Here is a 58,730-nt window from a genome sequence, read left to right as displayed (position 1 = left end):
CAAGCAACCAATGACTTCTGCTTAGCCTTTCTAGGCTAAAAACCAAAGAAGAAGAGAGAAAAATGGATGTGTGTCGAATGTGATTTTAAGCAAGTGCTGTAAAGATCAAGTCTTTTTGACCGTTGTATTTATCTATAACCTCCATGAAAATGCTAATTGTCAAGCTTTTCTTCTTTTGACCAGAAAAAAATCGGCATCATTTCAAGCAGAAAATCTTAGGGGAGCTTTATTATGATAAAAATTAAATTGCAAGGGAAAATTATACTATGCCTTTGGAATTATATCTCAAAATGAGTATTTTAACACATCATAAAGTTTTTCAAAATGGTTTCTTTTTATATTTATAAGTAATTACACTGTTTTCTGAAATGAAATGAAATGAATATTGATTTTTTAAAATTATGTAGATAATATACATGGTTAGCTATACAAGTGCCCTTGATTTATATTATGGTTTTCAATATTACTTCTCATTATAATCAATTTATTACTTGACAATTTCAGTATAGTATATCTTTCCTTTCAAATTAGTTACTGGATTCATAATTAGCTAATCAAATTTTAATTATGTAAATCATTCCAACATCACTAAAAATGTAACAAAAAGAAGGGTGTATGATAATATTATTATAATTCATGTTCTAAGTTATAGGTTAACTCAAAATTTGTTTAATTTAATATATAATTCAGGTTAGATTTTATATATATAAAATTGATCTAGTATTATCCCAGTTAAAAAAATAAGTTAATCCAAATAAAACTCAATAAAAAAATCATTCATTTTTTTTTAAAAAAAAAAATCAACGTTATTATTATCTTTTTTTATTATTATTAATTTGTTTAACCCGTGGACTAAAGGTCCTCAATATCAATGATCTACCAACATTAGAGGCTATGCCTGGTTCAGCCCATTAGTGCACCAAACAGCAAAGCCTGTTTGATAGCAGTTGTAGGGTTTATGCCTGGATTTTACAGTTACCGCAGTTTCTCTTTCTCAGCTTCAAAGGAAGGAAAACGACACTAACCTCCTTCATTTCCCAAAAATGCTCCTATAATCCCTGTAATTTCAAAGAACAGGCAAAACCCATAACCCATAAACCCTAAAGATGAGATCTTTACACTTCATTTCTCAAATCCACAAAACCCTAAAACTTAAAATAACCCCTCGTTTCACTCTCACATCCTCAAGTTTCACTCGCCGATTCACATCTCCCTCTCAAGAATCAACTCCATCTCCTCAAGAACCACCGCCATCAACTGATAGGGTCTCCTCAATTGTGGATGAACTCTCAAAATTAACCCTTCTGGAGGTATCTGATTTAACTGAGGTTTTGCGTACTAAATTGGAGATCAAGGAAATGCCAGTGATGGCGGTGATGATGCCAGGAATGGGGTTCAGTATGGGAGCGGGGATGAAGGGCGGTGGTGGTGGTGGGGCAGCAGCGGCGAAGGCGGAAGAGAAGGTGGAGAAGACAGTGTTTGATGTGAAATTAGAAGGGTTTGATGCGGCAGTGAAGATTAAAGTTATTAAGGAAGTTAGAGGTTTTACTGATTTGGGATTGAAGGAAGCTAAAGATTTAGTGGAAAAGGCACCAACTTTGTTGAAAAAAGGAGTTACTAAAGATGAAGCTGAAAAGATTATTGAGAAAATGAAGGGAGTTGGGGCTAAAGTTACAATGGAATAAAGAATGTGAGTCTTTTTTTTCTTGTTTTTTTTTGGTAAATTTGAGTTTCTTTTCAGGAACTTAGAGTTTAGGCAAAGGGTTTTGTTTGTAAAATTGAATCTGAAATTGATTCGCTTTTTCTTTCGTTTGGGTTAATGTGCCTATAAGCAGGTGTTTCATAAAGTTGTCTGTTCTGCTTGTTACATGGAGACGTGAACTTCATCAGTTTTTCATTTTCTTGGAGAGAGATTAAATCATGCAGAGTAGTTTTTAGATCAGCATGTTTCAATCGCTACTCTTACATTGAATAATTTGAAAACGACTGATATCAAGTAGATTAAGAACTTTTATCTGGAAACTGAGATAGGTTTTTTGGGTAGAGAGGGTGGAACGATTCCAAGTGAGAACAGTGCCATTGTTCAAGAGGAGCAGAAATTTGTTCCAACAGTTAGGGATTATATATGTATCTTGATAGTTGATAACCACAAGTCGAGAATGTTGACCATATACAAATATTGAATCTAATAGCACAAAAATGTAAGTGGGAGTGTGAGACTACTTGAAGTATCAGTTAAAACTCAATGGACAGAATGTCTGCAACATAAATGCAACATGGTTATGGCTGGCTAGCATGCCTTAGGTTGCTCTCTGTTTTCCTATTTTTGAATGTTGTCTCACTTGTGTGCATGCATAGTGTGTTTATGTCCATTATGTTTATTGAGAAAACACAGAAAGTAGGATCAAAAGTTATAATCGAATGATGAGTCAGTTTGTTATATTTCTTTTCTTTGTGGATTTGGTTGGTTTTTTAGCAATGTTAGTTTTCAAAAGATTTAGTTTTTGGACAAGAAAGGTTAGGTTAATGAAGTCGTATGCAAATTGTGTACTTTTTTGTTTGGACTAGGCATGTAGGAGTGTGTAGCTGCATTGCTTTTGATTGTTGGGTTATGTTGATGAATCTTGCTTTGTAGAATTTATAAGATAAGATATGCAACGCAAGATGATGGGGCAGGGTTTTACTTTTTATTCTACTGTTCCTAACCTAATGGTTGTTTGTTGAGTAGCATTTGAGTTGATTGGTATGTGGAGAGCTGGAGATGTAGTTTTTTTGTTGGCACAGATCAAGTGGAAATTCCCTTAGCAAACCTCACGAGCAGGCACATATCACCGTATAATCACAATTCACAAATCTTTAACTTTGTTTAAACCAATATGTTTAATCCATTCATGAAAATATAACCCATACAACTTGCACTTACTATTACAATTACCTCTCACATATACATGTATTGTTCCACAACACCTTTATGAGAGGACCGAGGACCAAAGATATGTAATATCTATGTAGTAATAGCTAGCATTCTCACCGTAGAATCTCTATTTTCCAAATCCCATATGTTGCTTGCATGGAACTGTGCTTGTGTTTTTTGCATTAGCAGATAAGAGAGGACAATTTAATGCCACAGCTAGTTTCACTGGGTTAATTATTTGCTATGCGTTGTTGTTCTGCGTATCGCTGTTACTATTTTAATTTTATGGATGCATCACTTCATTTTTCATTTTGGGTCAACATCCTATTAGATTCCAACACCTTATAATAATTAGCTTTTGTTGTTGCTTAGGCTTTCTCCGAGGATAAATGTTAAAAGAGCTAAAAGTGGAAGGCTGCACTGGCAAGTTTCATTGAAATTAAGAGCAGTTGATGCTGATGTATCATGTCGGATTTGCTGGCAGATGATTGAATTAATGGTTTCATCATTATACAGAACATTCTTTGTTAAAAAGTTAATTGTTCGTCTCCACTTGAAGCAGCCAGCCTAAGCTCAAATTAGCTTATTTTTGTCAATTGTAACTGCCCTTAATTTCCTGACAAATGCCACACCAGTTGTAGAATCGGTTTTTGATGATAGATTCGCAAAGGACTCAATGGATTGTACCTTGCAGCATTCTTATGGCTATGGGATTGATGCAATCCCATTGGAAATAAAAGGAATATTGGAGATAAAGGGTCATATTTATATGGCTTTTGGTGGTACTTATTGTGTTATCAGTCAACTGTAGCAGTAACAAGAAAGGCCAAGTATACGTTGAGCTAGGCCTTAAAAATGGTTTCAGTAAAAATTAAACAATTTCATGGAATGACTTGCGAATTAGCAATAAAACCTTGTCTGGCCCTATGGAATAGATGTGCAGGTTCTTTGTCGGCCTTTCAGTAGCTCATCGCCTAGGGTTTTGTGGCATACGCTGGACCAGACAATATCAAAGTGAAATTTGAATTTAATTAAAGCTTTTCAGCACATCCTAGCCGTTTGTTTGCAGGAAAGTATTTTTTTTTGGAAAGTGAATTCCGGAAAAATAAATTCTAAAAAAATATTTTCCGATGTTTGGTAGTGTAATGAAAAATAAGTTGAAAAACACTTTCCAGTGTTTGGTTATGTTATGGAAAATGAGCTGGAAAATAACTTATTAATGTTTTATTTTTTCAAGTTTATTAAAATAATAAGGAACAAATCTTACAAATTAAAAAGTTGAATGAGAATGAAATTGAAAAAAAAATATAATTTCATAAATTATCTCAAATAAAATAAATAATAATCAAAATAATAGAGATCAAATCTAAAAAATTAAAAAAAATAAAAGGTGAAGAAATTAAAATAATAATAATTAACATTTCATAAATTATTTCAAATAAAATAAGTAAAAATCAAAAGAATGAGGACCAAATTTGATAGATAAAAAATTTCAATAAAAAAATGATAAGGAAAAAGCAAATAGCAATTATAAAAATAAGGACCAAAATTAAAATAAAAATTAAATTTTAAGAGATGAAATTGAAAAATAAATATTCAAAACAAATTATATATAGCAATCAAAAGTTTGAGGATCAAATTTGATATAATCAGCAAATAATGACATTTCTAAATTTTTCACAACTTCCGGAAAGTGTTTTCCGCCCAAATTTTTCAGGAAAACACTTTCCTGAAAACCAAGCCAAATTTTTCTTTGACTGGAAAGTGTTTTCCGTTGACCAACTTTTCCAATGGAAAACAAACACAGGAAAGTTTGGAAAGTGGTTTTCCAGAAACCACTTTCTGGAAAACAAACACAGCCAAAAAGGAAAACACTTTCCTAGAAATCAAACCAAATTTTTCTTTGACTGGAAAGTGTTTTTCGTTGACTGAAAAGTGTTTCCGTTGACCAGAAAGTGTTTTCCGTTGACTGGAAAGTGTTTTCCGTTGACCAACTTTCTTAATGGCAAACAAACACAGGAAAGTTTGGAAAGTGATTTCCCGGAAAATGAATTCCGGGAAACAAACATGGCCTAGAACAAGTTTTATCAGGTTAATATTTTATCTTATGTATTTTTTATTCTAGATTTCATCTTGTAGATCTAGACTAGATTAGGTTTAACAACTATACTATCTTGGGTATGATGGCATGTTTTATAGTAACATTTTAGTCCATGGAAGAATGTGCAATGGTGATTTTATATCATCAAAGTTGCAAGATGACACAATCACCAGCATTACGAAGCTGGGGGAATATGGATACTTGAAATCAAATTTCCTCACCATTCCTTTGCCCAACTTGATTATTATGTAGTGTTAAAGCCTTGTTGGTTTCTAGAAAGTAATTTTTTTTTGGAAAGTAAATTCCGAGAAAGTAAATTTCAGGAAAGTGAATTATTTTCCGATGTTTGGTAGTGTAATAGAAAATAAGTTGGGAAATATTTTCCAGTATTTGGTTATGTTATGGAAAATGAGCTGGAAAATAACTTATCAATGTTTTATTTTTTTCAAGTTTATTAAAATAATAAGGAATAAATCTTACAAATTAAAAAGTTGAATGTGAATGAAATTGAAAAAAATATAATTTCATAAATTATTTCAAATAAAATAAATAATAATCAAAATAATAAAGATCAAATCTAAAAATAAAATAAAAATTGAAAGATGAAGAAATTAAAATAATAATAATTAACATTTCATATATTATTTCAAATAAAATAAGTAACAATCAAAATAATAAGAACCAAATTTGATAGATAAAAAATTTCAAGTAAAAAATGATAAGGGAAAAACAAATAACAATTATAAAAATAAGAACCAAGATTAATATAAAAATTAAATTCTAAATGATGAAATTAAAAAACAAATATTTAAAACAAAATATATATAGCAATCAAAAGTTTGAGGACTAAATTTGATATAATCAGCGAATAATATGACATTTCTAAATTTTTCACAACTTTCGAAAAGTGTTTTCCGCCCAAAATAAAAGGAAAACACTTTTCTGAAAACCAAGCCAAATTTTTCTTTGATTAGAAAGTGTTTTTTGTTGACCAACTTTTCTAATGGCAAACAATTACAGAAAAATTTAGAAAATAATTTTCCGGAAACCAGTTTCAGAAAACACAAACACAGCCTAAATTTTCTTTAAACACTATCACCTTTCAAACAACATTGCACAACTCACTTAGAGCAGACAAAACAATGAATCCTGTAACTTGCAAAGAACTGTTACAGCTTACAAGGGACCTGTCAATCAGCTTCATGGATTCTATATAATACAGATATGTGGATATATTAATGTAGAAAATTGAAGATGTCTTTTATGTATGTTTTTAGAATTAGATTTTGATATATGTATTTTATTATTAATTCAAATTCAAATGCTTATTCTTAAATTAATTATTAAAATTTAATAAAACTAGCTGAAATATATGAAAGCTGCAAACTAATTCGAATAATATACATGATAAGAATATTTAATTAACATTTTTCTTGGTTAACATTCATCATTTTTCCATGTAATTTATATTATTTTTGTTTGATATTATAACATTTAAATACGAAACACAATATTGAAAATATTCTGTTTGTTTGAAGTTGTATTAAATTATTCATGAAGAATTTATGAGAAATCGGATGCATTTTTAAGTTATACTTTGAAGTATATAAAGCAATATTTTCCTTTAATAATTATGAATATGTTTGAGAAAATTTAGAAATATATATAAAAAAATATTGGATTAAATATCATATATTATATATATAAATGTATTATTATTAAACTTGGTTTGATTTGAGAGATTAATTTGAAATTTAACCGACTTGCCGTCTAACCTAGATCAAGTGTAGAAAGATAATTTAGAGTCAGTTGACTCAAAATCTGAGTTGATTTTCTTAAAAAAAATTAAAAGCACACTTTTTTTCAAAAAAAAATATTTACTTAACAGGTTAGATCCATGCTTTAGGCTTCAAGTCGGGTCAAACATAATCCCTAACTATACAAGCCATACCCATCCTCCCGCGGACTTTCTTTCAACAAATTAACCCATACGACAAGTCGTTGGTTATCTGTTTTTTTTTTTTTTTTCTCTTTCAAGTTTCTTTCTGCCAACGCAGTCCAACATCCAGTCTCGTAATGTCAGACTCAAAATGGCAATGGGAAAATGCCACAGCCGGTGCCGTCGCAGGCTTCGCCACAGTCGCCGCCGTGCACCCTCTTGATGTCGTACGTACTAGATTTCAAGGTAGGTTACTCCTCTTCATTCAATGAATCAAATTCTTGTTCCTTTTATTGTCTTAACATTTGAAAGATACTGATAACAGTGAAAAAACAATGAATGTTTCTAAATAGTTGACGATGGTCGTGTCGTCAATCTCCCAACTTACAAGAACACTGCACATGCTATTTTAAACATTGCTCGCTTAGAGGTAATCACCTACTCTATTGGGTATCTGTTCTTTATTTTATTTTTTTAATATTTCTTTGTTGTTTGTCTCGCTTCTGGATTGATTTTGCGTGTTGAAAAGTGTGTTTGGGGGATATTATTTGTTGGGGTAGAAGAAAAATTGCTGCTTGATTATAAAGTTGTTGGCGTTTAGTCCTCTTTGGTTATTTCGAAAGAGTGTGGGATCAGCTATGGAAATGATTAATAGTGTATATGTATGATAATGATGTTGTTTTGAGAAATCAAATGGGGTGTAAAATATGGAGAAGCTAAATTGTTAAGAATTAAAATTCAATTTTGAAGGAACCCATTTTAATTTAGAAGGTCTTTATGCGAGTTTGATAAATAAAAGTAATAGATTGTGATTAAGTTTGGGGAGCAAATTTTTAAAGTTTCTTTCTGTTCGATGCCTTATTGTGTGATCGAATTTTTGCTAACATAATGATGCCTTTGTGTTGGCAGGGATTAAAAGGGCTTTATGCAGGCTTCTTTCCTGCAGTTCTTGGCTCAACTGTTTCCTGGGGTTTGTATTTTTTCTTGTAAGTCTCGAGTTTGATAGCTTTTGATTGTGTGCTAGTATGTAATTTGTCCTTGCTTTCACCAACCGATACCAGGTAGTGCTTTGGATGGTTTTTAACATGCCTTTTCTAACATTGAAAGGATTCTTTCATATCGATTAATATTGTTTGCTTTCTTCGTGGTTTTTAATTTTTAGATTTTAGGACTTCCATAAAAAGACTTCTTAGTGATACTTATCTGCTTCACAGACGGTGCATTATCGGTAAACCCTAAAGGGTTCTTCCATCATGATGCATTTATTCTTGTTATGTTTTAATTTTTGTCTATCATATAGATGACTTGAAGGTGTTTTTTCTCTTTCTATTTGTAGTTATAGTAGAGCCAAACAAAGGTATTCTAAAAACAGGGATGAGAAGCTGAGCCCTGGTCTTCATCTTGCATCTGCTGCAGAAGCTGGAGCTTTGGTGAGTATTTGAATCTTCAGTGATCTTATTTTGAAGAAATTCATATGGTCCATGCTATATCTGAAATAGATTTTGCAAGCTAGAATTAAGTAAAAGAACATAAGGAACTCCCATTGTTGGCATGTAAGCAATAAGAACCATACAATTTATGCAGAAATGTTCCTGAGAGGATGAAACTAAAGGCTACTGTTAACTGGTAATTAACTCAGACATCCCTTTTGTTTGAAAAAATCATCAACAAATATGCAGTGATAAGAAGTGACAATTAGTGTCAATAGCATAATCAAAAGAGGTGCTCTGGAACAACTTCTTAATTGAATTGTTGATACTTTTCTGTATTTAGTGCATTTAGGAGGCTGGTTTCTCAAGACATCTATTCACTGGAAGCTGGCTTCTTGTTTCTAATTGCTTTAGTGAAGATATGCTGGTTCATTTCTTTGTTGAACAAGAGTCTTGCATATTGACAATTGCATCCTTTTCCTTTCTCAGGTTTGCTTTTGTACAAATCCTATCTGGCTTGTAAAGACAAGATTGCAGCTTCAGAATCCTCTTCACCAAACTCGGAGATATTCTGGGTTTTATGGTCTGCTCGGCACCTTTCATTAACTTTCTATTAATGTGCTCTCTGAGATATCCTTTGATGTTTGTGTTTTAGTACTCCTTCATCATGATTGTTTCTGACAAATGCATTTTTGTTGTGTGTGTCGTTAAATTACAGATGCCTTGAAAACAATTATGAGAGAGGAAGGATGGAGAGCACTGTATAAAGGAATTGTTCCCAGTCTTTTTCTGGTAGTTACTGGGTTTATCTTCATTGAATGCCTTTCTCACTGTCTGTTGGATTGTCAATTAGATGCATGGTTGAGGTGTACAGGTTTTGTTAAATGAATTGATACTTTTTCCCCATATATGGTCATTAAAATTTGATGCTTTTCTCTGTTATTATCCTATTGAATCAATGACATGTTGCTTTATGAAGGAACCTCTCTGATATCTATCAAATGCATCTGAATATCCGTTCTGGTGATAGCTGTGATCTAGTTATGTTGCATTACTGCATATAGCTGCTGAACAGCCTCTGATCCATATTTATGAGTTATTATGTCATTTAAAGATTTTCTTAAGCTAATATCTGATGCAATTTAACTGATTCCAATTAGTTTGGAATGAGACTTCGTTGAGTTGATTGATAAATGAAAAAATTCTTTATTTTTTATGTAACATAAGTTAAAAATCTGTGTGGATGATTAATAATCTAATATGCTGATACAAACAGGGAAAGATGTCTCTCAACTTACTGAAATAAAAGGATGTCTTTCAGCTTGTAGTTGACAGTTGATGCTGCAGGATCGAGGTCTGAAATGAGCTGAGAGACATAATTACTACTTGCTGAGGAACTTACATGCATGTGCATATTATTTCTTGTTTCAGCTATGTTAAAATAATATTGTAGTTTCCTTATTCTTCATTTTCATGATTAGGTATTTGTTTTACTTCAGCAGGTTTCTCATGGTGCTGTCCAGTTCACAGCTTATGAGGAACTTCGTAAAGTTATTGTTGACTATAAAGCCAAACAAAGAAAAGAAGATTGTAAAAGTGCTGATACTGATCTGTTGGTATGTATTGGAGTTTATTGGTAAATTTAATTTTGGGAGCGCTCAGAGGAAAGGGTGGGGGGGGGGTGGGGGAGGTGTAGGTTGAAGTTCATTTTTTTGGTCTTTCAACTCGTGTTATATGTTTTATATGTCAACGCTTAGTCCTCTTTTTGGAAAGGAGTAATAATATCAGAGCTTTATAAGTTCATAAAGACGTACACATATATAACCATAGCAACTTTAGTGGTGTTGCTTGCACTTGTTTCCCTCTTCTGTCTCATTTCTGCAAACACGTGGCTGTCCAAAATAGGTTTTGAAGTTCAGCTCTCATAGCAGTTCTTATTTTCTCCCTTGAACATCTTCAACGTTCTCTTTTTGCACAGAATTCAGTTGATTACGCTGTCCTTGGGGGTTCTTCTAAAATCGCTGCCATTATTCTGACATATCCATTTCAGGTAGGCATTCTTGTAAGCGATGTGAAGCTTATACATGACTGTTAACCTGTTGGTCGATCATTGCATTTGACATGGTTGGGGTACTATTTTTTCAGGTTATTCGGTCCCGACTACAGGTATACCTGCTGTTAATCCCATGGTGTTTGCATAAATGGTTTCCAAACTATTGCAGTGTCCTTAATCCTAATAAGAAAGAGACAATGCTGTCACAAGGCTTATGGCCCAGGGACAAAACTCTCCCCCCACCTGGAGGAACCGAGTTGTTCCTTGGGATGCTGCATAGCTTGGTATACTTTATACTCTCTATTTGTGACCGGAGTTGTGTTTTCTCTCCTATGCAGCAACGGCCCAGTATGGAAGGAATTCCAAGATATATGGATAGTTGGCATGTCATGAAGGCAACTGCTCGGTGAGAATAACCTTTCTTCACCCACTTGGCTACCTCTTAAACCATAATCTCACCCCATCATTCCCTGGCTTGCACTCATGACCTCTTCCCCTTGTACCAAGGGGAGAATAAGTGTTTTAAACAAAATAGCTTTCTAAAGCGTTATGCTCGATCCCCTGCATGCTTTATAGGGATCTGCACCAGGCATATTACATATCTGTCGACTGACATTTTCATGCGTGAAAAAAGGAACCAGTGAACATCTCCATTTATTGGTGAAACGAGGATCATCTCAAATTCTACTATGTGATTAGTCTTTTAAATGCTAAAAGAGATTGAAATGTTATCATTCTATGAACGCATCACAGCTAAAGGACAACCTTGTTGCGTTGATTACGATGTTACTTTGATGATAAATGTCTCTTTTACTGCCATCTACTCGTTTATTTCTGATAATTTAATTTGCTTTTTGGGGCATGCAGGTTTGAAGGTTTCCGAGGTTTTTACAAGGGCATAACACCTAACCTTCTGAAAAACGTTCCTGCTTCTTCGATAACATTTATTGTCTATGAAAACGTCCTGAAGTTGCTAAAACTGGGAAGAACAAGCGACTGAGATTTTTCTTGTTTGTATTTTCTTCACTCTTTTAGTAGAATTTTTGACAATGCCATCAAAGAAAAAAATTAGCACAAACGACGTTGTAATGAGCTGCTACAAAAAAAAATAACGGGGAAAATATTATCGAAGTTTGAAGAAGTTGTTTCCCCATTCTTTCCGAAGCACGTAATTATACAGTGACCAACCATAGTTGTCGGCATTCATTCCATGTTAAGCCTCTTCTGGAACCCTGTTAGGAAGACTGTTACTGGTTGAGGTCAGCCTTCAACTTAAAATTTCATTAACTCTTGAAAGCCAGAAACCAGATTTGTTGTCAAAAAAAAAACTACGGTAATTACTTTCCACATATGAGTTTATTGCAATCTATTGTTCATTTTATTCTAATACACTCCATTTTGGGCATGACATCAAATTACTAATCCACAGAAAGCTTTTGAAGGAAGGTAAGAATTTCTTGAGAGACTTCATGGGCTCTCTCTTCGTGGATAAAATGGTGGCCGCCCTCTAAAATAACAACTTCAAGGTCAGGCACCAAGCCTTTGAAAGTGTCTCCTTGCACATATTCCCTTGTACCATAAGTGTCAAAACCTATCTCTTTGTCACCAACGATGTACTTTGTAGGAACAGTAACCTTTGCTCCTTGCCAAGGTGCAGAAAGCTCCCAGTTCCTGTTGGCGTTTTAAAGAAACATAACAAGAGAAATCATAAAAAAAAAACATATGGCTAATACAGCACTACAGCCTCATTGGCAGAGTGAAAGAAAAGGAGACAAAATAATCAGACCTTCAAACCATGTAAACTAATCAGGAAGGATAAAATGGTGAGAGTATTTGCACTTACAGGTCCATAGCACGGTAGTAGTTGAGAGGACCAGTGAAGCCAGATTCTTCGAACTTGTCTGCATAGACCTGCAGTTCCTCCTCAGTAATCCATGGTGGCAACACTGCAGGTATTTGCAAGTAATCAATGATCTCCATGCCCGAAGGAGCTATCAACGGATCAGTCTTATTTATCATCAAAAACTTCTTCATTACTGTCAAGTAATCATATCTTGCGAAAGCCCTTTCTGCTCTTCCTGGTTCCTGTCCCCCATAGCACCAGTACTATAAGTTCAGAGACTCGAGACATGCAAAACAAATGTTGTAAAAGAAATTATGTGAATATAGACCTAGAAAGGTACCTGGAATTGAGAAATGTAAAACTCATCTCCAAAATTTCCTGTAAAAAATTCGATAGGCTTAGCAACAGGATCTCTTGGAAAGTATGGGACAGAAATGGCTATTAGTCCCTTGAGTCTGTCAGGCCTGAATAGGCTTAGATGCCAACCAATAACAGCTCCCCAGTCATGTCCAACCACAAAAGCCTTCTCAAATATCAAAACTAAATCAGTCATAATCTACTTTTAATCCATTCAAAAACACATATTTTCACGTGTTAATAATATTAAAGAACAGAGTTAGAGAGGACCTGTTGTTCACCAAAATAGTCAAGAAGGCCTACTAGATCACCAGCAAGATGCAAGACAGAGTAGGAGTTGGGGCTGAGAGGAGAGTCAGAGTCACCATAGCCTCTCAGATCAGGAGCAACTGCATGGTATCCATGGTTGGCCAAGAAAGTGATCTGGTGACGCCATGAATACCAGAATTCTGGGAACCCATGAAGCAGAAGCACTAGGGGTCCTGACCCTTTCTCTACTACATGCAACCATATACCATTTGTTTTTATCCTTTGGTGATTAACCTCTCCCAAATCCATGGTCGCCCCTCAATTTTGCTCCAACCTCAGAGAGAGAGAGATGAAAAATATTCAATGGTAGACACCAGTCAAGATGATGGTTTTGTAACTTAAATACTGCTGACTTATCATGATTTGCTTGGCAAGGAAGCTGCAGATATTGGCTAGCAAAATTAAAAATCAAACTTTGACATTGGACTACTGGATGAGAAAAGCTTAAATAATTTCATTTATCTGACACGATTGTCATGATAATTAAAATTTTAAAAAAAAACAACTCTAAAACACTTTAAAAAAGCAATGGACACCCACCCAGATATATTTTACTATTGATTGCGATATTGTAATTTATTTATTTATTTATTGTTTTTCAAAGAAAAAACAAAGGCTTATGAACTGGGGATAGTTTTTTTTTTTTTTTATGGCCGGTTATCAGGGTATATGTGTTTTTTCTCTATTTTTAGGAATAGTAAAATAATTTTATTATCCTCCAAGGAATACAATAAAAAAATATATTTACTCTTGGAATCAAGAAAAAATAAGCAATTAATCTAGGGATTTTTTTGTCTTTTTACATAGGTCCAAAACCATGAAAGACAATTTGATCTTTTTAAATTAATTGATTAATATTTAAATTTAACAAATTGTCGGCGCATGAAAGGCTCCTTATAGGCAGGGTGTGTGAAGCCTTCCGGTGATAAAAAAAAAATATATATCATTTTGTCATGTTGTTGAAAGTGTTAACGTATCTTCTTTCTTTTAGTGCGGCACGTGTCGGTAGAGGTTATGCGGTTTGTTACTAGCAAACCCTTCTTCTTTTTTCTCTATCTCCTCCCCTAAAAATTACAAGTTGATTCTATTTGTTATTGATGTTTCAACTTTAATTCTTATTCTTTTAATTTCTAATTTTTTCTTTTTTCTTTTGTAAAAGTTTAATTTAATTTTTATTTAGTTTTTCAATTCCAATTAGTCATATATTATTTTTTCTAACTTAGTACTTAGTCATTATCCTTTTGATTTCTAGTTTTTTTCTTGGTCTTTTTGTAAAAGTTTTATTGGTTTTCAATATCATCATTCAATCCAAGTTTATGGTATATTATTTTTTTCAGTTTGGTCCTTATTCTTTATTTTTTATTAAAATTATTTTTCTTTTCCATTTAACCCCCTAATCGAAAACTTGTGGTTTCCCTCTAATTTTTTTTTAATTTCAATTTTCACTCTCATTCTTTAATTACCATTTTTTGTTTTAAATTCTTTTGTGTAATTGATTTTTTTCCAGATTTTATCCTTCAACATTTGAATTGTTGGGGATTAAGCTTTGTGTGTGTTTCTTGTATGGTGTTTTTGGATGACACAAGTCACAGTTTTGAAAGGTTAACGCGGGTTGATATATTTTTTTGCTCATTTTCTTTTTCTAAATTCATTATTTGAAATTAGTTTTTTTTCGTTCTTTAATTTTTCTTTTTTTTATCTTTTTTTTTATTTCTATTTATTTTGTTTTTTTATCTTCTTTTGATTTATTTTTTCTTCAATTTTACCTCTTATCATTTGGTTTAATTTAATTTTTATATCAAAATTAATACTCATTCTTTTGATTTTTTTTTATCCTTTTTCTAATTGATTTTTTTTTCAATTTCATCCCCAACATTTAATTTCAATTTGTTTTTTCCATTCTTTTTATTGATGTTTATTTTGTTTAGGGTTCTTTTTTATTGTATTGTTTTTCAATTTCATTCTTTAATATTTTTTATGAAAGATTTTGCTTCTTTTTTTTCTCGTTTTTTATAGGGTTAGTCTCAATCTTATGACTAAGATCATAGGTTTTAAAAGTTAACAAGGAATGATTTTGATTATTTTTTCAAATCCATCTATAAAATTGATTTTCTTTTTAATTTTATTATTCAACATTTGATTTTTTTAAAATTGATTTTCAAGTTTTTTTTTTTATTTAAGGTTATTCTAATCACTTATCCATTATTATAACGTTAATGAGTTAATTTATATCAATTCAAAAAAAAAAATTCTTTCATGGGTACATATAGTTACAGAATTTTTTAGATTTTTATTTTTAATGCAGTACGATTCCAGTTCCACCTGTGTTCTGTTAATAGGCCCTGGTCTTCTAGTGTCTTGTTTGTAGGGTTTTAGCACCGAATTTGTTTAGGTACTTCTTACCATGTATTTTTTTAATGTTTCCTTTAATATTGCTTAAAAAAAAAAACTGATCGGTACCAGTTTCCAACTTGATCACTTTAATAGTCTCTGTTCACATCCAGTTTCAGGTCCAAATATTACAGGCAAAAGCCAAGACAGGTGACGAGGGAACCGGAACCCCACGCCTGAAAATCAAGGGCAGAGTGTCTAACCAACAGAGAACCTAACACTGAATAAGCCATTTTTTCCCTTGTCAGTATTTAATCCATTAAAAGACATTGCCAATATGTAACCTAGCTACTACGACCCAAGGATGCTCTTGTCAATGCTTGACATTTTAAAACTCCAAGCAATGGACATGGGAGTCGGTGTTGTGTAGCATCTCGCTCTCTCATTCGTCGCGAAATACAGTTAAAAAATGGCCACCGTTCACAAATTCATAATCTGTGATTCTACGAGCCTTAAGCATTCACAAATACATAATCTGTGATTCTGCGAGCCTTAAGCCTAAACCGCAGCACAAAGAGAATCACGTATGCATGATATGATTAAGACAACAGAAACCATTAACAGCGCGATGTAAAAGGCATTATGGCATTGAGAGCAGATTATGATTGATAATAATGAAGAAACGTATAATTATCCACCTAGTAACTTGTAAGAATTGCAAGATATATCGGTGAATAATTTGACATAATAACAAGTATTATGGAACGGACCTATCCATTATGCTAGCAAACTAAAATCAGAAAATAAGATATTGGTGAAATGGTTACAGAATGATTAAAAATGTGCTGATAAAGCACAGCTTCAATGATCTACCTGCTAGGTAACAAAAGCCAAGTTTGCTCCTAGTATATTACTAAAACACATTGTTCCTTTTCCTTTACACACGTTGACATTTAGAGGAGTTTTCAGAATGCTTCTCCCCAAGTTTTCATTTTCTTTGGAAAAAGGAGGCCAATCTACCATAATTATTTGGCCTGAGAAGCATGGAAATGCTTCAATTGTTACACTTTATCATCGTGGAACCACCACCTGGTCTCTTTTGGAGATCTTCCATTTCTACAGTTCTTAACATATCGGTCATTGTCCTCAGGACGTTGCTGCAAGCAAGGTCAACCCCATTAATCCAACTGTCTTAATATATGATTTAAACACGGTGAAGAAACAAAACCTCCTGATGCCCTTCTCAACTAACTGTCTAATGAATCATAAGATCATTAAAAGGCATGCTTACTGTTCATCAAGGGTATACTAGCCAATACCCTTGCTGACCAGCAGCCAATAAGTAGCACAATGAAAACAAAATCCATATTGATTAAAAAGGGAGGGTAAAGCAAGCACATAAAAAATTGACCATAAAATCAAACCTTTGCAGGGGAGCTTGAAAGCATCGAGAGAATACTGATACAGACGGAACTAACAGTCATGGCAGGTGACCAGGAATCATATAGTATATCTGCAAACGGTAATAATCAAATGCCAGTCATGCTGCAAGTATTATTAACTGCAGGTTTAGATTGAAAGAATTGCGAGAGGTGAGATAGAAAATATATTAAAACACTCATCCCATTAAAGTGTTCATCATTCCTTTTTGAGATGTCCCATTATGTAAAAATTAATTAATTCTCACATTTATGGAGCAACATAACAACCTTCAATTAGAAATGTAACCACTTTCAACAAGACAAATTAAAAACAAATTCCACTGACAGTAATTAATGATCACTCTTTAAATAGTTGGAAAACCAAAGTTGCGCGGTTAATATGAGATAGAAAGAGCATAACTGAGATAAGAACCATATACAAAGTTACTTAGCTTGAATCATAACAAATGACTTATACCCTGCTTATCCAGAATAGGATTAACATAGCACGAGCATCAGTACGTGGACGAGTCCAAGTTGTATCACAAATGAACCGAAGAGCGGAGAAACTGAAAGTAATTTCTTATCTAGTGACAGCATTAAGGGTCAAAACTTCTAAACAAATGGATTGCATGATGGACATAACTTATACAGCAATAATTAGTTACCAGTCAGTTGGTGTCACTATATTGCATGCCCAAGGCTTTCACTGTCCATCATAATATCTATGCCCATTACAGTGAACTATACCTGAATTTGGCTTTTGCAGGTCTCACTGAAATTTAATGTTCCGAGATTTATCATGCCATTTTTTGTAGCAACAATCAAGGTTTTGCCCTCTACTCAATGGAAATTGCAAGAAACTGGAAAACTAAGAGATTAATATGCATGCAATGTTGGCCATGTATTGAATAAAAATCTTGTAAGAGGAGAATGAAAATATCTAAACCAACAACCAAAAAGGGCCAGCAATTACGTGCAAGACCATCACTTTCAAAAAATAAGTGAATGCTGTGAAATAAAAAGCAGAAAAATAAATAAGTTCATGATGTAGCAAAAGGAAAACATCCAACTAAGTGGGCCAAGATAATTCAACTCGGGACAGAATACAATAAGGCAAATTATCCAACCGATCCAAAATTGTAATTCCACGGTTAACTTAAAGCCAATATAGAACATACATATGATTACCTAAACAAATATGGCCATTGCTATAAATATGAGGATGCAGCGGAGCCGGGTGAAGAAAGATAACCTGTTAGAACCACAAACACCACAATCAAGACTGTTTTACATGGAAAAAACCCACTAAAAATCAACACAGTTAACAATATGCTGTTGCAATTCCAAACCTGAGGGGCTTCCATAGGGTAATGCTCAGGGAAATCGACTTGAAGCTGATAGGTCTCATTAGCGTAAAGGGTGCCCGGAGCTCCAATTACTTCAATAACCCACCTTCAATTCAAAAATCCCAATAACCCCACATAAGAAAAGAGAGACAAACTAATCAACCATAAAAACTAAATAAGAAAAATCATATCCTTAAATTTCATTTTACAAACATTTCCAAAAAAGATCCAAATTTAGTTTGATTTCTTATTTTCCAAAAACTTCCTTTGATTTTCTCGGCAAGAAAACACTATTTAACATAAAACAAAACAACCCATAACAGTAATCAAACAGAAAAGACCAAACCTTTGGAGATTATCAGTGACTTTATGTTTGAAACCAGTTGGAGGGTTGACTTGCCACTCAACAAGTTCTTTTTGAAGCCGATTGCAAGCAATCTTACTCAGTGCCTAGAACAAAACAAAACCCACAAGTTTACTATCGTCAATGATAGAAAACACGATATAAGCAAAAGCCCGTGTCATCGATTAAGAGTATGAACCTTGCGAGTTGTTGCAGAGGAGCTCGTCATGGCGGCAAAGATAGCTTTTTGGAAACAGAAAGGGAGAGATAATTAGAGAGAGTTTTGGGGGGTTGATGTGAAGGGGTGTTTGATGAAAGGGACAAAGAGAACCAGCGACGGTTTATGAGGAAGGGTATATGGTATGGTTCGTGTTCCCCGCCACCGTACTACCATATTGATCTATTTTATTTTTGTTCTCTTTTTCCATGCTATATTTTTAGCTAATTAAAACTTAATAAACTAATTAGCTGGTACTTATAGTGTTAAAAGTAATTAAAAGAAATCCACTCGCATGTGTTTACCGTTCTCAGTGTTGTCGTTTCATGTTCCAAAAATGCATTTTTTTTCATATCAAAATTTCTAATTTTATTATGACTTCTATTATCCACACTTTGTTCCCTCAAAAGTAGATAAAATTAAAAAGGAATTAAGCGGTGTATGTAATGTTTTTTTCTTGAAAATATATTTTTAAAAAATTATTTTTAACATTAAAATCATCAAAAATCACTATAAATAATATTAATTTGATATTTTTTAAAAACAAATATTTTTTAAAAAAGCATGTAAAAATAAAAGTTATTGTATATTTAAAGATTAAGAGGATTAATTATTTAGATTTAGGGTATATTTGAGATTGTGATATTATCATAGTGCTAGTGATTCAGAGTGTTTTTCACTTAAAAATACATTAAAATAAAGTTTTTTTATTTTAAAAAAATTATTTTTAATATCAAAACATCAAAATAATTTAAAAATATAAACAAAAATTAAACAAAAAAATTAAATTTTTGAAAACGCGGCCCAAACATGCTTTTAGCATACTAGAATTGCAATTCCATCCCATGTCTCGTATTCAATATCATATAATATAGTTAGATTAAATTTTTATTTGGTGATTGAGATAAGGTGAAAATCCAATTCAAACGAGAATTGATTGAAGATAAAAGATGAATGTTTTTTAAAATTATTTTTTGTTTTTTGATATATTGATATCAAAATTAAATTAAAATTTTTTAATATATTTTTAATTAAAAATACTTTTACAAAATCATTATATATCATATTACCAAATACACAGTAAATATAATCCGTTGAGTTCATAAGCTCCAATGATAATTATTCTTTTAAAAACAAGATCCAGCAATTATTTAATTTCTTTGGACGTATTCATTTCGTCCAAATATAAAAACTTCCTATGGGTTTTGAGGTATCCAACATTATCCACTTCCTTTTCATTTTCCAAAAAAATCCATCAAACAAACGTCCCTTTCTCTTTTTTTCACAGGAAATAAATGAACAAATACATAAAATATCTTGACCGTACACAGTAAGCTTATTCTTATTAACAGTCAACACCACAGTAGTTCACAAGCCACGCCGTCTAGCTGTCTTAAAACATTTCAGAATCCCGTTTGTTTTATATTTTAAAAATGTTTTTTGAAAAAATCAACTTGTTTTACTTTTTAAAATTATTATAAATTTTTTAAAATAAAAAAATATTATTTTAATAAATTTTTTAAAAATTATTTTTAAAAACAACCACTTCTATAATAAAATAATAATAATAAACTAGCTGTTACCCTCACCCACCGGGAACTTCACATTCATGTGTCAGGACATTTAAAGTCAAATGGGGCAATAAATTGTTCTTCCAAGCCAGGAAAGGAAAATATTTAGCTTCGACATTATCCTTTCACACTAGAAAGGACGAGCAAAACCGAATCAGAACAGCCATGATTTGGCTCGGTTTCTTTTATTTTTGGTTTATTCAGTTCGATACTGCGGTTTTTATTTTGTTTGGTTTGGAAAGCAAACAAATCAAAAACCCGAATTCTTCTTTTTCTTCATCTTTCTTTATTTTCAAGAAAACGATAAAAAAAAATGAAAATTTTAGATTAGGAAATTTTGGTGACAATTGGTGGGTAAAAAAAGACAAGAGATGGTAATGGGTCAAACTTTAAATATTGAGAAGTTTTTGCATTGCATCAAAATACTATTTGCTCGAGATTTATTTATTTTTTAAAAACAATTACTATTATAAAAACAATTACTATTATAAAAACAAACAAACACATCAGCATCTTCCTGGAAAGTTACGAAAAAGGATAATCTCAAGTTTTGTATTCTGCAATGTTACAAATCCCTTCTTCTTAGTTCTTATCCGACATCAAGAGCACTAGAAAGAGAGACCGACTTTTACTTGCTTCTTACTTTTCCCCTATCTTTATTTTCAAGCAGGCATATGCAATCATCACTTTTGACCTCTTCTAAGATGAGCATTAGCATATTCTAGCTTTGATTAATGGAAACGTTCCCTTGCAATTTTGTCCTACGGGGAATCTTCTAGGCATGGGCATCTAGTGAAGACAGGCTTGGCAAGAAACATATATTTTTAAAAGCACGATGGATCCATCTTCAGCTTGCTCTAATTTTTAGACAAGATAAATCCTCCACCTTTTGACTTGTTGCCAGGTCGAAAGAGTACTAACATTGCTTGTTTTCTATAAAATAATTTTTTTAAAAAGTAAATTATTCTTTATATCTTTTATTATTTAGCTTGTTATGCAAAATAGAATGGAAAATAACTTCTTAATATTTTAATTTTTTTAAATTTATTAAAAGAATAAAAATCAAATTTAGAAAGTATTTTTCACCTCAAATAAAAGAAAAATATTTTTCTATTAACCAAATTTTTTTTTTTTTTTTATAAACAAAAACACAAGAAAATACAAGGCCTAAAAGTTCATTTCCCGTTCAAATCCAGGGGGGGAATCGATGACTTCAATCCAAATGTATTCGGCTGACAACATAAGCTAACAGGACTCGGTCCCAGTGGGATGGAATTGGATTTTGCTTTAATCCTACTGCTTTTGTCTAATGTTTCTTTACTTGGTTGCGTGGATTGGCCAAACCGTAGAAGCATAAAGTGCTTTTGTAACATCACACATGGAATAATGAATGATCAAAAGGTAAATTGCTGACAATAATGTGCATATTCTGAACTGGTGGCCACTGGTCACATGCGTCTGCACTCTAAAAGAAGAGGTTGAAGCTTCGATTCCTTCTCTCTCTCAAAAAAAAAGGTGCTTTTTCCTAAATTGGGAAACATATATTCGTCCGGGAAAAATGGGACTAGGAGTCTAAAGCATGTTGAGAAGAAGCAATACAGAAATGTTTGAAAGAACTGTATTGAAGAAATTAATGTCCAGGTTCCTGAGAATCAGAAGTAACAAGAGGGGAAGCGGAAAAAACAGAAATTGGTGGTAATACTTTCCCCTATGATGCATTTCCCCTCGGAATTCCAAACATTTAGTCTTTAGAGGTGATGCCAGGAACAAGTTACCAGGTTTTTATGGCTCGAACAAATACAATTATAAGACATAGGCAGGTGAAAAGGAGAAGAGAGTGACAAAAAATGAGGTATATCCAGTCTAGGGGATTCTGCCTGGATCTAATGCAAGAGTTTTAACTGCATTTAGAAATGCATTTACTTGAAAACAAAGAAAGAGACTAATCTCAGGAAAAATCACACTTACAGCACAGGTTAAAACAGCTTAGGCCTAGAGGAAATATTGTTTATTTATAGCAGTGTCAAATGGGATTTAAGTATTCAACATGATACATATGCATCTTGAGCGTTACAGGGCACATAGTTATCCCATAAAATACGAGCAAACAGTGTTCTTTCTTCAATTACCCCCACAAGGCCTAGTCAGATATTATCCACAGGCAATGATAAGAATGTCCACAGTGAGGAAAAGGGTCCCAGGAACTTAGCTGTAAGAGCAGAGTGAGTGAGGAAGAACTTTATATGGGTTAAGGATTCCATTGGGGTCCAGCAATTTCTTGATAGAAGCCATCAGTTGCACCTGTCCAAATGAATTCCACGCAATTCAGACATTATCACGTAAAGAAACCCCACATTATCCAAATACATGCCAGGAAATATGCATTTCTAATATTTTCAAATGTGAAAATGAAAAAATGCTCACAGTTTCATGTGACTTGCTATAGAATATCTCATTGGCTTTCATCAGTCCCAGGCCATGCTCTGCACTTATACTCCCCCGGTGCTTAGATGTCCACTCATATACGTAGGGTTCAATTTGTGCTAAAATCTGCTAACGCCATTGATAAATTAATTAAGAGTCGCACAATAGCCAGAACAAAAATAACTCAAAGACGTCAATGAAGAAGAAAACTACCGTATCATCGTATCGCGGTGCTGAAATGTTTAAATGCAAATTGCCATCTCCAAGATGACCATATCCCACTACATTGGCTGATTGACCTAAAAAATAGACAGGGAGAACAAAAAATGGGGTCAGCTGATGAGTTTGTACTGGACATACCACAGAGTATCCAATCACACTCTATATAAAGAATAAAGTAGCCTAAATAAATAATACAACCCAAAGAAGAGAAATTTAGTGAGAAATTCTTGTTCAGCCTCCAGCACATTGGCACAATGTTTCTTTATTCAATTCTCTTCCTTTTCTCTTGAGGGGTGGCAATGTTCAAATCTAGTGTTAATTTTAGTTATCTGCTAAATCTGTTACTGAACATGCTGCAAGTTCACCCCTGCAAGCTACCAATGCAACCTTAAACTAGCGTACAAAATGAATGTCCAACAATTCAAAATTTAAGAGGTAATGCTGCCTTTTCTCACCGAGTCTTAATCGCATGTCCTCAACAAGACTGTACATTTTTTCGACCGGTATTGATAGATCATATTTGTATACAGGCCCTGCTCTCATCAACGCTTCTGGTACACCCTGCAGCCATACAAAATGATCCAACAAACAGAATATTAATATCTATACCATGCGTTCATTCCCAAACTACTATTGTTGATGAAGAGCAGAAGCACAAGAATATGAATTCATGATATATAACCCATAGAGAAATTTTTACAGTATGGATCTTTGTTATTATCATCACACCAAAGCGGTTTTCTTTCTCCATGTTTGATTTTTCCAACACCCACACAACCATATAATTAGTTCCAAAAGTAAACTAATGATTAGAGGGCACAGTGTGTACATGGAGAACATCAGGTTAAGGTTTGTAGCATAGGTAGATAATCATGTCTCAACTGTCAAGAAACTAAACAGGACAGGACACAAAATAGTCAGAAAGGTGTCAGGTAGACATGAGAAAATTTGACTGAGTTTAATGGGAACCTCGCGTATACGCCAAAATGAGGATGCCTGATTTATGTCTTGAGCAAGAACCCCATCAGAAATTAAACCAGATTCCATTGAGTGAAGCAGGAAGGCCTCAAGCTTCTCTCTGTAAGCAGTCGTATAAAATTTTCAGTTTTAGCATGCTGGCCATCATGTGATCAATCTATACAAGGAAGAATACAAGAAAAGATGATAACCCAAGCATGCTATAATGATTAATGAAAAGATAAAGGGGCAAACAATGTTAGCAAATGAAAGGTGTTAACTTATACAGAACTTCCTCTCAGGGGAATACATTAGTTACGTAATCTATTGGTCATTCATCGGGTCATGAGACAGCTATATTCTATTGTCCATTCATTAAGGGGCATAAGACAGCACTTGAGGTTGGAGCTTATTCCAGTGTTTTGCATGGTAAGGTGAGGCGTTTCAGGATGACAAATAAAAATAAAAAGCTATATCTGGCTTTCTATTCAGCGATGCGCTCAGAATTAAAAATCTCTAACTATTCTGAGAAAAATGACCTAAAGTATTTGCAACTACCAGAATTTAAATAGAAGAATGAGGTGTTATAGCAGCCTTAGCAAATGCTAATTCAATTTTTGAAAGGAAGAGGAAAACTGGTGAGAAGGTTACTTGTCATAAGATTCATCACTGCCTGTTGTCTCGATCAGCACATAAAAGTTGTGTACTGCGGAAGGCAATGGATTCCGAACACCTTCTAAATGGTTTAGGACCTGCCACATAAAACACAATAAGCGAACACAAAATAAAATCGAAGTTAAGGCAGCTACAAAATCTGGATTTCTTCAATAAAATAAACATGAAGTGCAAGATAATCTACAGAAGAAAATTTCTTACAAACCATGACAGAATGAATTTGTAGATTATGTGTAGATCACACTACTATGAAGTCCAAAACATGTAATACTATAAATTGCTTTTGTCACCAGAATATAAAACTCATGATATTCAAATTTTCTTGCACGAATATTAAAATAGTTATTCCAAATACTTGACCAAGAAAACAAAACTTGAATACAAATATGATAGCAGAAACTCAAGGTTGGTTCTCAAATATCAACAATTCCAGTAGGGTAAGGAAAATTTTAAAGAATAACTACCCTTCATTTAAACCATGAAATCATGTTAAATATGGGACTTATTCTATATTCTTCCAGAAGGATAAGAGCTATCATAGCAAATAACTCAAATTATGCTCATATATACCTTCACCAGTGATTACAGAAACATTCATTAAATTGTTGATCTGAATTTGAATGGTGGTAAGAAAAAAGGTCTAAGACGTAACTTTATTTTCTTAAAGTGTTTTTAATCAGATTGTAATTTCTTGCTTGATGTGAGATAAGTAGAAAAAGAGAAACTCATTAGATTTAGAGCAACTATACCAAATCCATTGCATGGCTATCCAAAAATTCAAATGCAGACAGAATCTCTCCAAGTTTCCTCTTTGCTTCTGATAGAAGTTTCTGATAGGACAAAAATAATGTGAGGCAAGAACACTTCTTAAACTCAAATATAAAAGAATGGAGAGATATTGCAAAAGCAAGTTTATAAACATACTATGGGTTTAAACCTTGGTCTTTCCAGAAAACAAAAGGCATTTACTTTTAGCCATTTGCACATCATTTCAAATTATGAATCCTTACATTCATGTCCCTGTTTGAATCCCCCACCCGAAAAGCTATCAGCTTTAGCAAATTGTAAAGCGGGAAAAAAAGTCTCATTCTTCCAAGCCTTTTAATACTCTCCTAATCCTAATCATTATAATTAGCCAAGTAACATGACTGCAATTAAAACTTTGGAAGAAGAAAAATCTGATTCAAATGTCAGATGGAAGTGATAAAGCTCCAGTATTCTAATTTAGCATGAAGTTTCTTGTTCCATATGTTCTAGCTTAATCTGCAGTCGATGGTTTGTATGGTACTGTAGCAGGGTGTAGCCAATGGAAAAATGCTCCTAGGTTTAGTTGTTTGGGCTATTAAGGTCCTAAGCAATAATGAGATGTTTTGATATGAACTAAGGATGACTAGAAACAAAGATTCAGTTCCTATCAAACCGAATAATGTAAGAAGTATAGAACAATTCTCAAGAATTCAACAAGTGGGCGGAACACATACTGATAAAGCAGGGCAAGAACTCCATCCACTAGAAATATGTATGCATGCACATATTTAATTATTTGTATATTCTGTAGCAATAACATATGGAAAAAGAACATATTTTCAGATGACGAAGCTTCAGTCATTTTCACTTGAAAACATACTTGGCAGCTCAGATAATCTTCACATGCAAGGAATGCTATGTTCACTGAAGATAGCTTTGGGGGAGTAAGAATTGAAACTTTAGTTACAATTCCCAAGGAACCTTCACTTCCTACATCAATGATAGCAAAAATACATGAATTGGACCATCTGGTAAAAATTGGCTGGTGATAGGGAAAAATAATCCAGAGCAAAGTGACTGGCATATACCTATAAACAGATGCTTCAAGTCATACCCTGTATTATCTTTACGTAATGTCCCTAGCATGTCAAGCACATCGCCATTTGCCAGAACAGCCTCAAGACCTGTAAGATTGGACAAGAATATGCTTGTAATAACTGGCATCACAAAAATTATAGATATACAGAAGTGTGATGATACTGACACAAATTAGACATCTATAACTCCAATACATCCCCTATAATATCCAAGCATTACAGCATAATTTTATGGTCCTGTAGCAGGACCCAACAACATAATCAAATTCGTCTCATTTTACATAGTCATATGAATAAGGAGTGTCAAAAAAAAAAGTCTTCAAGTTCTTAACAAATCATGACTTGATAGATTACAATTCTTACCGAGTACATTCCCATGAAGAGAGCCATAACGGACAAAGCGCAAACCACCTGCATTGGTTGAAACATTTCCACCAATTTGGCAGCTTCCTTTTGCACCTAAGTCCAGTGGCATTATAAATCTGAATGAAAGTTTAATTTACTTGAATGCAGAATGAATTAAAATGCCAAACTTCGATTTGCTATAATTTCAATCACATGGGTCAAAGATCAAAACATGTGTGAAAGAGTACAATGACAATAGTACTTTAAAAGTAAGGAAGCAATTCGATGCAACAAAAAATGAAAATAAAGAACAAAAGAAAGAAAAATCAGTATCATATTTCTCTGCAAACTGAAAGCAGATTTTCATAAATTCTCTTACGAAAAATTCGTTCAAATATTTTAACACAAAGTCCTCTGGAATTACTGAAAATCTCAAGAAATTCATAAAAGTATTCAGCTACATAGTGGTGTATTAATAAAAATGACTAAACTGCACTCTCACCAAGAACATTATCAACAATCAAAGTAATATCCATCACAATATTCAAGAAGGAGAAATATCAATAACTAAACTTGAATTTTTTATTATTATTATACATTATAGAATCTCTTTTCCTTATAGTTTCAAATGCACTACAAGTCCCGTCAGAAAAGAAAATGAAGGTTTATCGAACAATTACCCTTGGTTATCCAGGTAAGAAATAAGATTTTCCAATATGCATCCAGCTTCACAAACTAGTATGCCACTGACCTGAAATGCACCACGAGGTAATCACTTTCTAACTGGGTTCAGAAATATTATTCAACTTTGTCTAAACTAGAATTTGCAAATCAATTACTAGAACGCTGCATTTTTATTTCACACTTTCTAGACACTTATTGAAATAAAGCCAGCCATTGCTATCGAAAAATAAAAATAAAAACAAAATAATAATGACTCTAGGAACTTTGAAATGATGCAAAAAGATCTTGAACCCATTGCTACAAAGTATAGCTAGTGAATAAATTCAAAAGTTGCAACTGCAGGAACCACGGAGAAGAAAACCATAAATGCCACAAGAATGTCTACCTTGTCAAAAGCTATAATCTTATTCATTGAACCCGCATTGATAATCACCTGCACAAAATATAATCAAGAAGCACTTGAACATGAGATAATTTCCAAACACACAGGCACGCACACACACACACAAAGAAGATTACATTACCTCATCGAAAACCGGCACACTTCCACCAACAAGTCCAGTATTTCCACCTTGTGGAACAACTGCCAACCGCCTCGAATTACAATATTCTAAAATCTTAGAAACCTAGCGCGAGCACAAAACCAAATAAATAATAATAAAACTGCATTAATTCATTATGTAATAGAGAATTTAATTTTTTAAAAAAAAAAACGAACCTCCTCCGTGTTTCTAGGCAAGAGTAATAGTTTACTGGATCCTTTATATTTATGCATCCAATCAATATTTGCTGTCTCCAATCTATCTTCATCTTGAACCACGTTTTTCTCCCCTAACACTCCCTTGAAATAACTCACGTCATCGGAATTCAGACTCGAGAACGACGGATTCCTCTCAACTTTCGTCGCTAAAGAACCGAAACTTCTGTACAGTTGTGGATTCCGACCTCCATTTCCGAGCGGCAAAGCTGTTTAAAACAAGAAATTTCAAAGTTTCGTTACAAATTGCAGGATTATTACTAGGATTAGAGAGTGATTGTACCTGAAATGGAGCGATAGATTGGATTATTGGAGGTTAATTGACGATTAACAAGTGATTTTATCGATTGTTTCAGGAGGCGATGAGTCACTTTGTACTTATCCATGATCTCCTCTTTGTTGCTATCTCTTTTTTTCTGATGGCGTGATTAATTTTGCTTGCTTGCTTTCTTTACCGTTATCTACGAGTGTACTGGTTTATCAGGAATAAGCAATGGTATCCTGAGATACTTTTATATTCTCTTTTTTTTTTATGATTATCTTTTTTTAAAATGTATTTTAACGTGTAACTGATAGAATATGTAATATAAAATTTTCCCTGGTTTACATGACCATGTTATTAAATTCAATTCAACTGATCAATCTTGAAACTTAACAATTTAATTCCTTACCTGCACGAATTTAAAATAAATCTAAGTAGAAGTTCACCTATCATGGCCTAATCAAGTTTGCCTATCCAGAGATGATCTAATTGACGATCTAATTGACGTTAGGATTAAATAAAATAAAAACTTTTTTAACATAACTTCTTTTCTAGAATGGGATTAAAATTAATCTATATTAAAGTTATCTCGATATAATCTAATCAACTTTATCAATTCAAATACAACTCACTTTATAAGTAAAATAAGTTTGAGGATGAAATTAACTGAAAAAACCTTTCAACTCGATTTTTTATCTAATTTAAATTTAAAATTAAACCGTATAGTTCTGACATGATTTAGTCTAAAAAATGACTTAAATGATTATTAAATAAAATTTAATGAAAAAATTAAAGGAAAAAAAGACACTAAATTGAAAAATAAAATATTTAAACTACATAATATTATTTGGTTCTCTCGGTTTGTTTAAGTAATTTACTAGCCTTAGTGTCCGTTCTTTTCAACAAACTATTTTTTGTGTAAAAAATAATATTTAGGTGTTGTAAACATGTTTTTTTAAAAAAAACAATATGTGACTTTCATCATGCTAACTTTATTTAATTAGAAAAAAAATAGAAAACAATAATAGATTAATTCAATTTAAAAACAAAAGTGTTTGGGATAGTCTTGAGAAAAAAAATTGCATAAGGGAACAGAAAATATATTTCAATTCACAATTCATTAAACATGTAAGAGCGCAATATGAAGAAAAAATACATAAAAATTGATCATGGTCAACCCAAGTTAGCGTGACAAAACTGCAATCCTAATAATCAAGGCTGAATCAACCTTGTATATCCCACCAAACCATGGTCCAGATCATGAGATTATAATAACTCGATAAAAAAATAAAAATAATTATAAATCCCTTTGAAAAATATGTTAATTTTTCAAACTCACAACCCAAGTTATTAAACATGAAGCATCATATCTAGAAAAACCTTGAAGTACAGCTCCCAATCAATCAAATATTAAATAATGAAACTAAAAAAGAATTTAAATTGTACAAAAAGATTTTAAAAAATAACAATAAAAAGAAAGATGATCAAAATTGAAATATAAAATAATTTTTTATATTTGATTGAGAACAAAAAAAATCAAAAGAATAAGGATCAAAATTAATATAAAAAATAATTTTTTTATTTAAGGGTGAAATTTAAAAGAATGATAACTTTTACAAAAGAACCAAAAAAAATATAAATTAAAATAACAAGGACCAAATTGAAAAATATAATACTATCCATTTAGATTGAATGATGAAATTAAAAACCAATAAAACTTTTATAAATAAGTCAAGAAAGAAAATTAAAATCAAAATAATAAGGATCAAAATTAATATAAAAAATATTATTTTTTTTAAGGGTGAAATTTAAAAGAATGATAACTCTTACAAAAGAATTAAGAAAAAAAATATAAATTAAAATAACAAAGATCAAATTGAAAAATATAATACTATCCATTTAGATTGAATGATGAAATTAAAAATCAATAAAACTTTTACAAATGAGTCAAGAAAGAAAATTAAAATCAAAAGAATAATGATCAAACTAGAAAAATAATATGTGGTAAATTAGGATTGAATGATGAAATTGAAAATAAATAAAAAAAACTTATACAAAAGGTTCAAGAACAAAAAATAAAAATCAAAAGAATAAAATCTAAAATTAAAATACCAATAATAAAGAGAATCAAGCAGTAATTTATAAGGAATAAAAGTAAGGAAAAAAGAAAGATCAGCTGGAGACAAGTTGGACCACCAAAGCTAACACGTGTTGCTTTATAGAGAAAAGGACACGATGTTGCTTCTAACAACATAACAAAAAAATATTTTTAGATGCTGGGAAGCACCGCATGTTCTGCTCAATATGTACGGGCACCGCCCACGCAATTTCTGGTGTTGCACATGTGCTAGTCATATATACATTGCTAATTACCAAAATACCCTCAAACTGACATGGTAATTGCAGAGAAAAAAACTTGGTGAAAAGAAAAAAAAACCCTAATTATAATTTTATTTTATTTTTCTAAGAATATTTTGGTCATATCATTATACTTTTAATTATTTATTATATTTATATTTGATCAAATACTAAATTATCTCTTAAATGATATTATAACAATAAAAAAACCAATATGAAAATATTCATTAATACCAATTTTTTATTTTCAATGATGTTTTGGTTTTTTTACTATCAAATTAAGATAAAAAAACATTTATTTATTACTTTTTAATTTAACAATAACTAATAAACTGTGTAAAAAGACTTTAATATTTTTAATAATTAATTTTAAGGATTTTGAAAAAAAAATCATCATTACATTGTTAAACATTACAAACAAGCATGGAACTACGGTTGTTTTCATGCCTCTTAGCTATTGTTAATAAGCAACCTGTATTGGGCCAGTACAGGCCTGGCCGGCCGTGGGGCTTGGTATGAATTGGAAGCAATATAGGAGAGACGTTCTCTCAAATATGGAAATATAATTGGGCCGGTACGGGCCCATTTTAAAATGGGAAGCAAATACTCAAAAACTGCACCGTTTTTTGGGGAAATACAGAGAGACAAGACGACAGGAATCCCTATCTAGCTCCTGTTCAGCGCTGCTGCTACAGACTCCTCTCTTCTTGGCTCTGATTCTCTCATGGCGTCTTCTCTCGCATCATCTCTTTCAACGATCCAAAGGCGATGCTGCTGTTTAACCCTCAGGTCTCTCTCTTCAAAGAAACCACGCCCTTCTTATTATCATTGCTATCGACATTTCAATAAAGGACCACTCAAAAAGAGGAACTGCTCTCTCACTCTATCAAGAAACTTCTCTCAGTCTCACCTTTCTAAGAACACTCAAGGTCCTGGCCTTCACCACTTTGTTGCTCAAGCTGCTTCCTCAGCTTCCGCCCCCGTCTCCGCTTCTGCCTCTCAAACACAGCCCCAGTGAGTTCTTATTTATTTTCTTTAAAGGGTTCTGGACAAATTTGAATCTGGATGTGTATTTTTAGTGATTTGTTTTAAAATGATTTAGTTGATACTGCTATCCCTTTTTCCTGTGGAAATGCTGCTTTTGGGAGTTTAGAACAGAAGGGTTTCCATTAGAAATGGGTTTTTTTGCGTGAAGGGTGATAGAAATACTAAAGATTTATGGCTCAAATAATCAAGCTTATGCTGGAAATGTAATTCAATTACCTCTGGTTTCCATTGAATTCTCTTTGAAGCAAGTTTTTTGAAGTGAAGGGCTTTGTGAAGATTTAAACTTAGCTTCTCAATGACAAGTTAATGTCTGAAAGGGAACCAAATCATGATTGCTTTCCATTGAATTCTCAAGGTTTCTCAAGTGAAAGTAACTGTAAAGACTAGGACTTTAGAGCTTAATACGAAGTTAATACTTGCAATATAATTCAATTTCGGTTGCTTTCATTTGGATTCTACGTGAAACAGGTTCCTTTACTGAAGGGAGCTATAAAGATTGAAGCTTTAGAGCTTAATATTTAATAAACAAGTTAAGGACTGAACTGCAAGTCACATCTATGCCTGCTTCCCCTCCTATTTTCTTTGAAACTGGTTTTGTTCTGTGAACTCGCTGTTAACATCAAAACTTTAAGGCTTAATAGCTGATTTTATGCTTAAAAGGCAATTCATTTATCATTGGTTTTCATTGAATTCTCTTCGAAACAAGCTCTTTAGCAAAAGTTGCTTTAAAGATTGAAACTTTAGTGCTTGATAAGCAAGTTCATGCTAGAAGATTGCTATTCAATTTTATGCTCCTTAAAACATGTTTCTTTGGTGAAGGTTGCTGTAAAGATTGAAAATGTAGGGTTAAAAATGAAATAAATGCTTGAATTGCAATTCAGTTATGAATGTCGGGCATTGTATTTAATAGAATTTGTATTGAATTTATTCTTTCTTTTTTAATTTCTGTCAAGATTTGTGCCAGCTATAGAAGTCCCACCAGATATTGAAATTCTGCCAAGAGGCCGTATTTATCATGAGACTTATGGGTGTCAGATGAATGTAAATGACATGGAGATTGTTCTATCTATCATGAAGAATGCTGGATATAGTGAAATTGTGGATGTTCCTGAAAGTGCAGAGATCATATTTATTAATACATGTGCTATAAGGGACAATGCAGAGCAAAAGGTCTGGCAGAGACTTAATTACTTTTGGTTTCTAAAGAGACACTGGAAGAGCAATGTTGCCATTGGAAGGTCACAGTCGCATCATCCACCAAAGGTTGTTGTGTTGGGTTGTATGGCTGAGAGGTTAAAGGATAAGATATTAGATGCAGATAAGATGGTTGATGTGGTTTGTGGACCTGATGCTTATAGAGATTTGCCACGATTACTAGAAGAGGTCGAATATGGTCAGAAAGGGATCAATACCCTTCTCTCACTTGAAGAGACTTATGCAGATATTAGTCCTGTGAGGATCTCTAAAAATTCTATTAATGCTTTTGTGTCAGTGATGAGGGGTTGCAATAATATGTGCTCGTTTTGCATTGTTCCTTTTACTAGAGGTAGAGAGCGATCACGTCCTGTTGAATCAATAGTGAAGGAGGTGGCAGAACTCTGGAAAGAAGGTGTGAAAGAGGTAACTCTTCTTGGCCAGAATGTAAACAGCTATAATGATGCATCTGAGATTGAAAAGGAAGTTGAACCTGGAACAAATTGGAAGTATAGTGATGGTTTCTCCAGCACGTGCAAGGTGAAAAGGGTAGGTTTACGTTTTTCAGATCTCTTGGATAGGCTTTCCACTGAATTTCCTGAAATGCGGTTCAGATACACATCACCACACCCTAAAGATTTCCCAGATGACTTATTGTATGTAATGCGGAACAGACATAATATCTGCAAATCTATCCATTTACCTGCTCAAACTGGGAGTAGCACAGTTCTCGAAAGAATGCGTAGGGGATATACTAGAGAGGCATACTTAGATCTTGTGCAGAAAATCAGGAGAATTATTCCAGATGTAGGGATAACCAGCGACTTCATATGTGGTAAGAGATCCTATCAAAATGGCTTCATTTTCTATAAAATTGGAACTTGCACTTCTCACAACTTTTTATGCTTAGATGATATATCAAAATTCTGCTTCACCTATAGGTTGTCTTAGTTTACTGTGGAGTGAGGTATGTGGGGTTCGATTCCCATGCTTGTGTCCTGGTTAGTCTTTTTGCTTTTTCACCCATGTAACCAAATCATTAAGTTGAAAGGGCGTAGGAAAAATATTTTCTGATTACTACCTGTAATTTTTCAGGGCCTAATATGTCAGGCTGTCACTGAGACTAACCTCCTTGTTGTGATTTCCTAGTTCTCTTACATCATAGGAGTTAATATTGGGTAAAATAATATAAGCAGCTTTATTTTTGGGCCTGTTTACCTTGAATCCTGCTGTTCATGTCAGAGCTAAGACCAACTGAACGCTTACTAGTGTTCTAGTACTCTTTAGAATGTCTGGTGCTGATTTTGTTCTTGTCCCATGTAGTTTGTGCTTTATCCTGTTGGAATTTCATAGGTTTTACCATTTTCTCAATCGTGCAGTTATACTAACTGATTTTAGGACCACTGCACGCAGTTTTACTTCCTTGTCTTTAGTATCGTTGCCATTCTCTCCCTGCTCTCGCAAGTTCCCCAACTGGCCTGTATGAGAAGACAATTTCTTTTCTTTTGACAAACCAACCTCCTTATTTGTTGATGCTCGTATCTATTTGTCAATTTAATTTAGATTTAGATTTTCCACATAGGAATTGCCTCTGGTTTTACATATACAACATCTATGTGCCTTAGTTTTTATGATGTTAAACCTCAGTTTTGATATTGCCCTCTTAATTCCTGGGCTCATTTCTACAGGTTTCTGTGGAGAAACTGAAGAGGAACACCAAGACACACTAAGTCTTGTAAAGGCTGTTGGTTATGATATGGCATATATGTTTGCATATAGCATGAGGGAAAAAACCCATGCCCATAGGAACTATGTTGATGATGTCCCTGATGAGGTCAAGAAGAGGAGGCTTGCAGAACTCATTGAGGCTTTCCGTGAGAGTACAGGTCAGTGTTTTGACTCCCAGATTGGATCTGTCCAACTTGTTTTAGTGGAAGGGCCCAACAAGAGAGCTCCAGACACAGAACTTATTGGCAAGAGTGATAGGGGCCATAGAGTTTTATTTACCAATCTGCCACTGCCAAATCGAAATGAGGATGGAAGTCAGGCGCGGAACCCCATGGTTGGTGATTATGTGGAAGTTCTTATATTGAAATCGACACGTGCTTCACTCTTTGGAGATGCGCTTGCTATTACCACATTGAGTTCATTTTACAGCAATCTTGACCAAAAAGCTGTTGCCTGTGCAAGCTGATGCTGAACAGCACTATCTGCCTGGAATGGCATGCATTTCCATTTTTCAGTTAAATTATCATTAGATCATTCAATTGTATTCTTTCTTAGCATTAGTGGAGCTGTTTCTTGCTAGGAGATTCATAATTTTGCATGCCAGCAGCCAGAACCTGCTGCCAATCTTGAACACTGAAGTAGCCTAGAGGTGCAAGGTGCCAGCGCTTAAGCTTTGGTGGAAGCATTGAGGTTAATATTTGCAAAGCGTTCAACGCAATCAAGTCTTGCTTGAATAACGCTACGCAACACAGAGTACCCAGTTCGTATCAAATGGAAAACTTCAGCCTGTTAGATTGCAGGATCCACATGCGGAGCCCACAAATTGGACGGTTGTTTTTCATTTGATGTATTTCCCTTCGTGCTGCTTCGTTTTTCATGATAAACGCACCTTCCCTCATTGCCTATATAGGGTCCAAGTCTTTTGTAAATGTAAAGGTATCGATCGAGACATTGAAATAATTTTTTGTAGGGGCCCCATTGAAGTAAGTTTTCCCATGTTATTCCGTGCTGTTATGTGCTTTGCTGCAAGTATGAAGATGAATTCAATTTGATGTTTCCTTGTATGTATTTAGAACATAGATTGGTTGCAAATCGATAGTATAACAAGAAATTATTTCTTGCCACTTCCTCATGCCGGTCGCCTATAGTTGATTCCTTGAGCCAATCATGCCTTCTTCCGGAATTCAAAAGTGCCGGTCAAATTACAACCTTGCCAATGGCAATCCATATCCATTTGATTCTGCATCAATTGGTTCCACTTCATTGTGTACAGCTAGTGATTGAGCTTCGCTGGAGTCACGAATTCTCCATGATTGTATCTTGACCCCAACTGAGATGTTCAATGTGTCCCAGTCAAGGAGATCTTTCTACTGATTGCACCACTCGTGATCAATCTGATGACTAATGTACAATTGATTACAGACTCAATTATTGAACGGAACAAAAGTGGTCGAAGCTTATAATGAACATGCAGGAAAACGTCTCCACTTGCTCCTAGTGCAACCATGACAGATGGCACCAACCGCAGTTGATTTTTCAAGGCCAAAAACACTAACAAAAAACCTAGTTGGATCACAACTCATATTATATACAACAGTACTTGCCTCAAAAGATGGTATGATAATAATACTGTACTGGTAATGTTCTGTGGACGGTGGGGGTGGGGGTGGGGGTGGGGGTGACGGTGACGGTGACGGTGACGGTGATAGTACTGAGAATGATGAAGACAGTACGAAGGTTTTCTCTGGTGTCCACAGCAGGAAAGTGGAGAGGAAGAGGAGATGGCTGACAAATTTCGGCGCCCTGTATAGTTCCAGTGGACTTGTCTTACGTGCCCACTGCATGTCCTTGAGTTGCGTGGCATCACAGCAGCTCCCATCTAGGTGAATCATAGCCCAAATGTCAAAACTACTATCACATTTCTTCTTCTTTGTTACAAAAGCTATGACATTTTTTTTCCCTCTTTTGAATTTACTGGGACAAAATTAAATTTCAAGTCAAGCCTGTGTTTGTTTTTATATTTAAAAATGTTTTTTTAATAAATATTTTTATATTATTTTGATCTTTTATGTTAAAAATAAATTTTAAAATAAAAAAATTATTATTTTAATATATTTTTAAATAAAACTTAATTTAAAAAACACTACAAGAAAAAATTATACATGGATTCAACTAGAAGCTCAGGGTAACAAACACATTTAATTTATAGTATCTACCATGTTGTCATTTAATATATATATATATATATATATATATATATATATATATATGTATGTTTGGTAATGTAGTAACCGTTATTTTTTAAAATATATTTTACTTAGAACTGTATTAAAATAATATTTTTTTAAAAAAAAAATTACTCTTAATATCAGTACATCAAAATGATCTAGAAACAATAAAAAAATAATTTGAAGCAAATAAAAAAATTAAGAATATTTTTAAAAAAAAGTATTTTTGAAAAGTAAAAATAAACATGCTCTAAATAATGAATCATGCAAATAATAAATATTTAAAACTCTATGAATAAAACATAGATATTTAAAATAAAATTATATATTAACTATTGAATAAAATGTGAATATTAATGTTAATTTTATATTTTTAGATATTAAATACTCTATTTGTTATAAAAAAAAAATCTAAAAGGCTCGGCTTTTCCTATTCATTGTGATAAGAAACAATGTGGATTCAAGTAGTGTTTTGACCACTTTGTCCTACATTGCACTTAAAAATTACCTTGGAAGCAAGGGTAAAGTTGTATTTTCCAAGGGGATCCAAATATTATTTGCATATTGGGTGGGAGCAATTTAATTATTTACTTTTAAAATGTACAACAAAAATATTTTTTCACCCTTAAAGCTAAAAAAATTGACCTTTTGCAAAAAATGTTTTTTTTTCTCTTTGCACAATTTTTGAAAAATTAAATTATATATATAACCTTTGACTAAAAAAAAAGCCTCCTTGGGAGGGTATTTTAATCTTTGCAAATTGATTTTTAAGTAATATTTATATGCTCTTGTATCCTGTCTAGTAATTACCTTTTTTTGAATATTAATAAATTAATTAAAGAGGAGGTTGGCGTGTGTTGTTCACATGTCAACGCGTTAATATCTCGCGTATCATTCTAGAGATGCGTAAGACATATTCTGGTTACCAAAAACTTTCAGCCACCGTCTCATCTAATGTGTTAGGTGGCGGTGTAGTTCCTGGGGTGATGCGTGTAGCCAGTACGGTGGTGATTTGAAGACAATGAATTTTTTTCCTCCTTGTCTTCTTTTCTCTCTCTCGTGTCCTGGTATTCATGCGAAACATTTAAAAATTCAGTTGTGTCATCTAGTTTGTATTTGTTTTGAACTTGATCCTCATTCTTTTGATTTTTTCAATCTAATACTTCTTAAAGTTTATTTTGTTTTTTATTTTGTCACTCGTCATTTAATCTCATTAGATTTTTGTATTCAATATGATTCTCATTTTTTTTATTGTTATTTTTTTTTATCATTTTCATTAATTTATATTTCAAGTTTGTCCTTTGGAATTTAATATAAATTTATTTGGTTTTCAATTTTGGTTCTTATTTTTTTATTGTCTTATTTTTTTTTATCATTTTCTTCATTTATTTTGTTTTTCAATTTAATCCTTGATTAGTTTCTTTCAGTTATTTTTTGTGCATGGTTTAGTCCTCATTATTTTGATTTTTTCTATTTTAATCTTTTTATGATTTAGAACTTTGTTTTTAAATTTTTTAATGTCTGCCTTTTATAAGGTAATCCTAGTCTTATAACTTGATTCATCAATTTCGATGATGAACCCAGTTTTTAAGTTTGGTATTTTTAAATTCTTTTTTTAAATTTTCACAATTTGACATTGACTTATCGAGTCTTGAGCTTCTTTTTGCTAGGTTATCACTGTCTCATATCTCGGATCGTAAGTTAGTTGAGTTAACTTGGGGTGATTCGGTTTTCTTATTTTTATTTTATTTTATCATTTGTCATTGAATTATTTAAACTTGAGCATGTTTTATTAAATATTATTTGAAAAAAAAAAGCTATTGTGATGGGTTATCCTAGGTGTGAGTTAGTCAAATTACCCCGGGTTAACTTGCATTTTCTTACTAAGTTTTTTTTTTTTTATTTAACCATGGTCTTTTTTGTTAGGTGTTTCTTTTGAAAGTCTATTTTTTTTCTTGATGTTTTTATGAGTTTTTTTTTTTAATTTCAAATAAAATAATTTGCTTTTGAACTTTGTTATTTTTTCACTTTTCTTTTATGTTTGATTATTCCTAACGGGTTGGTAAATTTAACCCGAGTTAGCTCGAGTTTTTTTTGTTGAACTTTTATTTTTTACTCCGTCCCTCTTTTAAAATTCTTTTCTTATTCCGATCTCATATCGCGAGTTGTGGGTTCCTCGAGTTAGCCATAACTGACTCGAGTTTTCTTCCCCAGTATTATAATTTTTGAATTTATTTTCTTTGTTTTCATATTTGGCATTGTATAATTTTTTTTGTTTTTATTTATGTGGGTTGTTTCAGTTTCATATTACATGTTATATTTTAATAAATTTAATCTGATTTGTTTTAAATTATCATTATCTAAATATTATTATTTTTATATTAAAAAAAATTAAAACCAACCACAATGTAACGATAAATCGATGCAGACACACAATCAGCAAATTGCTTTCAAACAGTAATAAAAAACTTTTTCCCAAAAATTTGAAGACGAGTCAGTTTTCATATTATGAAGATCATTTCAGAGAGAAAGCATCATTTTGATTACATAATAAAATAATTTCCAAAGACCATGTTTATGTCCCTTACAGTGATTGTATATGAATGATTTTGACCGAGGAGTTGAAAATTATCTGTTCTTGTATAGTTTTAAGCATGTATGTTTCACACATTTCTCTTTTAGTTTTATTTTTAGAAATATAAGATTTCTTTTGAAAAAGTTTAGAATAATTTTTTTCTTGAGTTAGTTCTATTTTAGCAATCTTTTCTTGTATTAAAGAAATAATGACAATTTTCTTAGCGTGATTTTCCCAATTGATTATCTAATCACGTTTAGCACATAATATTTAGTTGTATCTTGGAATTGATTTGTAAAACATGTAATAATTTTTTTAAGATCAAATTACATGTGAGATGTACTCATATTAAAGTTAAAAATTATGTTGGGTTTCTAATCCAACATAAATGTTTTAATTTGAAATATTAATGTATTTAAAAATTTAATTAAAAGCAAATGAGAGATTATTTTAAAAAAAATCTTCTGGATAATAAAAATTTCAAACCCAAAATAGTTTTGTGAATTGAACAGCAGGCCGTGAGATGATGAGTTTAAGTTTGGGTTTGGTCAATAAAAAATATTTGTTATCAAATCCTTATTTGATCAGTAATTTCTTTCGGTTTTTAAAATGTCTTGATACATGAATTGATATATTAATTATATGATTAAAATAAATGTTATTACAAGTAATTCATGAATTACGTATATCATCACACCATAATTATCGAATATTCATAAATTATGTAAAATTAATGTTTCAATTTCAAAGTTCCTTGAATAAATGTAATATGTAATCTCATGAGTTATTCCCTTTCTTTATCTGGTTGTTGTTTTTTTTTCTTATACCTATTCACCTACTATACTATTCTACACTAAAGTTTAGGTAATATATTTATAGAGAGATATTGAGTATAATTTATTTAAATTTATTGAATTTTGTTTAGGAATACAATGAAATGTTAATAATAACTAGAAAGCTTGAATTTTACCGATTAAATTGTCTGAGTTAATATTAAATTAAAGTTTAATAGATTTTTCCCTATATATATATATTATATATATAGAAGACGTATCATCCTATTTAACTGTACCAGGAAACAAATAATTTTTATCTATCCTCTTAATTAATAGATAAAATATTTATTGATTTATAATCATACTAAAATAAATTACTCTTCTTCACACAATCTAATATTTTCTAGCAAAAAAAAAAACATAGTAAATGAAGTGAAGACAAAATACATAGCCTGGCGGCCTGGGTGCACTCAATATGGCCAACTCATTAAATGATAGTTGCTCTAGATCTCCCGAATCTCCCCACTCAAGATATCTATGCCCCCTCTCATTCATTTCTCTTACAAGGAAAGGCTTCTTGTCAACCACCTCATAAAACCACACACGAACACGCAAGAGAGAGTAGGAGAGCAACATAGGACTAGCTAGTGCATGTTGTTATTAGAGGGTCAGCTTGGATAGCTCTGAAGTTAAGTTGCAGGGTTTGTGGCTTTCCTGGCTAGGGTTCCAAGCAGAATAAAGATAGAGAAAAGAGAGTTTTGTTCGAGAGAATGGAATGGTTTATGGGATTTTGGATTTTGGTTGGTATCTTTGTTGGATGGTGTTGGTATAGTAAAGAGAAGAGCAGCAGCAGCAGCAGCAACAGCGACATGAAAATGGAACAAAAGAGTGGAGTGCTTCCAAAGGGAAGCTTTGGCTGGCCTCTGATAGGAGAAACTCTTGACTTCATTGCTGCTGGCTACACTTCTCAACCTGTTAGTTTCATGGAGAAACGCAGATCACTGTAAGCTTTTAATTTCTCTAAGTTTCTTTCTTGCTTTTAAGATCTTCGATCTCCCTGCCTTTTCTGTAGCTAGCTAGCTAGTTACATCCCCTGTGAGTTCAAAAGCTGATCATATCTTTAATCTCTTCTGCTTTCTTCTTCTTTCTTTTTTCTTTTTATATGAAAAGCTAATTAAAAAGTTAAAGTGGGTACAAGTTCGCATGCTCACCAATATAGATTATTCAGGCCATGTTCTAGTTCGTCTCTCTTGGACGATGTAGGGTTTCCATTTTTTATAAATTCGTTCCTGGTTTATATTTTTTTTTATCGTAATTAACATCATATATATATCCTGATTTTCTTTTTATATGAAAATAAATACAATTAAGGTATAAGTGCTGAAATTTCTTGTCATCGAATGTGTTCAAAGTTGTCTCAAAATTAATCTTCATGGAATTACTCAAGATAGATTGATAGATTTCTTTTCCATTTCTCCACGCACTACTAGTAACAACCCAAGTTCTGTGATCAACTGATCTAGTGTTTTACTTCTACAGAAAAATTTTACTACAAGATATGCCACATGAGTTAACATGGATTCATGCTCCAATATTCAGTTTTACATGATTAGAATTAGATACCATATTGCTATGATCTTCTACTTCTCCTTAATTTGCCGATCTGACCAGCATTATTGTCTCATTACAGTAACTGTGTGTGATGGTGATGGTCTTGTTGATGATGATCATGATGATATAGTGTGGTTTGCCAAAAAATAAAATACTTCACGAGAGATACTGTGAATATGTAATATCAAGCTTTAATTTTTTTTAGGGTTATTGAATTGCATGTTATGCACTCTATTTTTTGTCGTTGTTTTTCATCGAGCCCTTAAATTAATGAATTTTAATTAATACATTGTGAAATTGCATGGAGGGAAAAAAGAGAGAACCGTATCTCTTAATTTGTCCTCCTACGAAAGATTTTGTAAATTTGGTAGGCCAAAATGTTCTTTTGAATACACATATGTGCCTACAACACCTTCACCAGTAACAATTAATTACCTTCAAGCCAATCTAAGCTCACAATGCCGACAAGTTTTTCATGGTCTAGAGGCCATAGATAGACATGCCGATTGCCGAAGGTTCAGAAGTAGTGGTTTTCTAGACGAGTCAACATTTTTGCTAATTTGTAGCCTACCTTCATGCCTATGTCCATAGAATACTGAAGCTCCTATATATCCTATTGCTTCCTCCAGTCAGCAAGCACAGCCTATGTCCCCATAGAGTTTTCAGCTCTGTACTGAAATGACAATTTTCTTATCATTTCATTTCATGCAAGTGCCCTCTTTCTTCAATCAATGAAAACCACCAAACAAGGAATGGGTCAAAATCTGTGTGTCTGTGTGTATGTCTGCAGGTACGGGAAGGTGTTCAAAACACACATCCTGGGGACACCCATCATAGTATCAACGGATCCAGCAGTAAACAAAGTTGTTTTACAAAACCATGGCAACATTTTTATTCCTGCTTATCCTAAATCAGTCAGGGAAATATTTGGAGAATATTCTATACTTCAAACCAATGGAACTCTACAGAAGAAGGTCCATGCACTTATTGGTGGTTTCTTGAGGTCACCACAGTTCAAAACTAGAATTACCAAAGACATTGAGCACCATGTCAAACTCACCTTGACTTCTTGGAAGGACCTGCCCCTTCTATTCGTCCAAGAAGAAACCCAAAAGGTTCATCTCTTCTCCTCTCTCCAATTTATACTCCTAAAGATATATAAGAAGTTATAACTCCTGTTAAACTTTTATTTACTCTGTGAATGTTTCAGTTCACGTTCAAAGTCTTGGTTAAAGCATTGCTAAGTCTTGATCCAAGTGATGATTTGGATTTTCTTAAGAGAGAATTCGATGAATTCATCAAAGGGTTGATATGTCTGCCGATCAAATTACCAGGAACAAGATTATACAAATCCTTAAAGGTAAAAAAAAAAATTATATTTTTGAAAGTGTTATTACTTATCACTCAATAAAAATAGAAACACAATGTTATGTTTAGTTAGTGTCTTGAAATACAGAAAAGAAAAGGACATAAATGATAGAAATCTGTTCTGTTGAAGATATTGAAACGGCAGCGTAAAATGAATGTCTCACTGTCTCCGTCATTACCGAAGTTATTTTCATAGGTTTTAACTTGTTATAAACATGCAGGCTAAAGAGAGAATATTCAAGCTAGTAAAAAAGATTGTTGAGCAAAGAAAATTGGGCTTGGAGAAATCAGAAGATCAAGAACATCAAAATACAATCCCTAATGATGCGGTGGACGTGCTTTTACGTGACATTTCTGGTGAACAAAATGACAAGCAATCTCTATCGTTGGATTTCATCATTTCACATATTATTGAGCTGATGATCCCTGGAGAAGAAACCGTGCCCATGTCCATGACCTTAGCTGTCAAATTCCTCAGTGACTGCCCTGTCGCTCTAGAGCTATTAACGGTATATATATATATATATATATATATATATATGTATATTTATATGTATATTTATATGTATTCAATCTTCTACCCTATAATCAACCACCACAAGATAGAGTTTGCATCTTTTTAATCAAACGGCTAGGATTGTTCGAGGTTCGCTGCTATATGGGCCATGCGTTGTCGGCTTCATCACGTATTGTGTAGTGGTTGACTTTTCTTAAAAAGTCTTTTTCAATGGACACACACGTGAGCCCTTTTTAAAGGGCCCCACAACTCGTGGAAGCTTATGACCCGTACGATTATAGAGTCGAACGGCTGTCGGGCAAGGACCACCTGGGTTGAGACCACTCTAGGCATCACTTTATTATCATTTATTATCAATATTAGGACAACTTTATTATCATTTATTATCAATATTAGTACAAGGTACTAAAAAACATTAGAGAGAAAATTATCTGTATTATGATTTTTAGACGTGGTTGTGAAAAATAATTTTATTTAAATTCTAAGATAGTTATATGAATGAATCTTTTAAATGATATCAATTGGTTAATGTCTAATATGATTGATTGATTATTTATTTTAAAAATTTAAATCAAAATGGATATTTATGATAAAAAAAAATGTTTTGCTTGTCCATTTATCCATTATTTCCATGTTGGGTTAGTGTTCCATAGAAGAAATATGTTCAAAACAAAAATAGTTATGTAATGAATTTTTATATTTTTAAATCAGGAAGTGCATGAAGACATGTCCCTGCCATCTCTGGTTTTTTTTTTTTATTATTTCAAGATAGTAATCAAATGCTACGTTTATTTTATAGTAAATTACTTCATAGTAAATTTATTATAAAAAGGAGTTAAGTTGATAAGATTGTTAGAGAACATCTAACAATATTCAAGAACATGGTTTTGCCTTTGCATTAAGTTTTAGCATCATGATGTATTGATGGATTAGAACTTGACACTAGAAGCAAAGATAAGAGCAGAAAAGTTTGTACTAAGACAATGGAATGTTTTAAAAGAACTGCCTGAAATAAACGAACGTGAACTGGCTAGCTGCTGGTTGAAGCAGGATTTGGTTTCTGCTATCCTTGGCTTGGCTTGCCTTGCGTTTAGTCCCCAGAAAAACTACTAGTGAAGAGAGATGCACCACTACTGTAGTATCTTCTTGGTCATTACTACCGCTTCTAATTCGTATAGAATGTTCTGTTTCAATTAAATACACTCATGTTTTTGTTTTTTCGATGGTAGCTCTGCTATGGTGCTATTTACTTGGGTTAGTACTAGAAGGATACCTTGCCACATCTACACCAGTGATTTATTCTTGAAATGTTGAAACTGAATGCATGGCAATATTTTTTGCATATTGGAGTTTCTTTTGTGGGGGGTAGTGATGTTTCCTGTGATTGTGTAGGAGGAGAACATGAAATTGAAGAGGCAGAAGACTGATTCTGGTGATGATTATTGTTGGACTGATTACATGTCCTTGCAATTTACTCAGAATGTAAGTAACAAATGTTGAAAGGGAAGATGAAAATGATGAATATTAATTTACAGTAGATCAAGGTCTCATCATTAAGCTAATTTGATGAGATAGATTATGAAATTATGTTTGTAACTTGAGATTATTTGTTTGTTTGTCTATGACCCTAGGTGATAAATGAAACTCTTAGAGTAGCAAACATAATCAATGCAGTTTGGAGGAAAGCTCTCAAGGATGTAGAGATCAAAGGTGTGTGTGTGTGATCATTCTTTTCTGTTTCTTTTTTCTTTTTCCTACTGTGATTTGGAATTCCTGACGTAGTGAAAAATATGTTTCTAAAAATCGAGTAAGTATACACGCAAGTAATGTTTCTGGAAAATTATAAGAAACTTCTTGTTTAATTTTGCAGGAATTCTGATTCCCGAAGGATGGTGTGTCCTGACATCTTTCAGCTCTGTACATATGGATGAAGAAAATTATGAAAACCCACATGAGTTTGATCCATGGAGATGGGAGGTAAAGCTGTAAAACCATTTTGATAGAGCCTAGAATCACCTCTGCTGTCTTTGTCTAGCAAGATAATAATTTTTGGTCCACAAGGGTCACTTCCTATTAACCAGGGCGCTTGAGGAGGCTTCAGTCACTCTCAATTTTCTTCTCAGCTGAAAAATTCAAAAAGAAAAAAACTAATCTTGTGAACAATGTGCTGTTCTTTTTAACTACAGAAAACAGGAGCTTCTGTTAAGAACAATTGCTTTACACCTTTTGGAGGTGGACAAAGGCTATGCCCTGGTCTAGAACTATCCAGGCTTGAAATCTCCATCTTCCTTCACCATCTTGTCACAACTTACAGGTAATTTTGGTCCCTAAAATTATCTCATACTGTTACATCTGATGTGCTACTCCCTCTCACATCTATGAGCATGATCAGTCTGGAAGTGCTGAATAATTTCTTGAGAAATGATCATATAGATATTTAGGGCCTGTTTGCCTACGCAGCCAACTTCATTTTAAATTGTGGTTGGCCACAAAACATAAAAAATGAAGCTTTTATTGGCCAATCTGGTTTGAAATGCGGTTGACCCTGTAGACAAAAAGTCCATGCATTGGTTGGTAGTGCTCTTTGATTTGTTAATTTGGCTATTAAATTTCTCTTACTGCAGATGGATTGCTGAAAAGGATGACATTATTTACTTTCCAACAGTGAAGTTAAAGAAAAAGCTGCCTATCAGAGTCACCTCCATAGGCAACTCTTCATGACCAAATTATCAACTGAAGCCACCACGGGTTAGCCAATCTAGGAAGTTATATACAGATAATATCTCAACTGGAGGATAAATATAGCCAGACAGATCCATGTGTGGGTGTGGGTTTCTGTGGGGGCGGGGATGCCATTGAATCTCTACATATACAGCCATAAGATTCATAATAAAATGGCTAGGGACTCCCCTATCATGGTGTTAGTTCTTGTGTCACTATCAATTTTATCACAGTAGATGGGGTCTGTACCCTTTTGTCGGGCCTTTCAAATTGATTGCAAGGGGGGACGATTTAATCTAACTCCCATATCCGAGTCTCAATCTAGTACCACATCTGTTGCAGTTTTGAACGACAATTAGGGTCGATTTGCCTAGGTGCTGTGCAGAGGACATGCTCATGCAGTCATCTCTCAATTATATAATCCTCTGGTGGAGCCATCTCGCAATTCTCAAATGAGGGCTAACCTGTAAAACATAATGGCATTTGCTACCTAAGAATGATGTCAAGTTAGGTTGAGATATAATCAATGTAGTCATGAAAGCACGAGAACGAATTGTAGCTGGCTCCCAGCTACACAATCCATCGCTTGTGATTTCGCTCGGCAAGCTTTTAGCATCAGCATTTAGCACTCAGGTACAGTGTGCACGAAAGTGTGGGAGACATAACTCGGACATACTACAGCAGGTATGGGGCAGAACACACACAACCTGGTAGAATGATCTTTCAATCCTGGGCGTAGTCTTTAAGAGCTTTTCGTTCACAAAGTAACATCTTGCAATCACAGGAATAGACCCCGCAGGTGAAACTGCAATTTGAAAACTCGAGAGACCTTAAAAGTAGCATCCTAGCATCATGTAGAAGGTTTAGAAGTGAGAGACTCGGGTTAGGTATATAAATTACCTCATTAAATTCACTCTCCCACTCCAAACTAAAACAGAGCAGATTAAAAGCTGCCGTTTAGCTCTATAAACAAAGCCTCATTAAAGGTAGCAGGCTGTATAAATAATGGCAAAATGCTAGCATCATACGAGGCTTTTGAAGCACAGAGACGTGCTTGTTCATAGGTTTTACAATCATTACAGTGACTTGGTGAAATCCTCCAACATAATTAAAAGATTCCATTTTACCCTTTCCATTTCGCAGGAGATGATTTTCTGAGTAAATGGTACAAGTATGTGATCCAGGTACGCATCCAGGATAACGTAATCGATCCAGCTTGCCAAGAGAAGATAAAAGGTGGAAGAAGAACATATTGAAACACACCCCATCGAGTTGTAGCATGTGCTTTACTAATCCTACCGAACAAAGTACAATATTCCAATTTACAAATCAAAAATTTCAAATGACAATCGAAAATTGTGAAAAAGGAAAGTGTCGGATTTTTTATTGTTGTGAAAATACTGCAGCAGTTATTGATAAATGTTGCAATAAAAAAGAAACTAAAAAGAACACCGTTCTGATATCAGTCTATAAGCCTCGAACGACAAGAGTTATGAAGGCTAAATGGCATCAAAATAACCATTAATGAAACAAACCAGCAGACAGGAAGGAAAAACATGCGAGGAACTGGCATCGTTGGGATTACAAGCAGAAGCAGCAGTACCACACAAAGTTGTGAACCGCGAAACGATTGAGCCATGTGTTTTTTCTTCTCTTTCCTAGAGCTGTTGCAGCTCTGTCAGACTTTGAGCCCATGGTCTATCCCTTTCCACTACAGTCGTCTTACATTCTACCCTATCAATTCCCTTCTTCTTCTTACCCTCCTGTAGCTGAGCTTTATGTTTCTTTGCCTCTGCATGCTCATATCCAAAAATTTTATTTTATTTTTTTGTTTAAAATGAATTTTTTTTTATGTTTTCAGATCGTTTTGATGTTTTGATGTGCTGATGTTAAAAATAATTTAAAAAAAAAAACAAAAAAAAACTTCATTTTAATACATTTCTAAATGAAAAATATTTTAAACCGTCACCGCTATCAAACATGGTTTAATTTCTATAATATTTCAACAAATGCCAATGTGCACATTTCTGTCTTCCATTCAATTCATGCCATACACCATAAGTGAATAGCATGTAGAATCTCTCGCTATCAACATGCACAATAATTCATTTAAATGGTAATCAATAGTTGAAAGGCATTTGATGGAATGATGCACATATTGATAATTAAATTCTTTAATAATACAAATTAGATATTGAAGAATATCATGAAGGCTACACAATAATATTTAGCTCATAATCCAATTATTACCATCTAAAATCTTGATAGAATTCATGGTGAAAGAAGAGAAAAGGAAAAAAACTCTTTCTAGATTGAATTTTTAGATCCTTGACAAATTCTAATTCAATCTCCTTCCTCCTCCTCTCGCATCCAGTGTTGAATTGCAAGTTTCAATGGTGAAAAACCATTTCCTATCAGCTCCAGTCTCCTTTTTTTTCTTCGGATGAATTCTCTTCTCATTTGTTTCACTGATTTTTCACCCAGAACAGGAACATTCCATCCGCCAGCTTCTAGCCCGATTTTTTCTATTAGATCGACTTATTTTGATACGTTCCTGAAATTTTCTATTTTAAAATAAAAAGTTTCTCATTCATCCTCTCGTTCTTGCCCAAAAAGATTATTTTTTTCATTTAATTGGCTACTAAGCGGGTTTTTTTTAATATCAGAACCGAAATTCAATTTGGATGGATACTTTAGCTAAAGTTTTGAGGATTAAATATTGATTTTTTACTTGAATTAATTTCGAGTAACCATCTAGTAGGTGGTCCAGTGATAAGAGTTTGAGATTAAAAGATTTTCTTTCCTGTAATTTTAAGTTCGAGTTTTGTGGTTACTAATATAATAACCACTAGATGTCTATATTATCATTAATTTTAAAAATTGTAAGATTAATTAAAATATATCCAAGTTAATTCAAACATTCACGATAATATAAAAAATTTCAATTATCATATAGGAGGAACCAGTCACATCAAAACTTACAAAGGACATTAAATTATGAGAAGCAAAATTATGTCAGGAGACATCAAATTCAATCATTCCCACATTAATTCAAGATAGGCAGTGTATGTTTTGGTATTTAATAAATCATCATTGCATGCCACCAACAAATCCTTGAAAAAGTCGAACAATCTCTAGATCATTTTCAACAAGCACGAAATACGACAAAAATTACTTGAATATGAGACGTAGGCTGCAAACACCGAGTTATTTTCATAAAAGTGCATGAAAAGAGTACAAGAAACAACTCTGCTAGGGGGAAGCTTTTCCTATAGTTTACATGAAGCCTTCACAGAAACCATAAAATCAAGTTTAAGAGAGTCAGAACCAAGGAAAGGCTCAAAACAAAACAAATAACAAAATAAATAAAAAAGCTAGGGTATGCGGAGTCTAGTGATGAGAAAAAAAATCAAAAAACTAATTAAATTGAAAAAATCAGAAAAAAATGACTGAAAAAACCGAATCGTGAAAAAAAACTGATTAGAATTTTTAAAAAACCGACCAGTTCGGTTTTATAAGCCTGAAACCAAAAAAACCAAACTCAAACCTGAAAAAACAAAAAAAAACCAAAAAATTGAAAAAATCAAACCCAACTGATTTGAATCTGTTTTTGTTCTAAAATAACCGAACTGAAACTTGTCGGTTAGAACCGGTTCCAATTCATTTTTTTAAAAAAAATTAGTCTAATTATTTCTTTTTATATAAAAACCAAATCAAACCGAAACTAACTGAAAATCATCACCCTAGAGCCCATGCGCCTGTATCAAATTACACCCACGCAATTATGGTGGACAATTTTCAAAGATAATTGTTATTTTACTGTGGCAATTAAAATAAAATATATGTAAGAATTTGCAGTATTTAAATTCTGAGCTAGAAACGTATTTCTTTAAGTTGAAGTCTACTTTTTTTTTTTTTCGATGAAAAATGTCTTTTTTTTTTTAATGGTGCCTTTTTCTAATAAAAACCAAATTAATTAAAATAAATATTCACAAGAATTTTAATAATTTAAATTAAAGTGGGAAAGTTTATTTCTTAAGGCAAAACTCTCATTTTCTTATTACTTTAACTGGTTTTTAACAAAAAGAATTTTTTTTATTAGTAATATATTTTTTAAAATAAAAGCTTACCGGTATCTAAAAGGAGAATTTCAAAGAAAAATCATGTCTTCTTCATTTTTATGTGTATGTACGGGAAAATAATAATAATCAATTCATGAAAACCATAATTAAAAAATAATATTTTATTCCCATTAAATATTCGTTTACAATTTTTTGATTATTTGTTGCAAATTAGACACTAGGAACGTGTATAATTATATATTAAAAAAAAATTAACTGTAATTATAACCATAAAAATATTTAATATTATTTTAAAAAACATGAGATGGTTTTTAAAATGGCATTGTAATTAGTAATTTAAATTGAGATTTGTTTTAAGTTAAAAATATATATTTTTAGATCTAGGTCATACCCCGTGCTGGGCCGATAAAAAGCCCATAAAGCCTTAGGCCTAGACCAGAATTGCACACCTAACACTATTTTTTTCTTTCCATCAAGTGGGAGACAGACATGTAGTTCGCAAAATTAAAAAATAAAAAGATTTATAGTAAATAAAGTATTGTTTGCTGTAACAATTTTTTTTCTTGCCACCATCAGTATAGTAAACAAGGTGAGGCCTGTGGGATGAAAGGTTTTGCTCTTCCTATGATCTCAGGTTCGAGCCCTATAGTTGTTAATATGATAGTCACTGGAGGCTTATATGATCGTTAATTTTAGGATCTGTGAAATTAGTTAAGATGTACACAAGCTGGCCTGGACATCCATGTTAATAAAAAAAATAAATAAATAAAGATGAGGGCAAGTTTTTGGATGCTGGTAACCTATTTATTAACTTGGAATAGTAAAAATGAGCCCAATAAGGAGCATTGGGAAACATTGAGCTGCTTTAGTTTCTTGTATAATATAATAGAAATATTAACCATCAGTATTTTTCCATCAACACGTTAACTATACAGATATTTTCAACCGTATACACGATAGATGGATATGGCGGCATTGAATTCTTGAGAAACTGATGTGGAATGGTCAATGGGGCAGTGTTCTTTGGTATGCTAACAGGGCTACTGTCTCTCTCTGTGCAGATGGATAGCGGAAAAGGATGACACCATCTGCCTTCCAACAGTGTCTAGTCGAGGAGAAAGCTGCCTATCACAGTCGCCTCCCCTGGCAACTCTTCATGACAATACTATTAACTGCAACCACCGTAGGTTAACCAATGAATATATCTCGATTTTTGGATGAATATATCCAGACAAATGGGTGCCATTGTAGCTCCACGAGGACGGCCATAAGGAGCCTAATTCAATAGGAAGGGGCTCCCTATCGTGGTGGTGGTTCTTGTGTCACTATCTTTTATTACAGCAGACGGGGCCCTTTTACCCATTTGTTGGGTCTTCCAAGATTGATTGCTAGTGGGGATTATCTGACAGTAACGCTTGCAGTTTTGAGCAACAAGAAGGGACAATTTGCCTTGGTCCCGTATACTGAACATGCTTACGCAGGCATGCTTGGTAGCCCCCCTCAATTATATGGAGCTGGTGAAGCCTACCAGAATTCACATGCAGGTATTTGCTTTGCTTGATAATAATGTGGAGTTACGCTTCATACCATCAATACAGTCATGCCTTTGCAATTATTCCTATAATTCAGTCCACATTTGTACACATCTAGGTACAGATACGGAATACCATAAGATACAATACATTATGGCTAGAAAGTACAAGAAGGAAGAATAATCCAAAGAAATGCTTAATACTTAAAATGACTTTCAACAATGTGGACACCTCATGAAATTTCTATTGCATATCCATATGTGTCCAATAGTCAGCTTAAAGGAATTTATAATACACAGATCATACTCGAGGAATGTATAATAGACAATGAAGCAAAGCCCGAACTGGGAATTTATGTCCCCCCGCTAGAGCAAACTGATAATCCACCATGACAGCTACGACCATCCATTCACAGGACGACGAGAAGAGTAGCAACCGACTTTGGTTGCGATACACTTTCCATCTACACCATTGTTCTGATTGATTTCTATGGTCACCTATTGGTTCAACCAGTGCCTGTGCTTTAACTATACGTGCTCAAGTTGGAGACAACTTGCAATTACTACACAAGAAAAAGGGTATAATATACATGACCTGATACGGTTTTACAATCCCAGGCATAACTTTTATGATATATATATACTTCACTGAGGAAAACCACCAATCACAGAAAAAAGCACCCACGTTTGAATGTGCACTCCCAATTCTTAAAAGAGCCATATAAGTAAGCATCATGTGAATGGTTAAGGGTAAGATAACTCTGGGCGGCTCTATAAACTGCCTCATTAAATCCACTCTCCCCCTCCAAGGAAAAAACAGAAGAAAAAAAAGAAGCAAAATAAGACCTGCCATGATAACTTGAGAGATCAACAGAAGGCCTGCACTGTATAAATAATTGCAACATCCTAGTATCACATGAGGCTTTCAAAACACACAAAGACATGCACACTCATGCATGCTCGCAGGTTTTGCTCCCATCACCTTCAGTAAGCCAAATTACATTAAGGTCATCATAGCCACCAACATGATTAAAGGATTTGCATTTTCCCCTTTTCTATTTATTGGGAGGTGACTTTTTAAATAAATGGTACAGGTCTGTTATCAAGATACAGATCCAGAATAGCATAATTGATCAGTTCGCCAAAAGAAGAGAAGAGAAAATGGAGGAGGAACCAATAACATACACCCTAAGGAGTTGCAGAATAGGTTTTCCTAATCTCGCACACAAACCTACATCATCCCATTTATAAGTCAAAGAGTTTTGTAGCACAAATAAAAAATTACGCAAAAAGAATTTGTTATAAAGACTAAATGACATCAAGAGCAGCAATGGTTAAACCCAACCAACAGACAGGAACGAACTACATGTGAGGAACTTACAAAATTTGGTCTAATATTCAACTTTTATCAAGCAAAAGCAACGGTACCACATATAGATGAATAAGGAATTATTAAGACATGGATTTTTTCTTCTCTTCCTCAAGTCGTTGCAGCTCTGCCAGTTTTTGAGCCCATTCTCTATCCCTAGCTACTGCAGCCATCTTACGCTCCACCCTCGCAATTCTTTTCTTCCTATTAGCCTCCTGCAACTGAGCTTTACGTTTCTTTTTCTCTGCCTGTTCATACTCAAAACCAAGTCCTCGTTGATGAAAATGGTATTATCTTTAGATGGGAAATAAAGCAAGTCTGAAGTAAAGCCATCAGCCATCCAACAGGATGTTTCAAGATAATCACAAGGTTGGGGGGGGGGATATAAGATTAAAATACACAAGGATTTGTGAATGCACAGGCACAAACACACACATTCATAATAACAAAAGGTAGGTTAAATCAAAACAGTGTTGACAACTCATAAGACAAAAGGAGAACAAAAGATAAAGCCATTTGATACCACACACTTCTCATTTGGCATAAAATCTGGTCAATTCACAATGAATTCTAAAAAGACCCATAATGAAGCCCACGAAAGACAAGTGTTAACAGTGTTCTCTCAAGGTTGAGAATCAACCATGATAATCTACGAGTCTAGCAAAATGAACAAGGGTAGCACATGTATATCACAAACAAAGTTGTTAAGGGACACCCATATACAAATAATGTTTTTTTTTGTTTCCAAATAACACATAACTATGCCATTCAAGAATTAATATCCTGCATTGCAGAATATATTCTTGTATTCATCTTTATTTATGGAACTTATGAAAGAAAGTAAATTATGAGAAGCTAAGAGCTCACTCTCATTGGTTACACAAAGACCCATGTCAGGTGATATCAAATCCAATCATCCCCACATAATTCAGGATAGGCTGGCTATCTTTTGATAGTTGATAAATAATCAGCGCATGCCACCCACAATTCTTGAGAAAGTTTAAATGAAGCCTTCACAGAATGCACAAAGTCAAACATAAAATGGTCAAAAACAAGTAAAAGCTCACGAGAAAGTGAGGATGGAGTATAAAAAAACAAACTGATTGGTGCAAATACCCTATCAGAAATTAATTTCCAAGCCTTCAGGGGTTGGTGACAAACAGAATCTATCAATCCTTTTGACACCTCTAGAAGGAATTGCCCATTGATGAGACTGTCATCTAGAAAGCAATTCCAAAATGAACTCCCTACAGCATTACCTCAATAGGTTTAGGTATCCCCCTAGACAGTTACAAGTTAATGTAATTTAGCTCAAAAGGGGGTTGAGGGTGTTGGTGGGGGGCTACATGATTGTTTTCTCCTCCCAAACAAAATTAACTGCATTTTTCTATAACGCATAAATCCTAGCATCTTCATCAAATTAATGTGCACAAACTCGTTAATTCTGTGGATATAAAATTCCATTCAAGCTCTGATTGGTTTCGCAAAATCAAACAATGCCATGGAATACTAGATCACAAAGCAATCAATTCTAGAATTTCCCTTTCACCATATATTCCCTCACTAGCTTTCTTTATGATATACTCTGTCCATTAACTGACACAAGTAGTACATGATATTTTTCATCAACCATGCTTGATTTCTTTTTTATTCTGCCTTTAAAAAAACACAATTTTAAAGTCTAAACAGCAACTACCCTACGATACTCAAAGAAAAGACCAGCAAAATAATTGACAGAAATAATTTACTCTGAACACATGCAAAGAACTTTCTATAGGATTAATGAACACGAACCAGTATAAACTCCTTGCGTTGCCTGATGCGCTTCTTCTCATTCCTTCTCTTAACACTCCCTACATTAGGATTATTGGGTTTAATGGGTTGTCCTGGTACATACTGAACCCAGGCATATGGACCTGCATTATTCTCAATCCAATTACCATTTCTGACAAAAAGCCAATCCACACCCACAAAAACACAAAGTGCAAAACAAAAAACTACTTCATCCCTTCTAACACCCTAGTCCCATAAAACCCCCAATCAAATTTTTATTTCTATCAAGTTACAATTCATACCCAAAAAAATACACCCAAATCCCACCACGAAAGCTACAAAATTTCCGAAAACCACAAAGCCCTAAAGCCCCAAATCAAGAAAAAAATAAAAAATCGAATCGATTACCTGGAGGTTTCAAGCTGGCTCTTTTTCTCCGAGGCTTATCGACGGGTCTTCGTTTAGGAAATCGAGTGCTGGTTAATCTATCAAAAGGGTTTGCTTCTGATAAGAAGCTGAAATGCCTGATCATTTGAGTCCATGGAGAGTGGCCTCCACCACTGAGAGAGAGCCTGAACTCTGGTTTTGAGGCCAAAAACGGCGTCGTTGAGGAAGTTCTGGCGTGGGTTGTTAGGGTTCTTGACAAGGGTCGAATTGCATTTCTTAGAGCTCCAAATCCCATTTTTGTTCTTCCAAAAATATCAATGAATTGAAGGGTTTTAGTCGAAGGTTGATGCAGCTATAGTGAAGTGAAGAGTGACATGGGCTGTGAGAGTGAGTGACCAACAAAAGGAAAACCCACTTCATGTTTTGGGCTTTCTGATGGACTTGATTTGTTTTGCAAGCATTTTGGTCCCAAAAAAAGGATTTTTTGTATTGAAATTTATTATTTCCTTACATTACCCTTTATATTTTATATTTTTATTTTTCATTCTATTTAGTCTTATTCTTTTAAATAATTAAAAATTTAAGGAAAAATAATAATATTGTAAAGAACTTATAATTTAGCTTTTATATTATCATATATATTTTTTAAATAATTTAAGGGATGTATATGATAGACTTGATTGGATGTTAGAAAGCTCCTTTCTTTCTTATGATCTCATTGTTTCATGAGAAATATATAATACAAGATTATAATATTGTCTTTCAAGTAAAAACAGCAACAAAAACATATTTTGTAAGAAATCTTGATTCAAGCATTTTGGTTAAATATTTTTTTTTACCTTTTTATTTTCCAAAGATTTATTAATTTTGCAAAAAAAAATTAATTTACACATGGTAACTTCTAGTTTATTCATGAGTATAAGGTTTATATATTTACTTGCTTTATGTAGATAATAATATTGCAATTATTTTAAAATGTCAAAAAAAAATACAAATGAGAACTTACAAAAAAATAATTATAGAGGGGGGAGCATGCTCACTCGATCACACGCGAAGCTTCTTATTTGCGTATTGCTAATTTTATGGTAAAGTCTCGCACTAAAGCCATTTCTGATGGCATAATTATCTCAGCAAATTTAAGCCCTAGCTAGCTAGTAAACCTTTTTACTTGACGAGGCATGAACCTAACCCTAGTTTGCCATTATATGGCGCCAAGCGCACATTTAAGAAACGGTTTTTCAGGTCCATTAGCCACACGACCCCGCCAAAACAAAGAAAAAGAGAAAAAGTGAGGGAATCCAATCCACACTTTACCATTATAGTTCGTTGAAAGTGCAGAAAGAGATTTGCTTTGATGAAGAGGAGAAACCAGAGATGAGAGATTGTGCCATGGAACCCTAATACTAGTAATAAAGCACCAACACCCTGGCCCCAAAAACGTCAAGCGACTTGCTTCCATGTTGCAGACAATGATGCGCTCAAAAAGTGCAAGAAGTATGCGAGGAAGACTTGCAAACGAAGGCAGGCATGGCGTCTTGGCATGGCATGCATGGGAAGCGCGTGCAGGATCCTAATGAATCGAATTTCTTGCCTTTTCAAGCTTGTTTAATAGCTAGGGTTTGGTGCATCACACTCTTAATATTTTCTTCGGCAATCAAGTAGAGTTTCCTTGTGCTAATTAATCATTGTTTTCGCGACAGAGCTTGATAATTGCCTATTTAACCGTTGTGTTCCTATAGCTAGGCTTTTTTCTCTCTTTTTTTTGCCCAACCACATGGGAAAAGAATGATTATGTTGAATATACCGTTGGTTCCTTTTCCTTTCGATCATCACTAAGATTGGAACGTTGAGGTAGTAGCTTTTAGTTATTATAATTTTGGAATATAAAAATGGAAAAACATATTTTTTATTATAAAAATATAGAAATTTATTTTAAAATTGTTTAGGAAGTAAATATATATATTTATATTCTTGTTATCTTTGATTTTTCTGTGTATCCAAGCAGTAATCAAATGCTACTTTAAAAAATTAAATTAATTCATAATTGCAAAAGCTTTTTTTGTGTTGACCTGGTTAAATGGCCTCAATAATTATGTTCCATGATCCGGCTGGTCCTTCTCGTTATCCGGCAAATTAACCTGGTGAAGTATTGGCAATAAACGTGATCTAGCAGACAAAATTTCTTAACATTATGTATTTTGTTCAGAGATTAGTCCTACGTACGGAGTTTCTGGGTTCAAAGCACCAAGATTCAATTCCATAGTTAAAGCTTCAAAGTAGGAAGCCTTCATTTTGACTAATTTGACAAAGCCTTTTCTCTTTTCTATACAATTACAAAAGCTTAAGCCTTCACCATGACATCCTAAACAAATAAATTAAGTTAATTAATTGGTGATTTTCCTAAACAAAAAAAGATAAAAAAAAAACATTAAAAATAAGGTGAGGTAAACGTGTAAAATCTGAAAAATTATAGTTAGAAACTATTCCTTCATCCTAGTTTTTATTGTAATTTTTGAAAGTTAAAATGTTGTAGAATTTATAAGAATTAATTCTTATCATTATCAATATTTAATTAGCCACTATAAATCAAGAATTAAATCTATAAAAACTAAGGGTTTTTTTAGTGAACGAAATAAGGGTTATTTGAAATTAATTTCTCATTTATCTATAATTTATTTTAAACATGCTAGTTAAAATAAATTTTCAACATTCTACACCAATCATTTAAAAAATATATATATCCAAGAAAATATAATGATGTTTTAGTATTTCTACGACTTATTGAAATGTTAAACTACAAATGAAAAGATAGAAACTAAGAATTAAATAAGTAATAAATTAAAACCAAATAAATAAATACATGAGAACATATTATATAAGGTTCGTATCTATTTTGTATTTTATTTTTGTGTTTTTAAAATATTTTTAAAAAAATTATTATTATTTTATTTTATTTATTTTTAAATTATTTTAATATAAAAAATAAATTTAAAAATAAAATAATATTATTTTTATATATTTTAAAATAAAAAATATTTAAAAAAACGATCCTTATTATTGCTTAACAACGTCACTAAACAGATAGTTCGAAGCTTCGGTGCGAGTCCAAAATGCACC

At 33.2% G+C, this 58,730-nt stretch overlaps 8 protein-coding genes across 12 annotated transcripts; 4 read left to right on the top strand and 4 right to left on the bottom strand.

Annotated features, from left to right (window-relative positions):
• Positions 1-893: 893 nt before the first annotated feature.
• Positions 894-3,610, top strand: LOC7480147 (uncharacterized). 2 transcript variants are annotated; one of them, XM_024605045.2, is made up of 2 exons: positions 894-1,690; positions 1,836-1,942. In XM_024605045.2, the coding sequence occupies exon 1, from the start codon at positions 1,107-1,109 to the stop codon at positions 1,683-1,685; it is 579 nt and encodes a 192-aa protein (XP_024460813.1). In that variant the 5' UTR covers positions 894-1,106; the 3' UTR covers positions 1,686-1,690; positions 1,836-1,942. The 2 variants fall into 2 exon arrangements, with proteins under 2 accessions (XP_024460813.1, XP_002310275.2); XM_002310239.4 differs by lacking the exon at positions 1,836-1,942 and adding an exon at positions 3,287-3,610 and having other exon boundaries at positions 895-1,690.
• Positions 3,611-7,035: 3,425 nt separating this feature from the next.
• LOC7495511 (folate transporter 1, chloroplastic) lies at positions 7,036-11,578 on the top strand. 2 transcript variants are annotated; one of them, XM_024605775.2, is made up of 11 exons: positions 7,036-7,200; positions 7,308-7,384; positions 7,864-7,940; positions 8,291-8,384; positions 8,874-8,967; positions 9,103-9,176; positions 9,887-10,000; positions 10,363-10,434; positions 10,530-10,550; positions 10,776-10,843; positions 11,305-11,578. In XM_024605775.2, exons 1-11 carry the CDS (start codon positions 7,092-7,094, stop codon positions 11,435-11,437), a joined length of 933 nt encoding a protein of 310 aa, XP_024461543.1. In that variant the 5' UTR covers positions 7,036-7,091; the 3' UTR covers positions 11,438-11,578. The 2 variants fall into 2 exon arrangements, with proteins under 2 accessions (XP_024461543.1, XP_024461545.1); XM_024605777.2 differs by lacking the exon at positions 7,308-7,384 and having other exon boundaries at positions 9,884-10,000.
• Positions 11,579-11,746: 168 nt separating this feature from the next.
• Positions 11,747-13,421, bottom strand: LOC7495512 (uncharacterized). Its single transcript, XM_002310790.4, has 4 exons — positions 12,908-13,421; positions 12,621-12,803; positions 12,281-12,522; positions 11,747-12,108 (listed from the first exon to the last, which is right to left on the bottom strand). The coding sequence occupies exons 1-4, from the start codon at positions 13,193-13,195 to the stop codon at positions 11,856-11,858; spliced, it is 966 nt and encodes a 321-aa protein (XP_002310826.4). The 5' UTR covers positions 13,196-13,421; the 3' UTR covers positions 11,747-11,855.
• Positions 13,422-16,034: 2,613 nt separating this feature from the next.
• LOC7480148 (probable ubiquitin-conjugating enzyme E2 16) lies at positions 16,035-18,822 on the bottom strand. The gene is made up of 6 exons (XM_002310791.4): positions 18,590-18,822; positions 18,394-18,497; positions 18,051-18,153; positions 17,890-17,953; positions 16,702-16,790; positions 16,035-16,434 (listed from the first exon to the last, which is right to left on the bottom strand). The coding sequence occupies exons 1-6, from the start codon at positions 18,617-18,619 to the stop codon at positions 16,339-16,341; spliced, it is 486 nt and encodes a 161-aa protein (XP_002310827.1). The 5' UTR covers positions 18,620-18,822; the 3' UTR covers positions 16,035-16,338.
• Positions 18,823-22,171: 3,349 nt separating this feature from the next.
• LOC7480149 (D-2-hydroxyglutarate dehydrogenase, mitochondrial) lies at positions 22,172-28,575 on the bottom strand. 2 transcript variants are annotated; one of them, XM_024605919.2, is made up of 15 exons: positions 28,370-28,575; positions 28,048-28,295; positions 27,854-27,955; positions 27,715-27,762; positions 27,326-27,396; positions 26,664-26,782; positions 26,292-26,387; positions 26,084-26,193; positions 25,206-25,286; positions 24,433-24,533; positions 23,794-23,902; positions 23,280-23,385; positions 22,816-22,901; positions 22,603-22,728; positions 22,172-22,479 (listed from the first exon to the last, which is right to left on the bottom strand). In XM_024605919.2, the coding sequence occupies exons 1-15, from the start codon at positions 28,470-28,472 to the stop codon at positions 22,384-22,386; spliced, it is 1,602 nt and encodes a 533-aa protein (XP_024461687.2). In that variant the 5' UTR covers positions 28,473-28,575; the 3' UTR covers positions 22,172-22,383. The 2 variants fall into 2 exon arrangements, with proteins under 2 accessions (XP_024461687.2, XP_024461688.2); XM_024605920.2 differs by lacking the exon at positions 25,206-25,286.
• A 2,759-nt stretch (positions 28,576-31,334) lies between these two features.
• Positions 31,335-35,731, top strand: LOC7480150 (CDK5RAP1-like protein). The gene is made up of 3 exons (XM_002310241.4): positions 31,335-31,720; positions 32,707-33,782; positions 34,636-35,731. Exons 1-3 carry the CDS (start codon positions 31,431-31,433, stop codon positions 35,139-35,141), a joined length of 1,872 nt encoding a protein of 623 aa, XP_002310277.1. The 5' UTR covers positions 31,335-31,430; the 3' UTR covers positions 35,142-35,731.
• Positions 35,732-40,747: 5,016 nt separating this feature from the next.
• LOC7495513 (3-epi-6-deoxocathasterone 23-monooxygenase CYP90C1) lies at positions 40,748-46,741 on the top strand. The gene is made up of 9 exons (XM_002310242.4): positions 40,748-41,257; positions 42,656-42,980; positions 43,076-43,225; positions 43,455-43,742; positions 45,143-45,232; positions 45,382-45,460; positions 45,621-45,727; positions 45,937-46,064; positions 46,375-46,741. Exons 1-9 carry the CDS (start codon positions 41,025-41,027, stop codon positions 46,469-46,471), a joined length of 1,497 nt encoding a protein of 498 aa, XP_002310278.2. The 5' UTR covers positions 40,748-41,024; the 3' UTR covers positions 46,472-46,741.
• A 6,624-nt stretch (positions 46,742-53,365) lies between these two features.
• On the bottom strand, positions 53,366-56,018 carry LOC7495514 (uncharacterized). 2 transcript variants are annotated; one of them, XM_002310793.4, is made up of 3 exons: positions 55,635-56,018; positions 55,248-55,369; positions 53,366-53,701 (listed from the first exon to the last, which is right to left on the bottom strand). In XM_002310793.4, exons 1-3 carry the CDS (start codon positions 55,906-55,908, stop codon positions 53,537-53,539), a joined length of 561 nt encoding a protein of 186 aa, XP_002310829.1. In that variant the 5' UTR covers positions 55,909-56,018; the 3' UTR covers positions 53,366-53,536. The 2 variants fall into 2 exon arrangements, with proteins under 2 accessions (XP_002310829.1, XP_006380781.1); XM_006380719.3 differs by lacking the exon at positions 53,366-53,701 and adding an exon at positions 53,911-54,464 and having other exon boundaries at positions 55,635-55,998.
• Between the last annotated feature and the right edge of the window lie 2,712 nt (positions 56,019-58,730).

This window comes from Populus trichocarpa, chromosome 7, assembly GCF_000002775.5.
Source record: "Populus trichocarpa isolate Nisqually-1 chromosome 7, P.trichocarpa_v4.1, whole genome shotgun sequence".
Taxonomy (NCBI): Eukaryota; Viridiplantae; Streptophyta; class Magnoliopsida; order Malpighiales; family Salicaceae; genus Populus; species Populus trichocarpa.
Note: the sequence above shows the minus strand (reverse complement) of the source record. Positions and strands in the feature narration are given on the sequence as shown.

Bases quoted from the DNA above. Each gene is read 5' to 3' on its own strand.
- LOC7480147 (XM_002310239.4), top strand. From the start codon at position 1,107: ATGAGATCTTTACACTTCATTTCTCAAATCCACAAAACCCTAAAACTT.
- LOC7495511 (XM_024605775.2), top strand. From the start codon at position 7,092: ATGTCAGACTCAAAATGGCAATGGGAAAATGCCACAGCCGGTGCCGTC. The intron at 8,385-8,873 runs GTGAGTATTTGA...TTCCTTTCTCAG, and splicing joins CTGCAGAAGCTGGAGCTTTG to GTTTGCTTTTGTACAAATCC. The intron at 8,968-9,102 runs GTCTGCTCGGCA...GTTAAATTACAG, and splicing joins GAGATATTCTGGGTTTTATG to ATGCCTTGAAAACAATTATG.
- LOC7495512 (XM_002310790.4), bottom strand. From the start codon at position 13,195: ATGGATTTGGGAGAGGTTAATCACCAAAGGATAAAAACAAATGGTATA. The intron at 12,804-12,907 runs GTCCTCTCTAAC...ATATTTGAGAAG, and splicing joins ACTATTTTGGTGAACAACAG to GCTTTTGTGGTTGGACATGA. The intron at 12,523-12,620 runs GTACCTTTCTAG...TATGGGGGACAG, and splicing joins TTTACATTTCTCAATTCCAG to GAACCAGGAAGAGCAGAAAG.
- LOC7480148 (XM_002310791.4), bottom strand. From the start codon at position 18,619: ATGACGAGCTCCTCTGCAACAACTCGCAAG. The intron at 18,498-18,589 runs GTTCATACTCTT...GTTTTGTTCTAG, and splicing joins CCTCTGCAACAACTCGCAAG to GCACTGAGTAAGATTGCTTG. The intron at 16,791-17,889 runs GTAATCATATGT...TACCGTTTGCAG, and splicing joins CAATGGCCATATTTGTTTAG to ATATACTATATGATTCCTGG.
- LOC7480149 (XM_024605919.2), bottom strand. From the start codon at position 28,472: ATGGATAAGTACAAAGTGACTCATCGCCTCCTGAAACAATCGATAAAA. The intron at 26,388-26,663 runs GTAAGAATTGTA...CCAATCTTACAG, and splicing joins TCTTCATGGGAATGTACTCG to GTCTTGAGGCTGTTCTGGCA. The intron at 22,729-22,815 runs GTAGTTTTCTTC...TGGCGTTAGCAG, and splicing joins CACCGCGATACGATGATACG to ATTTTAGCACAAATTGAACC.
- LOC7480150 (XM_002310241.4), top strand. From the start codon at position 31,431: ATGGCGTCTTCTCTCGCATCATCTCTTTCAACGATCCAAAGGCGATGC. The intron at 31,721-32,706 runs GTGAGTTCTTAT...ATTTCTGTCAAG, and splicing joins GCCTCTCAAACACAGCCCCA to ATTTGTGCCAGCTATAGAAG. The intron at 33,783-34,635 runs GTAAGAGATCCT...TCATTTCTACAG, and splicing joins AACCAGCGACTTCATATGTG to GTTTCTGTGGAGAAACTGAA.
- LOC7495513 (XM_002310242.4), top strand. From the start codon at position 41,025: ATGGAATGGTTTATGGGATTTTGGATTTTGGTTGGTATCTTTGTTGGA. The intron at 43,743-45,142 runs GTATATATATAT...GTGATTGTGTAG, and splicing joins TCGCTCTAGAGCTATTAACG to GAGGAGAACATGAAATTGAA. The intron at 45,233-45,381 runs GTAAGTAACAAA...CTATGACCCTAG, and splicing joins CCTTGCAATTTACTCAGAAT to GTGATAAATGAAACTCTTAG.
- LOC7495514 (XM_002310793.4), bottom strand. From the start codon at position 55,908: ATGGGATTTGGAGCTCTAAGAAATGCAATTCGACCCTTGTCAAGAACC. The intron at 55,370-55,634 runs GTAATCGATTCG...AGAATAATGCAG, and splicing joins AGCCAGCTTGAAACCTCCAG to GTCCATATGCCTGGGTTCAG. The intron at 53,702-55,247 runs GTTCGTGTTCAT...GAGTATGAACAG, and splicing joins AACGCAAGGAGTTTATACTG to GCAGAGAAAAAGAAACGTAA.